Raw genomic sequence first — 72,089 nt, 5'->3', positions numbered from 1 at the left:
TGGGATTCTGCGGGTATCTCAATCAGAGGCCCTGCAAATCCTTACTGCTGCCAGCATCCTACAGATCAAGACCGTCATTGATGAGTGTACCCGCATCGTGTCCCAGAATGTGGGCCTGGCTGGGCCGGGGGGGTTCCCTGTTATACCAGGAGACTCTGGTCAGGAAACACCCCGTGGCACTCCAGAGTCCGGCACCTCTGGGCCCAGCAGTGACGCAGAGTCAGGCTATATGCAAGCAACATCACAGCAAAGCATAGATCGTGCATACACATCACTGTACACCTACCCTGGCCTCTCTCTGCAGAACGGCACCCGCGAACGCCCCCTTTATATTAACCCTCTTGCGACAAATTATGATTCGACTCTCAGCACTCAGAAGGACCAGCAGTCTCAAGATCCGCCCTGGATAAATCGCATTCAGGAGAGATCTCAGCAGGTCGATCGCTTCATCTCCACAGCAGAGTCCACTCACTGCCGCAAACAACCCCGACCGGTACGCATACAAACAGGAGGGATGCACATAAAGCAGGAGGCCGAAGATGAGTACAGCTGCTACGATAATTTGGGGGACTGCCATGATGATACTGACCATACTGAGGGTGTAGAGAGTGAATCCAAGGTTGAAAGTTTTGACTCAGGGGTGAGCTCCTCCATCAGTACTGAGCCAGATGCTATGGAGCAGCAGCCGTACCTGATGGGCTATAGCCGAGAGGGGAGCGGGGAAGGGCAGCACGGTGAAGGAGCTCCAGTGCAGATAGAGGTCAATGACTCGTCCCCAGAGCAAGTGCAAGAGACAGAGGACGGGGACACATCCCACATTACTAGTGACAGTAGCATGATGCAGCCCCTGCCAAACTCAGTCATGTCCCAGTCCCTGCCAAGTGCCCAGCACTACATGCGCCAGGCAGAATCACACACCAGCAATCTGAGGATGCCGCTCACCGTGACCAGCAATTCCCAAGTGATGGGCACTGCTGGAAGCACCTTCCTGCCCACACTCTTTCCTACACAGCCGGCTAGAGACAACAAGCCTTTCCTTTACCTTCCTGGCCAGCAGCAACCGCAGTTTGTGGCAGTGCCGCCCCCTGCAATGCCATCATTCCCGAACCCCATGTCAGTACCACAAACGCCAGCTCAGCAGCAACAGGCTGCAGGGGGAATTGGTCAGGGGGAAAAGAAGCCCTATGAATGCACTCTCTGCAGTAAAACCTTTACTGCAAAACAGAACTACGTCAAACACATGTTTGTCCATACTGGTAAGTCCAAATGTCTTATATGTTGTAAAGAATGTTTTTTTTTGTTTTTTTTTAAAGCAAGCTTAGTTAAATGATTGCATTATCCATTGTTAATATAGGTACTAGCTGTACTTCTAGTAACAGAAGTACTATAGAAATATTTTTGGTTAGAGGTTAACAGGCTCTAATATCAAATGAATTATTTTAATCATGATTATATAATTCTAATGGTATGAATTTTAACTTTAAAAAGGTCTGATGTGAATACTCATATAACATGTTTAAGAGGTAATGTTTCTTAATCATGATACAAAAACAATATTCGAAAAAAGGAGTATTCACTTTCATAAATGCTAGTATTGCAATGACAGGTTTGAGGTTATGGTTTGTTAACACTGAGAAAGTGACAAAACTAAGTACACACATTGAGGTCCAAGTCCCAGTCTTATGTCGAAGTCTGTTTGCCTTTGAATAGTGTTTGCCATAGCCCTGCCCTCTGTGGTTAAAGGAATCGATAGGGAAACAAAGTTTAACAGAAACTCAAGAAACTTAACAAAAAAGTTAAGGTTTAGATAACGGAGAACTAATTTTGCTATCTCTTTGTTAAATTTCTTTGGCAGTAAATTTCCAAAGTTACAGTTAACTTCGATTAGTGCCCGTCTTTATTCTTTCCCTCCAGTGCAAATTAGTGTTATTAATGAAAATTAGTACATAGAACATATATTGTATAGTGGGCTAGCTCTGTTTTTGTACTGGAAAATCTGCATTCTTTAGGTCACAACTGACTAGTATCTATCATTTGACTTACGATGCGAGTAGATTGCGTGTGCAGCACATCATTAAGCTGTGCACTGTTTCATCCTGCACTGACAGCCTTATCAATCATAAACTGATGATGACAGAAATTATCATCACAGAAAGAAAGAATTACATATCATATAATTAGATGATCTCATTAAAATTGCCTACTCAAATAGCCATTATTATTCATTAGAATCTATTGCTTGGCCAGAACCACCTCTTACATTAAAGCTATTTAAAACCAAATTTCCTGTTTTACTCACACAATTGTGTGGAGTAGAGTGATGGCATATTGAGAAGTAAAGTCATCGATCGATCAATCCCATGGACTATATCTGAGCGTCCCATGGCAGTCAGTGATTGATTACCTTTACTGAATCTTGCAAAAAATATATAAATTAAAAAGGATATCAGTATGATTTAACATAATATTGTGGTACTATCCCGACGCGATTACCATACATCTAATATATCTACAACATACATTATTTTTATTTGAGTTAAAAAAAAAAAAGGTAAATGTAAAATTAACAAGGCACCTAGTTGCAAGATGAGGGTGGGAAAAAATCTCCAACCTCAACAGTCATTATAAATGAATGAAAATGCCTAAAAATATGGATTTGTACATTATAGAGCTGCAACGATCAATTAGTCGATTATTCAATCAACAGAAAATTAATCGGCAGCTATTTTGATAATTGAGTCATCATTTTAGTCATTTTCTAAGCAAAAATGCCAAACAATTTCTGCGTCCAGCTCCTCAAATGTGGGAATTTGATGCTTTGCTTTGTCAAACATGATAGTAAACTGAATATCTTTGGGTTTTGGACTGTTGACCTGACAAAGGGATATTTTCTGATGTTTTATAGACGAAGTGAATCATCAAGTAATCAAGAAAATAATCAGCAGATTAATCGATAATGAAAATAATCATTAGTTGCAGCCCTATTAATTACAATACACACCCAAAAAAGCTAAAAGACGAAGGACACACTTGTACTATTGCACGACACACAGGTGCAGCGGAGGTAATGTGTCATTGGCAGTAATCAGTCAGAGACAGGGCAGACAGCTTTATAACCGTGCGAGTCACTGTATTGCAAATATGCTGCCCTGAAGAAGAGAGACAGTAAATATACCTGTTACATATGAGCTAGTTCCATGCTGCTGATCTGTAACTGATCCTGACCTTTGACCTCTGACCCAGGTCAAGCAAAAACAAACAAACAAAAAAAAAACATAGCTGAAGTGAAAGTATAAATTATTGGCTTCATTAAATCGAAGCAGGTAGCTACACATTAATTCACTCAGTGTAGCAGCAAACAGTAGATACACAGGACTTCATTAACTTGCAAGATACAACTTGCCCATTTTGCAGTGTTATCAGTCTCTTCCTCTACTTGTTAGTTTTACATAATTATTAATATGTTAATATTTTACGGCCCATAATGTCAGTAGAGACAATTATGTAAAATGAGTTTACATCTTTAAGTTCCGACAAACATACCAAATAGATGCATACATTATTTGGTTCCTGATCACATGGGAATAAACAATATTGTGTGTTTTTCAGATTTTTCCATGTAGCTCCAACTATCTGTGTCTGTTAAGTCATTATAGTAATTTAGAACTTTCACAAAATGTCTCTGTGTTACAGTTTTGTAATGTCTACATGTTGCCATAACTGTATAAGAGCTACTTTCAAAGAAAGCCTTTCCAACACTGCTGTAGCATACAACACCTGGTGGCACCAGTATAATAACAAAGTTAATTCAGGTTTAAATAATTCTAGCCTGAGGTATGTTCCTCAACTGAAAAGTAACACTGCTGGCTTCAGGCATCTAATGTTTCCGCACAAGTAGACATCAGTTGAACCTGCCACATTGTTTGTGTAGTGCTAAAAGTCCAGTGGCCTTATTCCAGGAATGTTTAACATCAAAATTTGCCTTGATTTGATTCTCTGCCGCTGATGCGCACATATCTTTTGTCATGAATAAAAGAGAGACACGTGCCTTCTTAAGGTTGATTTACACACAGCAGCATGCTGACTGGTTTGGATTCAACACAGTGATTTTTGTTTTCCCATGGATGATGCAAATATGACACATTTTTCTGAAACTCGGGCATTGCTTGACCATTCAGTAATAGTGCTTGTAGAAGCCTGTTGGATTTACATGTGCAACATGTGCACGTATGGCAACAGAGTTACATTACAAGATTTCTATGGTTCAAATGTTCAGAAGTGATTTTCCAAAAATAGCAAATAAATGTTAAGAGCTTCTGTGGGCCACAGAGACCTTTTTCTTCCATATTTTTAAAACTAATCTTCAAAATTTGTCTGTTCTTTTTTTCCCCTGAATGCTTTTGTTTTGCATGTATATCCAGGTGAGAAGCCTCATCAGTGCAGCATCTGCTGGCGCTCGTTCTCCCTGAAGGATTACTTAATCAAACACATGGTGACACACACAGGGGTGCGGGCGTACCAGTGCAGCATCTGCAACAAGCGTTTCACCCAGAAGAGCTCTCTCAATGTCCACATGCGGCTGCACCGTGGAGAGAAGTCCTATGAGTGCTACATCTGCAAGAAGAAGTTCTCACACAAGACCCTGCTGGAGAGGCACATGGCCCTGCACAGCACAGGCAGCGCCATCACAGGGCTGTCGGGGAGCACAGGTACCCCGGGCCCGGTCTCCATTCCCATGCCTATGGCTGTCCCTGAGCCTGGAGCTGGAGTGGTGGCCCTCGCCATGCCAGTGAGTGGAGGTGCTGGAATAGGGGCTGGGGTTGGAACAGGAGTGGGTGTAGCTGCAGAAGCGAGCTGCCAAGAAGGGACCACCTACGTGTGCTCCGTCTGCCCTGCCAAGTTCGACCAAATGGAGCACTTCAATGACCACATGCGAATGCATGTCTCCGATGGATAAGTACAAATAGATAAACTTCTTTCAAAAAGAATGACAAATAAAATGGCACTAGATTTTCCTTTTCTTATTTTGAGGTATGAAGAGTAATGAGTATAGACACTGGCACATTAAGTTTCCCAAAAAAAAAAAAAAGATTTTTTTTCTGTTATTCTAAAAGAAAAAAAAGATGGTGGCCTTAAGGCTTAGTAGTTTGATATTGATCTACTGGATGGATCCTAACTACAGGCCTCTAAATGTATGCTTTCCTAAAATACTGATTTATGTGTTGAACACTACCGAAAGGCCTACGAAAGAAACACATACACACAAACACACCCTTAGTGTAGATATGTCCGAATGAATATACATGTGCATTTATGTTTGAGTGTTTGTGTATTTGCATGTGTCTGTCTGTCCATGTGTGTGTGTGTGTGTGTGTGTGTGTGTGTGTGTGCGTTTGTGTGTGTGTGTGTGTGTCTGTGTGTGTGTGTGTGTGTGTGTGTGTGTGTGTACATTGCCATGAAACATAAGTCATGGCAGTTGTGAACCCATACTGACCAGTTTGGAAACTATAGATGTCCAAGCTTACTGTGGTATAATTTACGACAACAATAACAAAAAATGATCTGGGGTTGGGCTACATATTCCCTCTAAGAATACTGATGGTCACAAGATTGCCTTCTTATGTAAAATAAAAAAGGAGAGTAGTTAATTTGACACTGGGTTTTATTTATTCCTATGGTATTAAGGGATTATAATGCAGCTGTTGTCAAGGTACCAATTTCAATCATTTTACTGAAATGTAACTTACTGTCGATGGTGACAGGGACAAATATTTCTCATGTTTTGTAATTGTTGTCCATGCATTTTGATGGTTTACTAAATTAAGGTGTGTTGATGAGACAGTATTTGAGCAAAAATATGTTTCTTTTTTTCTGAAGTTTGGAGTTTAACTCATTTGCATACACTGCCACTAATATCTTAAAAGACTGTTAAGGCTAGTAGACCTCTTCCATTTCAAAACATAAGAAAAAAAGAAAGATTCTTTTGCTGATGGTTTTTTTTTTTTTAGCCTTTTACATTCACAGTTATGGCAGGCTGGAATATGCGACTAAACTCTCTCCTTCATAATTGCTGCTCCTCAACTTGCACCTGACTGTTATGGGATGTAGATTAAAAAAGGATTTGTCACTTTAACTATTGTTGTTATTGAGTAGCCGATATAGTTTTAATTTGATAATTGAATTATAATACTGGGGGGGTTTAGGCAAGTTCTTGATTGGAACAGTGTTAAAGAGGGGGGGAATTTAATTTGAATCAAATTTGAATTGGAAATAAATGCCTAGAATCCCTGTATAACCTGTTCTTTACAATTGCAAAGCTGTTTCAGCAGGTGGGAGCTAAATGCATTACTCTGTATGTGCCAGCTCTCCCTGAAGGCTCAAATGGCATGCAACGTTTTGAAAGGAAATACAGTCTCAAGCAAAACAAGTAGCTCCATTGAGTGATACGACACCATTTCATGATATACCACAAGTTGCAGATGGACTTTCTAGACAATAGTATACATTCCTGATTTTTCTAAAAACCTAGACACAGCATGTACAGATTAGATTTGGAAGCTAGTGTGCACAAGTTGTCATCCATGCATCACATCACTTAAGACTCATTTCTGATATTTGAATTGTTTTGTATTGCTTTTTATCCAAATTAGGACACACACACACACACACACACACACACACACACACACATGCAACTGCCTGCAACTGCAATCTGAAGGATTTGCTCGTTTATGTGAGCAAACACTTTGGTAGTTGTATTGTTAAAAGAATAACTGCATACAGGGGTCTTAAAAAGACCTGCTGTAGATTCAAAAAACAAAGTGCTACTTTGCACATTTTCTTAAAATGCCTGTGCTTAATATTTAATCATTTTCCTTAAATGAACTTCTATGATTTTCTTTTATTCAATTTCAAAGGAAAAAAACATTTTTTAAAATCTTGATAAGTGGACTGCATTATTTTCTTGCATATATGTTGCACTGCTTAAACCAATAAGTGCACTACTGTTAACAGAGATATTATAGTTTTAGAAAAGAGGATTTTTTTTTTTTGAATCTAACATTTGGTTGTAGAGTTCACATGTAATAGAATAGCTTTGTTTCAATTTACTCATTAAGTAATTCAGCGGTTCTTGGCTTTTGTTATTGCTTGCAGTTACCTACAGTATATACTCGTGCCGTGTTAATGCAAGCATTTATTTTTTATTTAAATCTGTACCATTATGTGTGCTCATCTATGTTTTAACCTTTGAATTCATTCTTCTATGGAGTCAGTTCCCTATAACAGTTTATTCAGTTGCATTTCTTTAGACATAGAACAGAATTTTTCCTATGAGAACATCCAAGCCAAACAACATTAACAGTGAAACAACAGTAATAATAAACACAGCTCCCGTCCAACTCCGTTGGCGGAGGTAATAATAATAGCTATTATTATATTATTAATGATAATACATTTATAATGTGTGTGTGTGTGTAACATAAATGATATGTGTCCTAGAACAACTTTTTGTGGGTTTAAAGGTGTGCGGAGGTGATGGAATGCAGCTTCTTTGATATCTGTCTGTCAGTTGTACACAGTTGTGTCTCTTCCTTAGTGTTTGTATGTCTGTGAGTGTCTGTGTGTGGTATATAGCCTAATCAAACTGTTGGTAAGTGGAATATCTGAACTGTAGGGCTTCCTTTGCAATATGCAGCACAGGTACTATGAGAAGCAGCTCTCCAAACCTTTTGGGCTATTACGGCACCTCTAACATTTGTTCTGAGATCTTACTAAAGCCTAGGTCAAGCACCGGTGACTTAATTGTATGGAGAAGTTATGTCAAGCATTTTGATCCTAAATTTCATATAATTGCTACCAGATTTCAGATCCCTGTGGAGTCACTTTGAAGTGAAGTTGAGTGGTGAACATGTGAGCCCTGGAGAGATTCTGTATGGTGGTTTCTCCTCAACTAAAAAAAAAAAAAAGACAATTTTTTTTTTTTTAACCACACCTGAGAAAGACACTGAAAAAGCACGAGGTTAGTCCTCAGTAAAAGTAGCACATTATTTAACATTTGATTGGGCCTGTCTCTTATGGTGTGCATTTAAGCCTAAATTGTATGGTTCCTGTGTGTAGCTGTTGTTGCCAGGATGGCAATATTGCTGCATGCTAGTGCTATATTTGTCTCTACACAGCACGTGGAGGGTAATCTCATGCCTTAACAGACAATGCACTAAATAGAATATGTAAGCAACTGCCGAGATCTCTTTCCAACGGTATTGCCACATGTATGGCACACAGCTCATGATGTTGGTGTTAGCTGTCTGTTCAGTACCAAGTTAAACACTGCCAATCTAACATCATCACTTTTGTTGAAAGTAAAGGCAGAGACATGAATTGAATTGTTTTAGTGTGATGTATGTATTCAGTAATCTAGCATTCCTTCATGGCACCTAAATTTTACATATTTTGTGTAAACACATATATCAAATGCACTATTGACTGTAGCTAGATGAGTAAAACCAGCTTTGTGGTATCATTGGTCTAAATAATAGGTTAAGTAGCTCGATGTTGGTTTTTGAAATATTTGATTTCAGAATTACACTATCAATTGTTTCTCTATCATTTTTTTTTTTTTTTTTTTTTTTTTTTTTTTTTGGAATAACAAAAGTAGCCAATCTCAACGTTATCTGGATGAGGGCTAATAACTCGTCCCATTGTCAGTTGACTTCTTGTATCATAAGGTGTTTGATAGCAGACCAGGCTCGGAAGGGGAAGAACCTTCTCTCCAGTGTGTCATAACGTGCTATAGCATACGCAGGCTTTTTTCCCCTCCCCTGTTGCATTAGCATCACATGCGCTTCACTGTCCATAGTTATATATTCCTTATACTGCTTCAGCTACTCGTGGTGGTGCTTAATTCTCTTTTCTCAGTGTTGCAAAAAGTTGGTTAGAAGTTGTTGAAAAGTTGCAACATTATCCAGATAATAAGTCCTTATCTCAATCGTGCTTCTTCTAGTTGTTAGTTTAAAAAAAAAAAAAAGTCTAGATTTTATGTTTGCAAAGTGTACGCATATTTTCCAGAACAAAACATATTGAAATGTAGAAAATAGCCTTGAGCCTGCAGCTGTTTGTATTGTGTTTCAAATATATTACTGTTCATGTTTTGTTTATCTTAGTGTAGAGACGCAGGGTCTACAGTACGTTGTTGTCCTTATTGCAGTATGTTTAATTCATCGTTATACTTCTTTATTTCAGACTTCCTCCTGCTTTTTTCTGGTGAACATAGTGGTGTTGTTTATACATACATAGCTTCATGCGACTGGATAAAGGATAGTCAGTTATTGATTCATATTTCACAGTGTACTATATATGCATATATACTTTGCATTGAGATGAAAACAAGGAAATGGAAGATAGTAATGGTGAGGGTCATGTTGAGTAAGGAACAGGTTCATTGTATTCTGATAAGCATGTGTCTGTCTTCCTGTTTGTCTTTCAGTCTGTCTCCACACATTTTAAATCAGATTCTTTTTTTTTTTTAATTTTTAAGCATGACTAAAGTCACAGAGTTAAGAGTAGATTACAGAAAACACATGAAACGGTTCAGATAATACTTAACTGCAATTTTTTGTCCTTCTGAAGTACACATAAGAATGAAATAGATAACTTCTTTCAAATATACTATATATATTTAAGTATCACCATCTCCACACAGATAATAGATACATTTTGTGATAGTTTGATAAAGACATGATTGCAGCTAGAGTATACAGTACCTTGAGGGATATAGGGAATATGCCTATCAAGTGCCTATCAGTACATACAGCAACTATACAGAATATTCATAGTTTTTCTCTCCTACATTGCACAGATACAGTATATACGCAATGGTCTATTAAAAATATACTATTTATACTATTACTGCTAAAACCTGGTGGTTGTGAGTGCATCCCTAAGAGAACCCTTTAAAATACCTGAAATGTTCTATACATATACAGCAAAGGCTACATCTGCAAGTTTTATTTTTTATCTTACATTTATACAGTGTGGAGGATTCAAAGATATAAAATGCAATCACATTTTCATGTTTAAAGGAACGAATAAATAAAATATACGTTTAATAGGATTAGATGGTGACTAGTAATTAAATACAAACTCTTGGAATTGAATGACCTTTTTTTTCTCTCACGTTGCTCTGTCTTTGATATTAGGCATTTTTATTTTCAGTTTTTGCCATTTGCAAACAAGCCATATACTGTACTGTACTGGACTGTACTGTATGTTTGGGGGGAAAGGGCAGTGGCACTTTGTGAACAGCAGAAAGAGCCACACATTAACTGGAAGAGGTGAAGTTAACACACTGCCTGCCACAATGAACAAGTATCCAAATCGAATCTCTGGATATTTCTGAATCTTGTTGTGGTAAATATTGCCATTCTTCAGATTATAATTAAATCTATAAACATGGCAGTAGTTACCTCCACTGACACTTAACTGTAAATGAATTTTGCAGGCCGTAGGAACTGTCAGCTGCTTTAATAGTTGGTTTCAAAGTACACTATGTGTCCTTTGACCTTCATGGCAGGCCCTTCCACATGCAAGCCGGTGCCCAATTTCCCCACAACGATCATTAAAGTTTTATCTTATCTGACAGCCTTGTTGTTTACGTACAGCTTGAAATTGTAAAGGGCAAGCAGCAAGCAACGAGAAAAAAAGAGACTGGTCATTAAACGTTAGACTAGATCTTTATAACCACTACTTGGAGGCAAAATGAGATTACAAATGAAAAGTTTTGGCTACAGATGAACAACCGCACACAGAATACAGAGGTATTTAAGTGGTTCGTTTAACAACATGAAAACAAAACTAAAAGGAAATATGATAGAAGTAAAACCATAAATCAAGTTTCAGGGCTGAGTGGCTACTAGATAAAAGATTTTGGGATGGCTTATTATTCCGTCCCCTGTGGACTAATTACCACAGTTTTCTCTCTAACCCTCTCCAGCCTAGTTACTGTGCCAAATTTAGAAAAAAAGACACTTTTTAATTATATCACCATTGTTAAATTAGATGTGAGAACCAAGCAGGAAAAGGAAAATTAAAAAAATAAATAATTTTAAGTAAGAAATTTCTTTAAAACTTATAAAATAAACATTTATAACAATAAAATAAGCAACATATTTAAAGAAAGTGATTGCCTTTATTTTGGATCTTTAAATCCTCTATAATACATAGTCTTCAAGTAAATAGGAGAAAACAGCTATGATTAACAAATACACATTTTGACGGCTTAGTTTCATAGACATTTAATGTTAAAATGATGCATTAATAATGTAGGCAATGTGATATAGCTAGTCCCTGTCATCCAACTGTCACACTATGACACACACACACAGCATCTTTTCAGATTTTATAAACAAACATCCAGATTCTGTTTTCATTTTGAGCTTTACACACATAGAGTGAAGCAGCTGTTCAGATTTTAAAGTACAACACAGCTAAACTAAGCTATAACGACATCTAGATTATATCCACTATGATGCTTTCTCCGAACATGCAGTTATTACACTACCCTGATGCGGTTTTCCTTGAAACATCATCATCAGGTAACTAACATCTATCAGTCCAAATGAAGCATGCAGTCCTGTCTACACAGCTTTTTCCTGTAGGGGAGTACTTTGTTTTAGACGGAGCACAAAGTATAGATTTTGAGCGGCCCTCGGGAACCGTGGTTCAGTATCTTTTTTTGTTTTTTCAGTCACAATGATGAGGAGACTTCAGTGTGAGTTAGCCTCTAAAGACGCAATATTGAGCCTCGCTGTGGTCTTTTTGGCCTAGTCCAGCTCAGTGAGACGATTAGTGTTAAGTGTGCAGCAGCGTAACTAAAAACATGCATTCCTGTTCAAGTCCAGAACATTCCAACTCCTAGTCTGGCATTCATTTTCCACACTTAACTAACCTAATATTAAAGAGTATTTCCAGCACTTAATCGTTTTACAGATCCGTTGGATATTTGATCATGTAGTAGCAAACATTGTCCATCACATTAAAGTTTAGTAAGATTTAGATTTCCCTCAAATAGATCAGTTTTTAAATCTCCTCTCTAGTCAAATTTTGCCACGAGACCACAAACCTCATAAGCTTTGAGCACAGCTTATGCGTGTGTAGACTGGTTCTAAAGACAACATGCACTATGCTATCACTCTGTCTCACTACATAGGTCTCTCTTTTACCATGCGGAGACATCAAATACAAAAACAGCCAAAAGACAAGTCAAGGCTCTTCTTCACCATGGTGTTGGTCACTGTGTCGGCCAACACGCAGTCTGCCATAATGGACATAGATTAAAAATTTTAGCAGTGTAATGTTCCTAATGGGGTTGGTGGCGGTAATTTATAAAAACGGGGGCCATGCTTATCATTAGGAGTCAAATGATAAAAAAAAAAAAAAAAACTGTACTAGACAATGTTTGTTTTGAAAAACCAAAGAAGGGTTAAGATAATTTAAGTTTTATGGAGAAACTAACATTTCTTTTCTATGTGTGTGGGGTTCCTATGATTGGGCTAGAATGCTACAATTATTTTCTGGTTTTCTTTGTTTTTCCTTCTCATGGCAGGGTGCTTGTGAAAATGCATCTATGTTTTGTCACTTGATCAGTTTTGTGGTTGTGTTAATTTGACTATTGTAGACCAAAATTGATTTTCTTTTTTTAAGAAATGCAACAAAACATAAAAATGAATCTGACACAGTAGCTGTGATGTAAACTATCGCATGTTAAAACATGTATAAGATTGTAAATGTTGCATTGTTCCTCTGACAAAACATAATAATACTCAGTAATCATTGGTTATGTCTTCTATACACACATTGGGCAAATGAGTGTAGACCTGTTCACCTTCACATTGGATTATATCTAAATAGTTTGTCTGACCTTTTTTTGTTGTTGTTGTTGGTGATGTTTTACAGTTTTCTTCAAATATTGGCACTGTCTAATATTTTAAGGCTGTCCCTAAAATACTAATCTGACATTGTGACTTAAAGTACATTTAGCCATTTATACTTGAGATGGACCAAGATGTTAAGTTTGCACATATTTGTAGGTTGTTTATTAAGCCAAAAAAAAAGGAGAGAGAATAAAAACACAACTTTCAGTCTCAACAGTTCAAGTCAAATCTAGCTGAGGTGCTCACGATCTTTGAGTAAATCTTCAAGTCTTTCATGTTCAGTGAAAAAAGCATCACAGCCAGCCATCATTACATGATGAAAATTAAATAAAACCAAATTGTAACATGGATTTAAACATCATAATGTGGTCCAAATATTTCTGAAAGTGATGATGATCTATTTTTGTAAGAACAACGCATCACCTGTAAGCAGAATATAAACCATTTGGCAAAATTTGACAACATTTTAATACTGTAAGGTCTAATTCTAGGTGAGTCTGCTGTATATTTTTCATTCTGTGTGTTCAAAATAGGAAATTTGGTAACTGTAATTCAGGCGATGTTTTACACCTGGGACGAAGACAGAATTTCTCAATTATTGACATTGCAAATCAGAAATTACATGTGCCCTGATATAAAACAGCTTAGGTTTTTTTTTTTTTTCATCTGGCTTTCAGGCTTTTTGCTGCCATATCTTGTATGTAGATGCTTTTGTAAACATGCACTTGAGTTGAACTATGAGATGTGCTTATAAATATGTGTATATTTTGTTAGGCTTTTTTTTTCGCCTACATTAGCTTGATATTTTATTATTTCCCTAAAAATACTTCTCCTATATAGTTATGAACTTGGCAGAAGTGGAGCTGTTGTAGTAAAGGTAGTTAACATCACAACTAAGCAACCCTGAAATATATGCTGCAGTAATGTGTTTTCAGTTTGTTTTTGATAATTTATGCTCCAAGTTGGTTTGTATTTTATTATTATTATTCTTGTTGTTATGAAACAAGCTTGTTTGAAATGTATTGACTGCTGTTTTGACATAGGGGATAAAGTTTTTTTAATGTATGTGCAAGAACGTTTTTATAATATGATTTGTCAAACACTGGACTGGAGCGAGTTTTCCAACATTTCCAAGTTGAGAGATGTATTTGACAGACGTAACTGCACAGACGACACCCGTTAGCACAGATGTGAGCTGACAGACGAAGCGCATCCTCCCAGCTGTACAGGGGAGGGTGACTAACATGGCCACCATCCTCCCATTCAAAACAGGAGTCATTTAGACATAAGAAGTTAAGACATTTCCTTTATGCTGGTTAATTGCATTCATTGGGTGATGGGTTCCATATAATAGAAAATATTTATTAGCATTCTCCTTCCAAATTGTTGCATGGCATTGACTGGTGACAGAGTTTTTCTTTTCTTTTCTGAAGACGAAAGAGTGCTCTCTTAAATATTCAGAAAACTTTTTAAAGGGACACCACTTGACAGCTATCCAGTTCTCCAATACACCTGGTATGTTCTTGCTATGGTAGAGCAGATATGACAGTTGAGTCTCATTACACCAACCACCACTTCTCAAACCAGAAAAGAGATTTGCACTAGACTTATTTTGGTCCTCTTCTATCAAAAGCAATATAATTCACTCAACACATTTTTGACCCATAGTATCTGAAGGTTGTCTGCCCACAGTGGGAATGCTGAGTAAATGGTGACGTTTGACAAGGTTTGATTATTTTTTGTACTCCAAGGTACAGAATCGGTCGCCTTTTTTAAATGCACACGACATCCACATATTGTTGTTCGTAGCAGGTGTTTTTTTCACACAGCAGTACCCCGAGTATTAGTGTCCAGATTTGAGAGGCATTAAAAGTGTTGTTTCCTCCTGTGATTGTTTTGGACAAATCAAGCAGCTTTTACAGATCTGAAGTTAGGAACGGGACGTATGAGGGAAGGAATCATCTCCCATGAGTCAACTGTCGATTGTCTCTTCATCACACAGCCGACCACTAATTTAAAGATAGACGCGAATACCAAAAGATAAACCCAGCTGTCCACTGTCGTGCACACCTTTCCCTTAAAAACACTCGTCTTATATCTCCTCATATTTGGTCACTTTGAGTGCTTTTTATCTGGGATGTTACACAAAAAAATGCTTTAAAGTGAAACAATAATGAAATAATTCTTAAAGGGTAAAAAAAAATTTCAAAAGCACCTTTTGTCATTTAAACACCGCATCATTGGCAACGTACGCAGAGAATCTGCATCCACCAAAATGTGTCATACTTCATCCTTTTTCAACAAGGTCATTCACAACAGCATTAATTCTTGACCTTAACGTTGTTATTTTGTTGATGGATAAGTGTAAATTTTTCAATAATTCACAAACAGCAAAACTTCACCATTTTATCTGGATGTAGTAGCTTTCCTGTTTTCACCGCTTTGTGGTGTTGTTGAAAGATGTTGCGGTTTGTCTAAATATGTTGCGTGTTAGAGGAAGCATAAGTATGTGCCTTCTTGTAATCTCCTTGGTGAGCTTGTTATTATTGAGAAGCTGAAGCCAGCCAATTGTGTTTGCACTAAAACCAAATTGCTTTTGTGATGTAGACTATTTAAGCAAGCTTGTTGCGTCACTTTAACCGTACAGTATGCATGAGGGTGAAATTGGTAAGTCTAGGGCTAGAGCTCTCATCTGTTGACCTGTAAACCAGTGCAGCTTAGAGGATCTTGTGAATATATCTTGGCTTAGTTTCGCATTCAGTTTTCTATTCCATCTCCTTACTCATCAAGTTTGTCACAATTTCAACAGTTAAAAAAAATCTAAATAAAAATAGAAAAAAAGCAAATACCATACCATGAATACAATACAGCTTTTACTTTCACATGCCACAGTTAGAGAGTTACACAACTGCAGTAGAGATATTCATTTCTCTGAATCCATGGGAATGCATGAGTATACGAGGTCGCCTCAAGACTATTGGTCAAATTAATTTAGGTTGTTTTTGAAAACTTGTATTTATTACATATTTTGTTGACATCTAAGAAAGGCCTACATGCTTTGAGTCTTACAAATGCACCTTATTCATGTCAGTCCATGTGGGGAAAAAAAAAAAAGGCTGGCAACGTAATATCTCTGATTTAGCACCTTACTACACAGCATGTTTTCACTTTATGCCAGTTTAACTATTCTTCCATATGTATAATTTCAAAAATAAATCTCATATTTTGTGAAATTGTTTAATGGGATGTGCCAAAGTTTGGAGGCGATCTCCCAAGTGTTTATGCTTATCATTTTCTTTTCCTCCTTCAGTTATAGCAATGGTATGTTTCCTATAACAGTGTGTGGAATCAATTTATCTCAGCAAACAGTATCATTACTTGCCATTTTACAATAAGCCCTGTATTTCACATATATTTACCAGTGATGTGTATTTGTTATTATAAAGAAAATAGCCGTAAAAGCTTCATTATGTTACATAATATTGTGACTTTTTTCGAAAAACTGTGAAGACTTATCTTGCATATACTTTATACAGAAGTATTAAGCCTTAATACAAAAGACTAAAAAAAGTGTGGAAGAATAAACTGATTGTTGCTAAGTAAGGATGATTTTTGTAAATGTTACCAGCACTTTTTTTGTAATTTTCACTCTCTGAGGTATTGTACAAGTTCAAGCTGTTTGTGAAGTTTGATTATGAAGGAATAAAAACTAGTACTTTCCTGTACTTCACAGAAAGTCTTGTTGCTGGTTTATTTTTCTGTTCTTTTTCCTGACAGTTTGGTGGATTTTCTCATGAATAAGCTGCCCAGAAATACAGCATATGCAAAAAAAAAAGTCTGCCTTCAAAGGGGGTAAGGTTTATACAATGAGGCTTCCACACTTGACCCTTCACGTGACTGCCCTGCCAAGAACTATAAACTGATATCCATCAAACCACAGAGATGGATAGATAAACTGTATTAGCTGAAATTGAGCCTATAAATACATTATTAATATTAGTAATATAGTAATATTTTTAGATGTGCTGCGGTATTTGAGGAGATCCTGAACAACAGGCTGGACTTTATCCCAGAATGCACTGGGCAGGAGGCAGGAAACACCCTGAACTGGACAAGCTGCCAATCCATTCCAAATCTAACAATGATTAATGAACAACTGCAGTCATACTTCACACCTACAGGCAATACTAGTGTGCATTCCACCATTGTTTGGACTGTGGGAGGAAACTGATGCAGTCAACATATAAACTCTCCACAGAAAAGATTTTCCAGGAACCAAAGTCTCTGTTAACCACTGAGCTGCTGCACAGGACCACACACACACACACACACACACACACACACAAACACACAGCTGTGTACAGGCCAAACAAACCAAGTGAACTTTACATGTATATTTGAGTCAGGTGATCTGGTCTGAGGCTTTCGCTCTCTGATAAACTTACTGCGTGAGTGATCAGAACAACCAGAACGCCATCAATCTTAGCTTTTACTGATACTCAGATTGAGACTGCTGCAAGATTAAGCAAACCAGTGAGTTTTAAACTGTACTTTTACTATTGCAAATAAAAAATAATAATCACCATCATCACAGAATGAAACAAAATGAAAACATACTTTGATCAAATTCATTATGCACACAGTGATTGAAGTCAAATTGATTTCCACCCTTTAATAACCTCCTTTAATACAATTCAAGGTTCAATTTCAGCAAGGCTTACTGTTGTCAGTTTTCAATTTGATTTTTAATATGAAGTTGTGATACACTCTGTGTTAATGTTACAGTTATGGCCCCTTATACTTGGGTTGTTATCTGGTTAACACATCAGAGAACAAAAAAAGGGGCAGAAAGACAATTAAGAAGATGCTCTTTATTGGACTCTAATGCTGGATTCAGGTTGTGTTCAAATATTGATTTTAAAAAATCATTTTGGTGGAGTGGATTATAAGCCTTTTCAGTGTGAGCCTGTCCAAGGAAAATGTGTGCTTCACCCTGGCTTGGCTTTTCATTTTCTGATTATTTATTTATCTTTACTCTGGATTATTTCATTTTTCTTAGCTTTCAAGTTTATATATCAGGGCTAAAACCACACTGTTGACAAAAATTAAAAACTACTGTGGCAGCCTAATTAACAAAATGATTTGTGATTTTTTTTGTTTTCTTTTTTTAAAGAAAAAATACATATTTTCCATTGCACATAAAGTTAATCACAGTCTTTGTACCTGAGCATAAAGTGTTGCAATGCTGATAAATGTGTGCTCTTGGAGTAATGACTGTGACATACAAATCAGCAGTGTTTTAGGTAAAACCATTTAAAACACAAAGGAAAATTATATAAATGATTCTGCATCCATCCATTTTATATGCTGCTTTGTGGCCACTTTAGTAACCAGACAGTGTTTATTCATTTATTCATGCACTGTCTAACTACTCTTCCTTTATTTTGTCATCCATTGCATTATATTGTGAGGTGTTATTGTGTTATTTTGTGCATCAGGAGGGGCAACAAACAGCAGATTATAATTTACGACACATGCTACTGCAATAAACTAACAACCTATAAGGTATCAACGACTCCAAACTTTTGACTGACCACTGATAAAGGCAGCAGTTACATTATTCAAGTGTATTCTGCTGCAATGCAGTACGTTGCGCGGGTGTTGATGCTGGTTCGGTGTCCACCTGCAATACATTTGGGAGCCGCTGTCGCCTAATACTTTGTCACAATGTCACGACAAGGAGATAAATCCGCTGTGTTTTTTAAGCCGGTCTGAGCTGTAGACAGCCCTCATTGAGAAGCGCGAGCACGCGCAGAGCCCACGGGGGCGCGCCGGTTTCCGCACTTGTGTGCCACGGGCGCCCCCTGCTGCCGGTAGGCAGCATCTCAGCCCAAGCGGGGGGGGGGGGTTAAAACCGTGGAGGGGTGGACCTTGACACTTCCGCGTATGTGCGGTGTCACCCTTAAAATATTTCGCTGGCGGTGTCCCCTCCTTGGTCTGACATTGTAGAAACGGACTACACACGGTTGTAGGCGTCCGGTATGAAGACACGAGACCATCCCGTTTATCTATGTGACATCCGGTAATATCTACTTACAGGCGCCTTGGAATCAAATCTCCCCTACTACCGAGTGCAAACGTAGCAGACGCCTTTTTTTTTTTTTTTTTTTTCCAAAGGTCGCCCGCGCTGTAACTTCACCGGCTGTAGATGTGACTAATAAAGTATTTATGTAGCCAAACCTTCGCCGCTCACTGGTATGTCACACCTTGTATTCATACTGTATTTGTTCCAACATGTTTGAGGGCACCCGAGGACACACAACTAACTTCAGGGATGCACTGAGGCGTCAAACATCATTTCAATTCATATCTAGTAGTGACTGTTGTCAAAATGACAGCTGAAACGATTAGTGGATTGCCAGGACATTCATTGGCTTTTGTTTTTTTTTGGATAATCGATTAATTATATCAATCAAGTAAAAATGCCAGACATTAGCTCATTCCAGCTTCTCAAATATGCAATTTAATGATTTTTTTTTTTTGTCGTATAACATTGTAGCCTGAATGTCCCTGGGTTTTGGACTGGTGGTAGGACAAGACAGCATGTCTGAAGATGTCTCTTTGGGCTCTGGCAAAACATGATAGGCATTTTTCATTATTTTTCGATATTTTAATAGACAAAACTAAATCAATTTATCTGTAATGAAAATATTTGTTTGGATCCCTAGTTCATATACAACTTCCATCTCAGAGAAACACACTTAGTCCAGTGTACCTAGATGTATTGCAGTTGCGCTGCATTGCAGTGTCCGGTATATTCCCATCTTAGAATCCCACTTTTTCCAAACTTTTTTTCCCCCCCCATTGAGACATGAGGACTTTAGGGCAATATTCATTCATATATACACCCACACACACACTAAAGTCTGAGCAACATAATGCCCAATCTTTATCATTTTCCTACATGCAGTCAAAATGTACCAACATTTTATAAGGAATCTCTCCCACCAGCTAGTCTACACCGCCCTGCTTGTTTGTGATGGAGTAAGTGAAGCTACTCTCCTGGAAGTCATTTAGATGTGCTGTGAAAGGCATTCTACAAACACAACCAAAACCTCAATGGGGTTAGTAACTTTTATCACCACAAAATTAACAAGCGTAAAATTCATGCCCGCTACAGTCTTTTTCAGTTGTTTTCAAAAGAGCTAACACTCAGGTGTTCTACTCTACAATCCTGGTAGTGACCATGGTCAAACCAGGAAGGCTCAAGAAGAGATAAGCGTGAGTAAATATAGCCATTGGGTGTAATCCACTTCGTGCATTGCATTATCCAGTGAGTGCTTATCTCATGCTACGACAGTGGAGGAGACAGTTGACATCAATGGTTTAATTTGTTCCCCAGAATAAATTTATTCAAGTTGGGACCATACAAACCTAGTGAATGACAGGAGGAGGTATCAGATTTCTTACAGGAATGACATTGGTAAAGAGGGTGTGGAACGTTTAAAATCAAAGATGCACAACGTACAGCCATCGCCCACAGCTAGTGGTGAGACACTATAGTTTGTTCCCATAAATAAGGCAGAATGTCCATAGAAATGGAAAGTTATTACATTTAGCCAAATTGGACAGTGATGTGACAACATGAAGAATTAGAGGACTTTCTTCAGCTCATCGTACAACACCAGCACGAAGGCGCCACCCATGCCTCTGAGCACGTTGGACCAGGCTCCCTTGAAGAAAGCCTTACCACCCTCATCACGTGCAATCTTACGCCAGCAGTCAATGGTCCCGGTGTACATGATGTCAGCTGAGGAAGGTAAGAAAAGAGCAAGAGTTAGATGAAGCCAAAGCAGAAAAAAATTTCTGTTCTTTGCATAATGTCCTAACAAATGCATGTTCAAGCAGCTACAAACGATAGTAATGTCTTTCCATCAGTATGCATCAACTAGACTGCCAAGGATGCCATTAATGCAAACAAGCTCACCTCCTTTGCGTCCGGACTGCATCATCATGCGTCTACGGACAGTGTCGAAGGGGTATGAGGTCAGGCCAGCAACAGCTGTCACAGTCTGCGCAATCATCCAGCTGATCAATATGTGGGTGTTCTTGGGGTCTGGAAGCATACCTGTAGACACAGAAGGAAAAAGATGTAGAAGATGTACGCTTGTACCTCTTCAGAGGTTCAGGTGTATGTCAGTGTACAATCAGCGTACCCTTAGCTGTGTCATAGATGCCGAAGTATGCAGCCCTGTAGATGATGATGCCCTGCACAGACACACTGAAGCCCTGGTACAAGCCTCTCAGACCATCAGACTTTAAGATCTTCACCAAGCAGTCACCCAGACCGGCAAACTCTCTCTCAGCTCCAGCCTTTCCCACGTCGGCGGCTAGACGGGTACGGGCGAAGTCGAGGGGGTACACGAAGCAGAGGGAGGTGGCTCCAGCGGCACCACCAGAGGCCAGGTTACCGGCAAAGTACCTCCAGAACTGGGTGCGCTTGTCAACACCATCAAGGAAGATCTTCTTGTACTTGTCCTTGAAGGCGAAGTTGAGGGCCTGGGTGGGGAAATATCTGATGACATTGACAAGGTTACCTCTCCAGAAGGAAAGGAATCCCTGCTCCTTAGGGATACGGACAACACAGTCGATGATACCCTTGTACTGCTTATCTGCGGTGATCTGCTTACTGGCATGCTGGACCTGAAATAATGAAAAAGGAACAAAGAAAGATAGTTTAGGTTTAAATCTGAGAAGCCAATTAACTGTTTAGCATATGACAATCACAAGGTCCCCTTGGTGTGACCTTGGTAGATGCTAAACCTTTAAAAGTTGCTGCAAAGTCTCCATGCAAATGCAATTTATCAGAGCATAACATCCGTCTTTACTAGCAATCACTTGATAATGGCTGCTATACTGAGTTTTGTTTCCCCAGACATTTGTTACTTAGCGAGAGATAAAAAAAAAAATCCTCCAACTTTAACATTAATATACAGGTGGGCAGGGTTCAGTACTGGGAGAGATAGAAAAAATGTCGTTGTGCAGTCTGAACAGACGTGGGTGTAAAGCCTGTTGACCCGGCAGTGATTGACTGTAGACCGGGCCTTGGGACAGCCATCTCACTTACGTTAGCCAACATTAAGATGTACATTAGCCACCGTGTCGATAACAGTCACTTAAAGCGAGAATATAATCGACCCGTTCTCCTATTGTAACTGCCTATGAAATATTAGAGTTGTGAATACACTGGAGGAGTTCCCGTTTGTTTGTACACAATGTCCCAATGTCAGTACAAACGTTTGTCCTTTGTTAGCTACGCCCGCTAAGGTTAACACAGGAAGCTAACATTAGCAGCCAAGCTCGTGTAGGTCATTTCAAATGACGACCTTAAATACTTAAACCCATCATCCTTATGACTTTCATCGATTCTACATAAACAACACATACTACCGAGTTCAACTACAAACCCGCGGATACGTGAGGACTACCGGCAAAACGACCCCTTAACTATGTCCGATGGCAGTTAGCGGGATCACTGGAGCTAGCCGGCTAACGCAGTGAGCCTTCAGGAAGGAAGACTTCTTTTACCTGAAGGAGAAGCTTCACTCTCTCGATTGGGGCGACGGCTGTTTTGGAGATGGCAGCGGAGATGCCACCGGCCAAGAAATCCTTGGCGAAAGAAATAGCTTGCTCACTCATGGTGCGATGTTCTTGATGTGCCTTTCAGGTAACCAGTAAACACGATATACCCCCACTGCCCTCTATTGCTGATGGCCTGCACCGACGAAATGGCCGATTTCTTAGCCGCGTTGAGAATTTATTCAGCACGGTGGATCGCGAGACAACACGGGAACTATGAGCCGAGGCTATTGGCCAACATGTGAACATCACGAGGTTCTCCGCCAATTACACTGTGATGTCGTCGTTTTGCGTAGTTGTCTACGTCCTTAGGCAAGTAAGTCCTGGTATTAAAAAAATACACGTGAAGTTAATTTAGACAGCAAAGGAAACGAGTTACTGCGTGGACTCGTTCAGATTTGGGCGCCAGCTCGGAGTCAGGTCCATGGACCGATGAAGGCGGCGGCTTGATAGATCGCCTTGAATCATACTGGAGGAAAGTCATAGGGACGTACTGAGCTCAGACTGTCAAAGACTGCAGAGAAGCCCCATCCCGATAACGAATGACAGCATGTCAGCTAACATTGAAAAACTCCCAGCGTCTGCAACTTTAACAAATGATCCTGTACGGCCACTGATGCTTTTTAGTGAGGCGCGTTCCCTTTGCTTTGGCATGTTTTATATAACCTATTAACCATTAACAGGCGAACTAATGTTCCAGCTTTTGGATGGCTTTCCTGAGTCTATTTACGCGCTGCTGCAAAACCTGGATATTATTAAATGCCAGATGTTTGATTTCATCCCGAGAAATGTTCCTCAGCAACATGCACTGGCTCTGCTGGCACCAGTGATGGGGGAAGTACTCAGATCCTTAGGCCAAAGTAAAAATACAATAGTCTAAAAATACTTCATTCCCGGGTCCGCAATTAAAAGTCCTGCATTCATAATGTTTCAAAAGTACAAAAGTATTATCAGCAAAATGTACGCAAAGTAGGCCAACCAAAAGTAAGAGTATTCATTTTTCAGAAACACTAATTTCAGTGTTATATTATTAATATTACATTGTATTGTTAGATATTATTACTTAATGTTACAATTTGTGTATGTGTAGACAATTGTAGGTACTTTATGCACTACTGGTTAGTTTAATGGTAAAGCAATGCATCATATATTATATTTTAACACTTAATATTTTGCATGCGAAATCTTCATCTTCAAAATAATTATTAACTGAAGCTGTCAAATAAATGCAGTGGAGTAAAAAAAGTACGTTTCTCTCTGAAATGGGGTTGGAGTACAAATATAAACTAGAAAATGCGCTCAGCAGAGCGCTGACCTACGCCAAGGCCGATGTCAAGCATACACCAGACTTCAGAGGAAGAAATGAAATTTCATATTAAATGATCCGGATCAGCCCCGAAATGGCGTTGGTTCTTCCCTGGCCCATGTCCCATCCCTCCCCCGAGTTTGGTGCAAATCGGTTCAGTACTTTTTGCGTGATACTGCTGACATACAAACAAACAAATGGACACGAGTGATTACGTAACCTCCTTGGCGGAAGTAATTAGCATATAATTACAATACTCCAGTAAAATCGTACTTGAGTACAGTACTTGAGTAAATATACTCAGTTAATTTCCAGCACTGGCTGGCACCACAGGTTAACGAGCTCACTCGTTGAAACGGTGGATCTTGTGTTTTAGGGGAGAGCTCATTTCTGATACTATGTATCCTGGTTTGGTGCATAAGTGCCGACGTTTCAAAATAAAAGTTTAATTTATTCAGTCTACATTTCATCAACGATGTCCACTAGAGGGCGGCAAGAGACTTGTGGTCTTTATCTTTATTTAACTTTCTTTATCTATTTAAAAGGAAGAAAGAAAGAAAGAATCTAAAGTAAGGGGCACTCATTACATAATTTCCATGATCCAAAAGGCTGATGAGGCTTGACATATTTCTGGCTTTCTGTTGCACTCAAGTCTCAATGTTTTGACATTATGTTCTTAGTGTTTCATAAACCCCCGTGACAGTTTATGAAACTACTTCAGTTTTATTTCAAACATCATCAAACGAAAAAAGTGGAAGCAAAATATGTTTCTTATTAAGATGATGCCAGCTGTTGAAATCTAGTTTTTTCTTGGGCCTTGTTGATGGCTTATTATACCAAACAATGTTTAGTTTGGCCACACAAAACTAACAAGACTGTTCTAATTTTAAAAACGACCCTTTATCTCACAGTAATAAGCCTGTGCTCATATTATTGCGGTATCTGGATCTGTATAACTTACAGTAACCTGTGAATGTCTTATCTCATGCACAGTGTTGACCACAGAGAGGAGCTGCTGCGATGCCATGCAGTCAGTGTCAAACCTCCTCCGAGGAATCCAGCAATAGACAAACTTCTGAAGCAGGACTAGCCGTTATCTGGAGTACGCCAAGATAACAGTGAATTAAGCCCGACTAAGTTGAGAGCACGCTGGGAAACAAGTTGTTAAAGATTATTCACTCATACACTACAAAATATGTTTGATGTTACAGTAGAAACAGCAAAGTTCGTGGTCTCCTTGTGCTGCCCTGTTTGCTGTGGATAAGAGGGCCTTATTAAAGGCCTTTGTTGTTCTTGCATTTTAATGACAGTCGCTGTCCACTTGTATTTCTTGCTGCCACTTGAGCATCCAATTGAACAGCATGTGTAAATTAATCCACTAATCCCTATGCTGTCTTTTAATTATAGTGGGGGACAACAGGTCATTGACTAGCACTTTGCAATTTTAAATTGCTTTTGTTCTCTTTTAGAGAGAGGTAGTAGTGGGTTTATTTAATCATATTTTGACTGCAGCATTTTTAACCCTTAAATTAGATACAAATGTGCAAATCTAGTTGTGTGTTTATATAGGAGGGAATAATATAGAGAATTACAACCTTTGGCATATTTAGTTTAACATTTAACATTTAAGCTCACCTCAGCAGACACATACTCTAAAGGCATGGGGGGGGGCTAATCAGAACCAAGGTCGGGTAGGTCAAAATGGAAAGTGAACAGTGACAGTCTTTGTCAGTGAATTGATGCCCTGCTTCTTGAGCACACAAGCAAATTTTCCCTGCAGCTCGGTATAGGTAGAAAACACAAGTTCAATTTCAAGGTCAAAGCCATTTGTTCAGTGGAGATTCGCTTTGAATACAGCCAGTCTGTAAAAAAAAACATTAAAACACATTAAACAAAGAAAACAGTTGAGTTAATTAACTGGATTAGTGAGTGGGAAGTCTGTTGATGTGTAATAAATGTGTAACCCCCCCAAACATAAAAGACGTTTTAACGCAATCTATGATATACACCTTGTGTTGTCCGTCACGTTGACGGCTGGACGTGTCTGCAACTACCCAGCTGTTCTCCCACAGGAAACATGTTAACATCCCATGCGAGCATTCAGCCTTCTCAGGCGCCAATCATATTGCGCCTTTAACAGAGATGCGCCGTGCAGCCTCGGCGCTCTGATCTCAACTCCAGCTGGACAACTGTGGAGCTGCGACGCAAGCACACACAAGTGCAACTGCGACATAACTCGCACTTGGAGACCGTAGTCTGTCAGACTGGAGCCGAGTGGTGACCAGCTGCAGGGAAACTTTTCGGATAAAGGCTTTTGGAAGCTGCCGGATGCGTTCGCTAGAGATCAATATAACTGGGATCCGACAAATAAATGGGACAACAAAAATCGCGAGAACTTGAATCGCTCCAGCTGTGTGCAGGGTTCAGTTTTGCCAACTTTGTGTACTAGCCCATCCGATCTGCCTCAGTCCGTGCGGGCGCAGCAGCAGCAGAGGAGGAGGCTGGATGTGGCAGGAGACGGGTCACTGAGCTGCAGCGAGCCTGGTGCGAGTTCCCCAGTCCCCAACTCTCCAATGTTACCGGACAGGATGATGATCATTGGACTTCTGCTCAATGTCTTCTCCCATGGTAAGCAACATATTTCTCATCTCTGACAGCTGGCATACTGTTTTAGATGTAGAATGTATCGGCCACCGTTGAGATTGCACCAGGCATTTAGTCTGTTCAATGTGGCAGTGCATGGCTCAAATTATGTATTCCCTTTTGGAAAATATCTTGCCTTCCAGAACTTGAACAAGAATGCATGCATGTCTGCAAGAGGTTTCCATGCACATGTCTGGTGAATAGCAACAATTAGGCAATGGATTGTAACAAAGCCCCCTGCCCAGATCCAGGAGGACACTGGGTTTCAGTTTGTATTGCTTTTAATCTCGCAATCATTTAGTAAATTAACTATATTCAGAGGAAGGTTGGCTCATTATTTTTTAAAGAAAAAAAAAAACTTGGAATGATTGAACTTCTAAGCATAAGACAGAGATTTACTTAAAAATCAAGGATATTCTCAGTTTTGCAGATGATAACTCTCTTCCAGGTTTGAGTGAAACTTTTCTGATGACCCTCAAAATAACATTACAGATATCCATAAAATCAGTTTACCATTCATTATCTAAGAAGCAGCATTAGATTTTGCATGGTAATGACATTTTGGGTTCAGGTCTGATATTTCTGCCTGGGATGCATTCCAAAAGAGAGCTGTTCATCTCCCAAATATTGATTGGACTGTCCCAGATCATGGAAATATCACACATGAATTGTCAAACTAAATGGTGTTCTCCTTTAATGAAAGCAGGTCGGCAACCACATCTGTAAATCATCGACAATTTACATAAAATGTGCATTAAAAGTTGATAGGATGAAGGATTAAATATGACGGCAAAAATTCATAATTTATGGCAGTAACGTAACGGGCTGATTTGTAGTGCCAGTGCTTTATGGTTCTTTGTCCTTGCTGATTATCAAATGGACAAAAGATGGTGAAATACCTGTCTGTGATTTGACACTACAGTACATGAATTTGAATTCCTCCGCTACCACACACACACACACACACACGCTCCTGCAGAATGAGCTATTATCATTAAAGTCAATAATACTGACTGTGGCTGCTTAAGAAATCCCCCAATGGATCATAAAGCTTGTTGATCTGTGGTTATTGATATTGAATTATGTCATTTTTGATCATAAGTGTTCTTCACCGCTCGAGCCTGAGCAGAGGATCTTTTTTCATAATTTGAATGTGGTTGCATGTGTTGTCTGCAGGTCGCGTATCCGTATCCGTTGTTAACACAGACCATCTGAAAACACAGCTCCTGTGCTCTTTACTGCAGAAATACATAAAAATACTGTAAATGTTACAATTATTTCAGTGGTACAGGAGGTGTGGGCTTCACTGCATCCAGGGAAATTCATATAATGTCAGGGGAGGTTGCCCATAAGAGAGAAGTATCATAAAATGATGAATGCTTTCATGTGAATGTCAAACCTTTCAAGCACCCAGTACCTCACCCAGTGTGTCAGATCCACCTGTCAGGCACTTAAGTGAAATCATATCCAAAAGGCAGTTGTTTTCAAGTGCTATTTAATTGAGATCTGAGTCATTACAAATGCTGATTTGATAGTCTTTCACGATGTTGAATTTTGCCATTATACCTAATTGCACAAGAAAATATTGGATTTAAATTTAGTTTATTGACATCATTAAAGAAGAATGAAATCTCTGCAGAACTCTGCTGATTTTAATCTGGTTTCATAAAGCTGTTTTGTTTCTACATGGAAATTTTACAGCCTAATCGTAGACTGTTAAGAGTATTGGACATTCCCTATATAGGTCTATAGGTACTGTATAAATAGCTCCTCTGAACTTTATTTCATTTCATGCAATGTTATTTTTACCCTGTAATATATATGACCTTGTACAACTCCGTGACCTAAACAATGGAAGAGGGAACTTTAGAAGTAGACAACAGCCTACACCAAAATGTGTCACCACTGACGCCCCCACTAAGATCAGGGCTAACATTCACCAAAGTCATCATTAATGTGTTAGGAGTCCCACATCTGCTAGAGGACTACATACTTTGCGACATACAACATAAGAAAACACAAGAAAGATTCTGTGTCTTGAAAACACATTCCATAATTTATGAACTGTTGTTTCCTCTGGCTTCAGCCACTGATTTGATCTAATAATCAAATGACATATTAGTTATTCTCTACAAGTTTTGTGTTTTGTTTGCATGTGTTGTCTGTTCTTTTTTTTTTTCAAAATTAATAACAGTGTCATGGAAACACATCTTACATATAATGCATTAGATCACTTTGATTCCCATAAATCAATACAAGGCTTCCTATTGTTGAATGACATTAAACTTGACATTGACCCTTTGCTGCAAGGCCTTTGTGGATTATTGCTGAAGTCCCACTACAGACTGCAACTGGTGACTGAGTGTTGCTATTTTGGTACTTCATTTATTGGATGTGATTGGGCCATAATAAGGTTGTCATAAATTTATTAGAGCTCATTTTCAGGCTGTGGTTAAGTTACACAGGTCTTAGGTATATACATGCTCGCGCTGTTTCTATTCAGGGTTGGACTATCTGATATACACACTGACGGTGCACTTTGTGCACACAGGTATATCCAAGTCTTGGCCTCTTTATCTTTCCCACTGTGCTGGAGACTCTTCTTTTTCTCTTTTTCTTTCTGCTGAGGCATTGTCTTCCTGTAATTCAGTTTCATTTAGGACGACAGCACGCAAAGATTAAATTGGCAACATGCCATCACTTAGATAATAAAACAAATACACTTTTTCTGAAAATGCAATTATTTCAAATATTTGATGTTTTACTTTCAATAAATCATTTTAATTAAAATGCTCACATCAACGATAACTTCAACATTAAAATGTGGGCTTGTGAATGATACCTGCTTTCTACTGAACTCACTATCAAGCTCACTGCATAAAAACTGAAAGTTTAACTTGTATCATTTATGTGTCACTGCCTGTTATACTTAATTTGTTTGTGTGTGCTCTCCAACTTGATTGTCCCTTTTACACGCTTGGTGGCACCAACACAAAGCCGCAGCCCGATGAAAACTGTCGATATGTGAATCGCTTTCTGGCCAAGAAATTATTTGGCACATCCTAATTTAGGACTGCATCAGGCAGCAGAAGGAAGAAGTCTGAAATATTGACACAGCTCCAGATACCCTGCCTGGCCGATGCGGCACCTGATGCAAGCATGTATTTTACCTAGAGTACAGAGGAGGGGATGTTGCTGCGTGATGTGGCCGCACAATCCAGTGGCACAGCTCATTAAATGTAACCTTACCCGCGCACTAAATCGCTGGGTAACTGTTGATTCAGAACATGAAATGATGATTCTTGTACGCACTATTGAGTTTTCACCTCTGGATGCTTTGACCCTTACCACATGCCGTCAGAACACTTAGATTACGCCGAACAGGCATACTCAAGTCATTTTATGATGTTTTCTGCAGTTTTTGGAGCCACTTCTCAGTTATGTCTTTTGTTTTAGAAAAAGCTACTCTGTTCCAGCTAACCACTTGTGTGTTAAGTGGTCAAAATGTTCCGTCTGGGGGGAACTGTTTCCATCTCTACTGTGTGCCGAAATAATGAGAATGGTCATACGTTGACCTGGTTATTCCTCACTGCAAGTGAGCATTTTGTCGAAGGCTGCATAGCAATGAACATAATTCCAGGGTTGGAGTTACCTCTGTGGGGTGTGTGCATAAAAACTGATTAAATACAGTGCAACTGTGCGGCACTTTTCAGCACTCCAGTCACACAGATTCAATCTTGTTAGCTTGCACAAATTGAGGACCAAACAAAGGTGTAATTTGCTCATGCATGAGAGGCACTTTCGGGCAATTTTGGGATAAGGGCACGTGAAACTTTGTTGCATGTAAGACGTTTTGGCGTTCTCGGCCAGCGTTGTATGATTAAATGAAACTGCAGCTTTTTGTGAAGACAGGGTATTGTCTCGGGAAAAAAGGAAGTCAAGTTGTTTTCTGAAGAGGGCTTTGTACAGAAGATGTATTTTTAGTCTCCTAGTTATTGAGTGAGACTCTATGCGTGGTCTTCACTTAGACGTGACATTTTATTGCTGTCATCAATGTGGTCCTGATGTGATTGTGTGAAGAAAGCCACTGGAGCCACGAGAAGAAAGACGTGGAATAGACACATTCATTATGGAGACGTTTTGGATGGTATGGCAAAAATTGGAGGCAGAGAGTTCGAAGAGTATAACGAAATCCAGCAGGTGTGGCATCATGGAGGGATTGAGGAGGAAGGAGTGGAAAGGGGAGAGCAGAAAAGGGTAAGTGTTCCTATATATGCTAAAGTATGGAACGGTTTAGTAATAATATCTGAAAGAAAAAGGTGGCCTCAGGGAACATTATAATACCCTGAAAAGTGTATGAAAAAATGTATGGGCAATGCAAGTTTTGATGACAAGTGTGGGGAAATACGTTTGTTTAATAACAGTAATTATGACACATAATAAACAGATAAATAAACATGAAATTGTTTGAAGAGTGTTTGGAACAATTTTGTTTTGTACAATAAACGGCTGACGTGTGTGAAAATTTAATCTGGATACTGGATATCTTCAAAACTCAACACAGTTTAAAATGTCATATGCCTTGAAATAACATTTACAGAGGAATAAACTCACTCACACAGTGTGAACATTAGTACATTTCTATCACAGAAACAATTTATCCCGTTTCTTTAAAAAGAGCTGCTCGACTGCAGTTGCCCAGAGCAATGGCTGTAATTTTCCTAATAACAGAGAGAATATGTGCAAACTGTTAAGCATATGTTTAATGTTAATAGAAAGTTTAAAGCCGAAGAGCTGATTGGTGGAAAGTGCAAAATTTAGAGCTCAGCAGAAACGGCTGTGTCAATAAGAGCCCACACAAGTTTTAATAAGCACTAATTAACCAGTTGTGTAAGTCCTGCGCAAACACCTCTGTCCACTTGTGCACAAATACAGAACAGGCCAACAGATATGAAGTCTGTTCCAGTATCGAATGAAAACCAGGCGGCTCATCAAAAAGTCCGAAACTGAAATGACTGATAAACACTAATGGCACAAGCTGGTGTAGTGTTTTTAATCCAGCTTTACTGTGTGAAATAAAGGCATTTTAATTTTTGGAATGGGATGGGATGATTTTTGTTTTGTGTATTTTTAGGCTTGGACCCAATCTACTAGTTACTAATGTTTACAAAGACCTCCCTTTCATTAGCCATCTGCTCTGTCCAATTTTTAATAAATATATATAGAGTATTTTTTGAATGTAGTAGCTTAAATCAAAATTAAAATAAGCATTCTGGCAGGAAAATCATTATTACTTTTGACTTACAAACATGTGCTCTATTGTCCTGCAACTTACTTGCTCCTATTTTATGAGTCCCATATTTTCCAGTTTGGTCTCTCAAGGCCAATTAGTGTGTTTACTTGCACATTAACATTGAGTTAACTGCACAGTATATTGATGATATTCATATTATTAGTATATGAGAAAGCACATATAAATACTATATTGGATTTACATCAACCAGGATGAGATTATATCCAGAATATCTTAAATATGCTGGTCATCAACGGTCAGTTCTGTCACTGGAATCACCTGTGCTTCATGGAATCGCAGCACTGAAATAATGTGCTACTAATGAACACAACAGGGTATCGTTGTGAGGCATTAGGACATTAGCATCCTCAAAGTTAAAAGTTCAAACAGTTTATTGTCATTCCTGCTATTAAAATACTGTTGAATTTAAGGCTGCAACTAATAATTATTTTCACTGCCAATTAAGATGCAAATTATTTTCTTGATTAATTGATTAGTTGTTTGCTTGATAAAATGTCAAATAATAGTGTAAAATGCGCAGCACAATTTCCCAAAGCCAATTTGGTATCTGCAAAATGCTTGTTTTGTTCAACAAAAGTCTGACCTGGTTCCAAAAATCTTTAATTTGCTGACATAGATGACCGAAGAAAAAAAGCAAATATTCACGTTCAAGAGGCTGGAACAAGTAATTTTGCTTAAAAAATGACTTAAAGGATTAATCAATTATCACAATAGCTGTTGATCAATTTTCTGTCTATATCAGGGCATACCGTAAAAACTCCATCAAGTTCCAGGTAAGCCAAGCTAAACACACTAGTTTATGTACAGTCCAGTCAGGACCAGTCAAGTCCTTGGTTTGATTGCAAGTGAGGTGAATGAGTGCAAATAGTAACAGTTAGTGGCAATCGCAGGCAGGTGTCTCCGGTCTCAATTCTGCTCCATCCTGGTGCCGTTTCCTCCTAAAGCCTGAGACTTCCTTCCAAGAGTCGCACTCTCCCGCCATGATCTCCTCTCAAGTCAAATTACTCCCGAACAATCTGGATGCTCTGCTACCCATCCCATGCGCGTGAATGGAAGGAAGAGAAATTTGCCAAACCACTTTGTTCCCTGTGACTGTCGGTGTGTGGTGTGTGGTTTGCCATTTATGGCGTTAACCTTCATCAGCTTTGCCTCACAAATTCTATTAATCACATCAGTGAGAAATCAATAGAGTGTATTATGGCTCACATATCACAGTAATTCATCTCCCGTTCGCTTTTCTGTCCTTTTCTTTTTGCTTTAAACACACACTCAATGCCCAGACGCACAATTCTGTTAACCCAGAATTTTACTTTAACAATTTGTTTCACCTCAAACAGCATAATGTGAGCATGGTGCTTCTTTATCATCATGACATCAAATGATGTTCAATTAAAGAAAATTAATTATGACCTGTCTACTGGACAAGATTTAACAGAGCTGCTCTGTACTTTACATAGATTTTGTCATCTGTTTGTGTATGTGCGTGTGTTCGTGTGTGTGTGTGTGTGTGTGTGTGTGTGTGTGTGTGTGTGTGTGTGTGTGTGTGTGTGTGTGTGTGTGTGTGTGTGTGTGTGTGTGTGCTCGCTCAAAGACAGGCTCTCGGAAAGTAGAACTGCTGATAGTCTGTCTTTATCAATGATGAGCCTGTGGGAGCAAACACTGAGAAGGAATAATGATGAAAACTTGCATGAAGTCTGTTGAAATTGCAGCTAAACATGGCGGTATTTAATACGTCAGTATAATTATCAAGGTGTGGTGATACACACAGTCGATAGACAGGTAATCAACACCTTTACATACCTTGAGGAGCTGAGGCTGTGAATATGACTCATTGCTCTGTGTTTTTTTTTTTTTTTTCTCACCTTCCGCCTATTAAGTCACTACAGTAGCCTTGGCAGGTTTCCTGCAGTGGCGATGAAGCGTAGCCTCTGTTTATGATATGTCTCATACCAAAGTGAGACATGGACCTCATGTGGCGCTTGAAATTGCAAAACATGCAGCAGCACAATTGGATTGGAGCCGTGCTTTGTGCCACCAGCCAGCAGGAGCTTAATCGAAGTGTGTGACCGATCTAACACAATGATGTGCGTGTGTGTGTGTGTTTGTATATGAGCTTGTGTGATGTACAGTATATATTATTGTACTGAAGCATAAGTACATGTGAGAATACAAGAGGTACAGGTATTTGTTAACAGGCGTGCATTAAGTTCAAACATGAACATTTACTACATTTATTTGTAGTTGCACAACGTAATTTAAATGTCCGCCAGCCTACTCCTTTTGTGCTGTTAAAAAGTGGCAGGATATAGCAAATTAGGGAGATAAAGCAGAAAAAAAGTGTGTATATTGCCCACTCAAGCTATTTTCTTTCTCAATTTGGAAACAAGGAGTATAAAGTGTAATTGCTGGGAACAATTATATGTCACATTTGAGAAAATTAATTTCCCGTAAAGCTCCATCAGAATGAATTTTTATGAAGAGGGCTCTCATTTTTTCTCCCTGGTTTCCTCTGGCCTGCCACCATTTTGTTTTTCATGGAGCAATAATGAGTATTATGAAATGATTTCTCGTTTTTCACGTCCATTCATTCTAGACAGAACACTGTCAAACAGTGTTAATGCATAATAACTATGGACCAACACGGCTGTTTTTAAACTGAATAATGTATTAGGTTTAGAGGAAATGTGGCTGGTGATATGCAACACATTTGTACTCAACGACCCTTGTATAAATTAATGGGACGAAGCCTTTTAAATACATATATGGCTGATGTTAATCTACAATATCTTCAAGCAGCGTATTTTGTAGGTGCAACGTACTGATGCATCATATAAGACTTGTTTGCCTCAGACTATTTGTTTGAGACAACTACGGGGGACAGCATCCTCATGGCGGACTTTTCAGTTGAGTCACTGTCTGAAGGCAAAATTGGAAGCAAAAAGTATCAGTTGTCGTGGTAGGAAAAAGATGAACTGTGCTGAATATATTGGTTTTGTCTCTATCATTATGTGTGGAGACAGTGTCTGACACTGGTGAAAAGCTTGGTCCAAGTGGAAGGGACCCTGCTGCAAAAGGTTTTGCCTGCAGCTGTTCACGTGTCCTTTTACAATAATAACAGCAGTGCTTTTGTGCAAGACATCCACGAGTACATGTCTCCGTAGATACTTAATGTGTCACTTCTAAAATGTTCAAGCACCACACCAATGTTTTTACATCTTTTAGCCCATGTTTTTCTGTATATTTTACATTGCTACCAATGATTTACAATAGCCTATCCCAGTTTTTCAGATTGATGAATGCATGTCTACTACTGTGTTTATGGCAGTGTGGCAAGAGTAAGGTAACTCCACATTTACTGGAGGAAGGTCATCCCTCACACTGAACATCATGTAGCCTTTCTTTTTTAGTTAAAGGACAGGAAGGAACTATTTTTGGAAATTCTGCCTGGTTGTTGGTTCAAGTAATTGCAGGAAGATCCAAGGGGGATCCAGAACTTGAGAGTTGGCTGTTGAACAACATCCTTTTTCATGCAGGGATCTACCAAATTCACTTTTGCACGGCATCGCTTTTTCCCCCCTTTATTTTCTGCCTAATTTGTGAAAGCAATGCTGTTAGGCAGCTGACTCTCAAATCTTGTATGCCCACGTTCCTAAGAAGCACTTGAAGAAACCAGCAGGGAGAGTTTTCACGTGACGCCAGCACAGGAGATTATACGACAGAATGCAAAAATTAAAAAAAAAAAAAAAGGTGCATTGAGGAGAATAAGCTACAGCCTGACAGCCAGGTTTCAAACCTGACAGGAAGGCACCATAGATCCGTAAAAGTTCTCTGAATTTATGATAGAATGTGTTGAGCTCACTGATTCAGGAGCATTTTGGTGTGTGATATGAAAGATGAGGCTAACATACAATACCTGGCTTCACACGGTACCACATTTAAGCTCACTGGCAGCTGGAGCATTTTTTTTTTAAAAAGAAGCTTGGATGGACTTGTAACTCTCATCAGTACAAATCTTGAGACAGCGTGCTGAAAAAAATGGTGCATTCAAAGAAAGGCAAAGTTATACTGTACACCTGTGTACATAAGAACATTAGGAGAGAAGTCAACTAGGAGTCCTAATGAGAAGATGATGAAATAATTATGATATAATTGTAGCCATAGCACAACCTTATAGTGTTGTTAAATTATCTGAGGGACTCCTGTGTTACTATGAGGAGCACTGAGGTTTCGCTCGCGTTGCCACTCTATTACACTTGTGTGTTTTCAATTTAACATTCCTTGTTGGATATTATAGTAACCTGTAGTGCAGTGAAGGAGCACGCTCACGTTGCTCTGTTGTCTAATATTGGATAATACATATGCATAATACAGCAATGCAGCTATGGATGGTAATGTGGGCAAACAACAGCTTTGTCCCCTGACAAAATCAACCTCTCCTCCAGGTAGTGTTCCGGTTTCTGCATCCTTAGACTGTCTGGTGGCAGAGCAGGGCTGCATCCAGGAGCAGTCCTGCATGGTCCTCTATCGGCTGCTGGAGTACTGTGCAGCTGAGGAGGCGGTGTCGCCCCTTGGCCCAGATGCCCGTTTGGAGTGCCTGGAGGCACAGAACTCCTTGCAGCATTACCGCCCCCTTCAAGTTTGCAAGTGTCAGCGTGGCTCTCGCAGGGAGGAACACTGCCTCAGGGTCTACTGGACCGTGAGATTTGCAGGTGGGTTTCAGCATTGGCATGTGTGTGAGGTTTTTTTTTTTTTCACCTCTCAGCTGCATAATCCCTGTGATTTTACTCTACACTGTGCTGGGTTTTTTTTTTTTAGCATATGATGAGTATGAGGTGTCTCCATATGAAGAGCTGGAGTTTAATTTGGTGAGAAACATTGAGATGTCTCGTATGGCCTCCATCATGGCAGGTAGAGTACTGCTCTTACTTAGTTTGGCACACAAATAAAATATATATCATGATTTTTATTTTCTGATGTACATTTCTCTGTTTCCCTTCTCAAATACCCCAGCTTCCACTCTTTCTGTGGATGGTCAAAACCAGTGTCTGAGGGCAGCTCAGGACTGTGGCCTGTATGAGAAATGTGGCTCCCTGCGGTCAGAATATGTCGTAGCCTGCACCAAGCGAGCAACAGTCTCAGAGAACAGCTGTAACCGCCAGAAATGCCACAAAGCCCTGCGGCGCTTCCTGGAGCGTGTGCCAGAGGAGTACAGCTTTGCTCTGCTCTTCTGTCCCTGCTCTGACACTCTGTGTGGGGAGCGCCGGAGGAAAACCATCGTCCCGTCATGTTCCTATGAGGAGAATGTGAAAGGGGAGGAAAGAGTGGGCAAGCCTAACTGCCTTAGCCTGCAGAATTATTGCTCCAGAGATGAGCTGTGTAGGTAAGATGGATGCTAAGTGCTTTATCTTTGAACAACACAGAAGGGAAGATGTGCAGATTTAACAATGCATACTACAAAACACAAAGGTGTAAAGTATCAGAATATGTGTAACAAATGCTACAAAGATAACCACACAGAATGACTCAGCTAGTATGTCCCTATTCGCAGCAGCCTACAAAAATGGCAAAATTAAAGGCCCAGTGTTGAGGCTTTGACCAATAGCTGCAGTATTATGAGCGGGTTCCTGTTTTGTTTGTATCTCATGTAGGGCCACAACTAACAAGTACTTTCTCTATCGTTTAACCTGCTGATTATTTTCTCGTTTAATCTATACAACAAGAAAAAATAGTGAAATATGCCCATCCCCATTTCCTAGAACCCAAAGTGACATATCCATATAGTTTTTGTTTTCTGAAGATAGGGAAGTGAAAATATTCACTTTACTGAATTATAAGATGAGCAGCGAATAGGACATATAACATATAAGAAGCTGGAACTATCCGATGTTTGGCATGGTATTGGCATTTTTGCTTGAAAAATGACTTGAACTATTAATTAGTTATCAAAATATTTGCTTATCAATTTTCTGTCAATGGACGAATTGACTTTTTGACTAATCTTGCTCTTAATAGCACACGTGCAAACATGCAGCGTGTGAGCGTGCTAGCAGCATGATACACATTCAAAGTGACTAGAGAAGACAGTAATGTAAATCTGTAGAGTTTGCAAGCTATACAGTATAATGTACCTTGGTTTCACGCTATTCAACTGGTGGTGGTCATACCACACCAAGAAATGCAGCAATGCGCCAGCAAATGCAGGGATGACGAAGACCGGAGGCTGATGTAAATATGGATGTAAACAAAATATGGAAAAGTCACCTTTGCAAATGTTTTATGGGCAAGGAAATACATTCAACAGTTTTGTTAGGGATCAAGGCCTGAGAACACAGCTTCTTTTTGCCCGTGATAAGTGGCCATGTAAGCATGATGACACAGGCCAGGATATCCAGAAAATAACAGACTCGGTGGAGGTCATCTGTTTTGTGTACTAGCTTATAACTTACATAAATTCTTTCACCTACTTTGTTCTCAGCTCAAATATCAAATTACCCAAAAAGAAGAGTCCATTTTTATTTTTAATTTCCTCACTTACAGTCGTGAAATAAAAGCTGGAGCCAGAGCCGTTTGCTTTTAGTAGCCCAGAATTCATGGCTATGCCCCTGCTCAGCAGTATGATTATGCCAGCTTTTGTGAGGCTATTAGTCAAATCTCTTTTTTTCTTATTGTACATAAATGTGTAAGACTTGCTTACTTTAATAACAGTCTAGTCCATGTGTAAATGTCACAGAAGTTATTCATGATAAGAGAAAAAAAAATTGTGTGTCAGTTGAAGTTAAGAAGGCCATGCAAAATCCTCCCTCTCCATTATTAGAAACGGATATGAAACAAAAACAGAGAGGAGCACTAACTACCATTGACATTAGGCTCTTCTGTTCCACATGCATGGTTACCATGTGTTTCTACTAATGAGTGTGGGAACAGCAACATTATCATCTCCTTATAGTATCTTCAGTTAGCTCAAGATATACATCATAAATTTCCTTTAGAATATTGATGAAATGTTTGAATGATTCAGCTACAAATGACAAGATGTTTTAGACAGTGTGTGCTTGTTGTACAGATTAATTGTGAACGTCAGGCACCTACTGTTAAAATCTATAGTTTTTAATCCTCTGGAATTAGCTGTTACTGTCAACAATGAGGATAATATTCTCTCCCTCAGTACCTTTAAACAAGTAAAATTGCTTTCAGAAAATTACTATATGTATGAGTGTAGCATTTAAATGCAATAATATTATTAGACTTGACTTTCTGGTGTTTTGCCCCACGGAGAAGAAAGTTTTTGAAAAATGGCATTGTTGTTGGTGAGCTAAAAAAAACAAACAACTTTCACTGACGTTTTACTAGAATAACACATGGTTTTAATGTAACACATGGTTTTAATGCTAGTCAACAGCTATCTATTTCCCTGTTTTCCGTTTTGTGCTCTTACACTGCACTGTAGTTTGTGTTGTTTTGTTTCAGCTTGACCCCAAAGCCCAAAATGAAATTGTCAAAACACTTGAAAATGCACTATTGCTCTGTGTTGACACATGAAAAACTGTTTTCTCTTTTGTGTGTGTGTGTGTGTGTGTGTGTGTGTGTGTGTGTGTGTGTGTGTGTGTGTGTGTGTGTGTGTGTGTGTGTGTGTGTGTGTGTGTGTGTGTGTGTGTGTGTTTCAGATCCCGGTTCGCTGATTTCCAACACAACTGCCAGCCCTCCACTCTGTCTGCCTCTGGCTGTATGCGAGAGAGTAGAGCCATGTGCTTGAAGGCCTATGCTGGACTCATAGGTGAGATGGAGGAAGAGGAAAAGAGGTAGAAAAGCTTGAAAGACTTAACAGTTTAGAAAAGAACAGAGAGCTACTCAAAGACTTATTAAGGTGTCTAACAGAGATATTTGGCTCATACAATTTTCATTTTGTTCCACTAAGTAACTATCCAGAGGTTCATAAATGGTCAACTGCCAAAAGCTGCTCTGGGAATCCAGTCACATCACTTTAAAAAACTTCATTTAAAAATGGCATTTCCAGCAGCCCTACAAAATGACCTAGATAATATTATTTCCTTTTGTTTCCCACACTGTATCAGAGTAATTTTGTGTACCTGCAATTATCAATATCACGAGATGAAAAATTTGTGACACTGGATCCCCAGGGCAACTAATATTGTTAGTAGACTGCGTTATACCTTCCAAAGAAGTGTGTGCTGAAAATGAAAATCTTCTGCCTGAGGGAAATATTCCTCAAATAAGGAAGTTGCACTTATAATGTGACTTTTGTCTCCTTTCTTTACCCAGGAACCATCATGACTCCCAACTATGTGAGCAACAGCAGCACAGAAGTGTCCCAGTGGTGCACATGTGATGGCAGTGGGAACGAATGGCAGGGCTGTCAGCGTATCCTGCATATGTTCAGCAACAATATATGTCTGCGTGAGTAAAATATCATGAGGTTACCACAGACCGTGCAATACAGCGTCAGGGTCGCTTGTCCACATTGAGTCACAATACTAAGAGCTAACAGTTCCAGCACAAAAACAGTTAAAGCTCTGAGAGTTTCCTGTATGAAATATGTAAATGGCCATGCAGATACACAGCTGTGCTTCAAGCTAAAATCCTTAACTTTCTGGATGTTTCAACCACAGCAAAGATTATGGTACATTTAGTGTCAAGGTTCTCAAATTTCTTCACCTTATTGCTCTATGGTCTGCAGGGAAGTCCATCGATGATGTTGTCAACATCATCGATGGATAATTGCAAATGATGAATGTCTTTAACCATGTTAATAATGTTTATACATTAATATAGTATATCAATCAAAAATCAAAGTTTCAAAGAGTTTGAGTAGAGTAATGAACATTTGATTATTTGTATAGCTCAGTCCAGTAGTTTGAGTGACAAAATGTTTCCAAACTTCAGAGCACTGCTCAAATTGCTGTTAAATAACTCATCTACCATAGCTTCCTTTGTCAAGATAATGACAGAGGAATTATTACCTTTTAGCTATCATATCTGAGTACAAACTAAATTGATCTTGAAATGCTGTTCTAACTGAGCATTTTATAATGTGCATTAATGCGGAATTCAAATGAGGTGGGTAATAATTGATTATTGAAAGGGCAAACCATTGAACTGTAATGTTTTCATATAAATAAATGAATGGCAAGGGACATTCTCCCTAATGTGTGGCTGGCTGCCAAATGTTAATGTGATTTCCAAGTTCTGTGGAGTCAACAAATCCTTTCACCAAAAGGAAGTGGCTTCTTGTTGAATTGTTGCCAAACCAAAAGGGGTGGAAAGAGCACCAAAAGATACATTTCAAGAAGTACTGTTTAAGTATAAAAGTGTTAGTTACTGAAAAAGTACTTGCAGTAACAATTGTAATGTAACAATCTTTACTGTGTAACATTAAAATAATGAGGGTAAAAGGCCAGATAGGTTGTTTCATTGAATGAAGAATCCACATTAGGTGTGAACAAATCAGTAGATGTCAGTTTTACTCAGTGAAATGTCCCTTTTTCCTGCACCAAGTTATTTCTCATCATCCAAAAATATTGTTTAAAGTTAAATTCATTGTAATGGCAAAATAATGCAAATTGTAAATAAAAGTACAAGGGGAGTATAATACACAAATTCCCATTGCTAAGTTTTAGGTAACTACCACTAATATTCATTTGCCTTTTATGTATTCCACCCTTTTGCTAAAGTTAAATAAACTGAAACGGCAATGGATACATTTTTTAAGGTAATTTTCACCACAATCTTTGATGTGGATACACTCAATAGTTGGGCCGTATTTTCACGTTTAAGGAAAAACAAGACTAAAAGTCTACAACGACGCTAGCAGCTCTGTGAGGCTGTACTTAAGCAAAATGTTGCTTTGAGCTAAATGCTAATGTCAGCATGCTAACATGCTCATAACAAGCTCCCAGGAACATGTCTGGGCTGTGAAGTGATTTTGGTGTAGTGGCCACACATGGTATTGCACAGGGTCATCACGTGACACACACTGGCCCAAAAAGCATTTTTCCCATACACAATCACTGGAAAAGAAATGGCTGTAAAATGGTGAAAACATTTTTATGAGCATCACCTGAAATTATTCTTTTTATTATCAGAATTTGATCCATTCAGTCCAATAATGTTTGGAAAGTCTAGAAGAGCCATGGGATTAAATTATTTCATCTGATTCATGTGTGCTGGTCAAGGAGTGGGCATGCTCTACCGGCCCCAAAACACAGAAGCATCAGGAAGCCAGTGGTGGCATATGTGTCCAGTGAGCAGCTTTAATAGGCACGAATAGGGCGCCATCTATGAACATGGTATCAGTTCTCCCTAATAAATCATTCGCTTATAATGACAATGCTAGCATGCTAATGTTTAGCAAGTAATACGTTTACTATGTTCACAATCTTTGTTTAGCATGCGAACATTTGCTACTTAGCACTAAACAAAAAGTGCTATATGGCTGATTGGAATGTCATTAGCTGTGCAGGTATTTGGTCAAAAAAGAAAGTATTGGACAAGTAAAAGTTCTGACCTTATGACAGCACTACATGAAAAGTCAGATGATCACCAGAGCTAGTACAGGTCATCCTTAGTCCCCCTTGGATATATCTACCAAATATAAAGGCGATCCATCCAGTAGTTGTGATAATATTGCCACCCCTAGAGCCATGCCAGTAATGTGGCTTAAAATATTCAAATGTATTTTGCCCAATCAGGCAAAGTATTTGCTGAGCTGGTCATTGAAACTACGCTTATAAAAGTCACTGATAATATTTTGGTGAGGCTTCAAAGATGAATCATCATGTGCACCTAATGAAGATGATCCCTGCTGATTCTGTTTCAGGCAATGCCATCACCTCCATGGGAATCTCCGTACCTCCTCCTTTGGAAACCACTCCTGTGCCAGCTTCTAAGCCCTCCCCGCGTGTCTACCAGGAGAGGGTCCACGTCAACGTTAACACTCTCCCTGAATTCACCAGTGTAAGTGTTCTCTACTTCTTCACTGTCTCACCATTTGCTATTGTTAAACACCTGCTACAAGCTGATTTGAAGAAGTGGTTAACGGTATATCAAGTGGTAATACCTACAGATGGGTGACAAATTAAAGGAAGCACCAACATAAAGTGTCTTAGTAAGGTTTTGGGCCACCACAAGCCGCCAGAACAGCTTCAATGCGCCTTGGTTTCTACAAGCCTCAGGATCTCTACTGGAGGGATGAACACCATTCTTCCAAAAGATATTCCCTCATTTGGTGTTTTGATGGTGGTGGTGGAGAGCGCTGTCTAACACATCGGTCCAAATCTCTCATAGATGTTCAACTTAGTTGAGATCTGGTGACTGCAAAGGCCAGATGTCACATCATTTTCATACTCATCAAACCATTCAGTGACCCCTCCTGCCCTATGGATGGTGGCATTGTCATCCTGTTTCTCCACTAATTTGTAAGGTTTTTCCTTTAATTTGCCACCCATCTGTAAGTATCACAGGGACAGTAGCAGTGAGTTGGGCCCAGCAGCTTCCTGTATAACCTAAGATTATTTCTCTCCCCCTCCCTCTGCTACCCCTACCTCTCATTGTGGTTAAGGATTAGCCGTAGGTGTTTGCTGCATTAGACTAGACTCAACCCTTACTGATAATATTCATGTATGCACACCCATCTGCTTGATATTTCCCATTTTCTCACCATTTTAATCCTTCTCTTTCCGCATTTCCTCTTGCTCCTATTCCATCCCACGATCCCTTACAGCACTGAAACCCGGCCGCTGTTGAGCTGCGTACTGGTAATCCAGATATACAGTTCATTTAAAGATGAAGCATTTAAGTATCCTTATTATTTCTTAGCACTGACATAGGTTTAGATGATGCATTTTTATGCCAACAATACATCTCCTGTAAAAAAAGAAAGTTTCATTTGACGTTATTAAGTGTCACAATTTACTCTCAGAAAAACTCAATTGCCCATTAAAAATTTGAAAATTTGAAATGGATACTGTAAATGGATAGCTATTCTACAGCAGTAACAGGGAGGAGGAAGAACAAGTGCGCCAGTGGTTTTCAAAATAACAAAACGATAACTTTGTCTCAAAATTCACTTAACTTTTACCAATTTGCTTACTGAATACATTATATGCATTCCTCAATTTAAAAAAAAAACAACAAAAGGTAGAAAAATTTATTTTATAGCACACCCTCCATGTTTTAGGATCATATATCTGCAGGGAAACAGCACATAATGTAACACAACAGCTGGGCGAGCAAGCGTCAAAATCAATGCTAACAGCTGTTGCTGCTTCCAATGAGTGTATTTAGGTGTTTATATACAGCACAGTCTCCCCCCTACAGCTTTGCCCTCCACAGTTGAAAACTTGACTTCATGTGCAGCGGGCCTCTGTTTTAAAAGACTCGTGCGGAGGGACCGAATCAGATGGAAAAGCCCAGTCCTTTGTGTCCTTGTGTCCTGATACACACTGGAAATGTCTTTAAACTGTGTTTATATTTGTGATTCTGTCAGCAGCGAACCTCAGACATTTATTTTGGTGGACAGATTGGTTTTGAGCCAAGTAACTATCAAAAAGGTGTTGGCATAGATCTGGATCTGGGATTTCTGCCAGTACATGGTTATTTTTTTCTTAGCCATAATAATGACTAGGGTAATAAAGACCAGGGACTCACTTTGAGTCAGATTCGAAATCTAAGTTATTGAAAGTGTGGTTTTTGGAGAATTGTTCATTATTGGCTCGCTTAATTGCTTCTGATGTTTTCAATCTTTTTTTGTACCACAGTGCCGAAGAGCCTTGTATGATTGGTTGCTTTTTATATCTCCAAATCAGCCTTAATGCATGTTAATGTATAAGAAAAGTAAGCAAGGCATCAAAACTGGCTGCACTTTCACTTTGTTACCATTTCTTACTATTATAAAACGTGTCACCCTCTAAGAGGCCTCTTGGTTTGTCTGGTTTCCCAGGGCTCCTAGGAAATACAGAACATAGTTCTTATGATTAATACCAGTTTAATTCAATTCAAAACAACACCTTGCAATCAGTTTTCGTGAACCAGCAAATAAATACATAACTTAAAACTGTTCCATTCCAAGAGGAATACAACATTGTCAATATTTTTTGGTCTACTCGAAAGGAGATTGGCTTACTTAGGTAGTAGAGATGCTGCTGAGTCTTTTTCACCCTGACATTTATTTTCAATAAATCTTAATCTGTCATCAAACACAGTCCCCAAGTATTGGTAGGTCTGGGCTGTTTCAACACTTACGTCATGAATGACTGTTAGAGGACTGAACACCAAACAGCATAATTCAAATTTATCAAAAAAACTCAAATGTTGTCAAGTAGCAGACACTTATGAAAATGACAGAGTCAGAAAATGTAGCAATAATAGCTTCAAAAAAATTTGTATTTGTTGCAGGTTTTTTGTGATACAAGTGATAGATGCGTTTTTTTTTGTCAGTTGGTCCACAGTTATGTCTACTTCAAAAGCCACACATCTTAGGTTAGTGCCCTGGTTTTTTTTTTGGCTGCAGCTTTAGAATATTTTCATATGTAGTTTTGAATTCTGTGTTTATGTGGACTATCTCGTGAAGTTTACATCCTGAACTTCCCCCCATGCTTCACCACTCCTGTTAATTGGAAGAATCACTCTTTCCCCGCTTTTACAGATGGAGGACAGCAAGGGAGAGGAGCAGGAGGAGGAGGAGAGCGAGGAATTCAACATCATCCCACCTTATTCTGAGAAGGACTCTAACATTGACTCGGGGGCTAGAGGGAGTCAGCGAGGAGCAGCTAGCCGAGCAGTACCTGTGTTACCATTACTGCTGGTGCCTACGCTCATCTTGGACTGGAAGTGTTAGGGCTACTGAACCCTGCATCTCATTCTCCGCTCATATTTTACACTTGCTACCATTTTCAAATCCATCACAGCACTCAGAGAGAACCACAGAGGAAATTTGCGAGGAAGAAATGGAAATGCTTCTTCTTAACTTTTCTCTTTCTTTCTTTTTAAAAAAAATACCCTTGCTTTATTTTATGATTCTCTTTCTCCTATCACTGCCTCCTCAAGAGTTAAAAGATATCAGTAGTCCTGCAGTATCTGACATGACTTTGCACGAGTACTCTCCTATGAAATGAAGGGAACAACGTGAGCAGATATATGAGTGCATGGGTGAATTGAGAAGTGCTGTCTGGGCAAATACTCTATCTAGAGCTGGCTTCACACTCAAAGTACATCCCGTCTTTTAACAAGAAGCACAGCGCCCAAGGCCACATCCACTATACGTGTTCCCAAAACCCATAACCAGTCTTCTCCACTTCAACCAGACCTGAGCATGGCTTTTGATTTCTATTTTATAACTCATGTCACATCCGTTTCTCCTTCCCTCCTTCATACTGTGGTTGAGTAAGATAATCCACCTTACAACAAGCTGATAAGAAGCTGCACCACACTTAAACTACTTTGTACCACAAAAAAAAGCACTTTTTAAAATGGCTTCCTTTAAAAAATGATAAGATGTGAACCAATGCGCTGTAATTATGTATGAGAGATCTTATGCCTGCTCAATCTTTGGTTATTCTCACTTACTGCTCCGAAAAGCTGAGTGCAACAGTCACTCTGTCCTGCTTCTTTTGTTAACACCACTTAGTACTATTCCTACCAGGGTGAGTGACTGAGAATTCAACCACGGGCAAGTGTAATGAGATCAAATTCTTTGGTAGAAATGATGAGCAGAGAAAAGCAACATAAGCAATTACAGCACAATTCAAATTGCTCAGCATGCGGGGGAAGCCTGGAATAAGGCTCAGGAGAGGCAATAGCCAATTTACTGCTGTCGTACCCTCTCACTTTTTTATCCTTAGGAGATGTGTTTTTAGTGCTCCTTCCCCATCATGTGCTTAGATGTGGTGAGAGTGAGATGCAGAGATAGGGTCGGACACAGGAGGCCGTAAAGCCTGCTGGCTGCTCTGATCACTGAGCAGCACATTGAGCCATTATCTCTGCCTGAAATATCTTTTGCTGATGTTAATGATTTTTTCTCTTATGGCTCATTTTCTTGTGAAATTACGGAGCTGCAGGGATGTAGGTAAAGAGAAGTATGGTGAAGTTTTTTTAGGAGGGATAAACTTTTAAGGAGGCATTAGTTTCAAAGATATAAACTGTCTGAGCTCTGCAAGGGAACATTCTTACATACATTCATTTTTATCATTAAAGACAATCCTTGTATGTAATGTAATATTTACAGTGATGGCGTTGCAGTCCACTGACCTCACCGTTGTCAAATTGATCCAAGCATTTCCAAAAACATATCACAACATTAAAATCATTGGTCAAAAGATCACAGCTATACATGCTCATCCAATCCAACACCAGAGCCACAGTTTGAATGGTCGTGCATTTAAATCAGGATTAGAGCACTTGAGGAGGCAGTATGGCCCCAGTACTTTTTTGCCCACAATACTGTACTTGTTTACATGATGGTTTATTGACACAAAGACAGACATTTTGATAAGGACAGACAGTTTAAAGGAAGAAACGCATTGAAAGCTTTTTCAAGTGTAGTTCCATCACCACGTGAAGCTTAGACTAGAATGGATGTTGTAAGGTTAGTAGACTTTCAATGACTTACCCACTTCAGGGTAAAATGACACCATGTAGCTTTTTGACCAAATTCATGTTGAGAGTTTGGCTACAGGAAGCCAAGAAGTAGATGAGGAAAAGGGCCAATTAACAAAGCTCTGAAGTGTGACTGCAAGCTTAGTAGGTATAAAAAGTACCTATTTGGACAGACAAGACTGGTATCCAAATATATGAACCAGAAACACAACATAGAAGAGATGGACTGATAAATAAACATGCTACAGAAACATTACCAGTCACAACTGTCATGGTGCAGCATCAATGATGCTGCTAATTCAAGTCTCTCAGCTGGAGCGAGTCAGAAAGCATCAAATTAACAGCATCCAGTGACAAGTGTCAATAATGACTTCCAGGGCGCTCTGGCCTTAATGACTGAATGTGAGTTTAGATGTATTATCACATTTCAATAGGTTTGTTTATATTTGTAAACTATGTAAAGTTAACATTTACATGAAACATGGCTTGTAGTTTTTGATGAGTTAAGGAAAAGAAAAAAAAGCTTATTCTCCATCCATAAATGAAATTCTTAAAAGAAAATTCGTGAATATTCCCAGACTTATTCATTTCTTAGATTGTATCTTGAAAAACCAGTTGAGAGACTTATGTACAGTAATATGCTTCACACACTAACCTTGTTTTAAAGACATATCAAACATGCCAAATAATGCTGACTATAACGTGTAATAACTGTGTAATTTTGTGACATAGCAGAAACTGTGCGGATTTGTTAAAAGAAGAATAAAAGTCACTGGAAATTTTCATGTGTAACAGAAAAATCTGCTTTACTTTACATGACCAAGAAATGACTGTTGTGTATGAATTTCTTGCATTTTAACATTTTCCTTTTTTTAACACTTCTTCTTTTCACAAGTGGTACACGAAAAAGACTGATACATCCTGATGGGATTGGGAGTGTTGCATACAAGTTTAATGTCAATTTCAGTGCGAAAATAATGACTGAAAACCCTTAGTTAATTTTTTTAAATGCATGCTAAAATATACAGCTTCGACACTTTTTGGACTTTAATTTGCTGTAATTAAAAACTAAATGGCTCAGAAACTGTAAAGAAATGATAAGTCACTGGTTTTCCCAGGCTTATAGCCAGTTTGGATGAACTGAACCATTTATATTTTACTGTGTTTATATTTTACTTCTGACTGATGGAGGTGGGCTTCTACTTGGGGCTTCTACATCTAAAATGACAACACTGTGGCAGGAACAAGCTACAGTGGAATGATTTCAAGAAAAAAAGAAAGGCTGTAACGGAAACTGGCTTCAGCCCTGTGATTTAATTAAAAAAAGTACAGCATGAGTTCTCTGGGCCTTTGTTTTTTTATGTCCAAATTCAGTCAACTGTCTACAAAGTTAAATTGTGCTTCAGTAATCTGCCTGAGGACAATTATCCTCTGCATTTTAACTACTCCAAACATTTAGGAGCTGAGGGCAGCCACCAATCTCAGGTTCTGAGAGAGGCTTAAAGAACAATCTCAGTGGTTTTTCATGTTTTATCTCATTTACCGCAAATCACATACACTTCCCAAACATTTGGTAAATAATGCTGCTAGTGTCAGAAATGAGTTTCAAGTCATTTCTCTGTTTGAAAATCAATTAACAGATTCTTGAAACTTGAGTTGTAAACAATAACTATGCTATTTTTGGCTACATTACAAAAACAATTTTTATTACCAAAAATTGTTGCATTTTTGTTTAAAGTTATATTTAAAGTTATTGTTATTTTTGAGGCAATGCAATGCAGACTTTTCAAATTAACCAATCAACTGCATTATACCTTGCAGTGATAACACTGACAAAATGGACCTTTTTTTCACAGCAGACAGTTTGACTTGTCATAGTAGGAAAAGCATTCAAGTGTCCCAGTAAGTCATGACAGTGACACGGTGAGCCATCATGCAGAATACCCTGAAACTGAGGCAGCTAAATGAAATTTAGACCTCAATCATCTTATAATGTCTAAAGGTATGTGGTTCTACTATTGCAACATGTCAAAAATATTTGTAGCTACGCTAGCGGTGTGTCTCTAAGGCAGAGGCTGCAAAACTTTTTTTAAACTATGGCAACCCTATATAATTATATATAGGGATCAAAATATTCAATATCTTTGCTGGATAAAGAGGGTGTTTTCTCTCCAGATGGTTCTTACTTGGCACTATTACTTCATTTGACAGTTTTTTCTACAGATATCTACATTCAGATATGGGACAGCTAGCTTCCACTCTCCAAGAAATACTATGATGCTGCCAAGTAGTTTTCCCCATAAAGTCTAATTTTATTCCTTTTGGTTGTCTCAGACTGTGTTGAGGTCTGACATGTACCAGTATTTCTTTATTCGCTGTTTACAATAACAAACTTTTCCATCATGCACTGTTGCGTTTATGTGTGTTAAAGTCCCATTACTGTTTTGAGGTAATTCAGTGCAGAATTTTAAAGTTTGACAAGTGTGCCAGTTGAATGTCAAACTCTATTGAAATGAATGGAAACCAACAGCTGCCTGGAAGAGTAAGTACATGAAAAGATCTGAAACTATATGGCATGCGCTTGCAAATTGTCAGCAAAATTTTGACATGGTCCTTTGAGGGCGACGGCAGCGGTACTCCTCGCTTACCATTTTTATTTTGGGGTTTGAGGAAACAGCAGCAGATATGGGGATATAACTCCACACACAGTACAGCTCTATTTCGGTTAAAACTCAGAACGTTCTTTCTGTGAGGCGACAGTAATCACAACTGAGCCACTGTGCTGCCCCAGGAGGAACTCGAGCTGCTTAATATCCCAGCACTGTCCTCGTAATATATATATAAAAGATAAGCAGTTATGTTAATGGGGTTATTAATTAAGTAAATCAGTGAATGCATTTTCAGACAATCCTATGTCAACATACAGTACTTGTCTTCACATTTTACATGGAATATATTAATATGAACTCAGGCATGAACTCAGAATCTTAAAGCACTAACGAAAATTAGGTTTTCTTATTAATATGATAATTTGTGCAGTGAGAAACTCCACAGTCTAATCAGATCACCCCTAGTTTCTCTGCAGTTTCTAATACTGTGTACTGTTTCCCAAGAATGTGTCTCCACACAGAAACACAGACAGATGCCACTGTGTACTGGGAACCAAAACTAGTAATTTTAACCTGCATGCTAAAAATATGCTGTCGGGACTCCAAATGCAGGTTACATGGACAAAGGCTCAACACTGAATTACCATGTAATGATCTTAGAGCACCCAATGGAGGCTGCATAAAATGTGTTAGGGTGGTACATTACCTGTGGTTTTACAGCTCATTAATTCACACTGCAAATTTACTACTGAACATGCATTAAGGTACAAATCTCCCTATGAGTAGTAATGGAAGGTGTGCAGTATTAGGCCCAGTATTTTCAGCAAAATGTACTTAAAGTATCAAAGTAAAAGTACTGATTGTGCAGTAAAGTGTCCTCTGTGACTGATGTATTATCATATATTACATTAGTAGATTGTTAATAATCATTCATCAAAGTGTAAGCAGCATTTTACTGCTGCACCTGCTTGACATGGGGCTAGTTTAAGTAGTTTACATACAGTTTGGTAGTTTAGTCCAGTGGTTTCCAACCTAGGTGTTTGACCCATCCAAAGGTTCATAATAGTAATCTGGGGATTTGTGAAGTGATTCGTGGGAGAGGGGAAAAAAAGAAAAAGCAAGATAGAGCTAGCTAGATACGTTGTTTGTGTGGGTCTTTTTTTTTTTTTTTCAAAGGTTTGGAACCACTGGTTTAATCTTTAACTATATGTTGTATTCTGAAAAGTAACTAGTAACTATAGCTGTCTGATAACTTTAGCGGAATAGAGGTAAAAAGTAGGGTAACATGGAAATACCCGGGTAAAACAGAAGTACCTCAAAATTGTACTTGAGTAAATATACTTAGTTACTTTCCACCTCTGCCTGTGAGAAAGAAACATGATGCAGGCAGCTTACGGAGCAGCTGGAGAAGTTTTGGAGAGGAAACTGATGTCATGCATCATTATCAGCACTCACTTCCTTTAGGCATGTTAGGATTTTATTAGAATTTGGATTTTATACAACTTTCCATTCATTACAAAAATTCATTGACCGTCATAATTTTGTCTTTGGGGCAGTGCTGTGAACAAACCCTAAAAGGACACCTCTGTGATGCACCAATTCCAGGGTGGTGCAATTTCTGCTGAGTCAGTTTTGTACAATGTCACGCACATGCCACTTCACATAAAAATAGCGTAAATCGCACATTGTACTCCCTGGTGTTAAACTGATTGATATAATGTGTTATATCAATCAGTTTAACCCCCATTAGTTTGTAAGTAAGTACAATTTTCTTTCCATATCACCTTTCAAAACCTAGGTTACAGTGCTTTACAAAAGAATAAAAGGTTAAAAGAACAAAAGATGAGTGAAAGGAACATTACAACAGGAGACTCAGTAAAACAAAAACAATAGCGACATTACAAATCAAAACAATGTACATAATAATTCAACTACAAAAACAAGAGAGTTTGCTGACCTGACCCCCGTGGGGAGATTGTTCCACAACCTGCGACCCAGGACAGCAAAACGCACAGTCCCCTTGTGTTTTCAGTCTTGAGCGAGCTACAACTAGCAGGCCTTGCTCAGAGGACTTGAGGGGCCTAGCAGAGGTATAAGGCATTAGTAGTTCACTGATGCACTGTGGAGCAAGATTATTCAAGGCCTTCAGGAGGAGGATCTTGAATTGAATCCTAAATTTAATCATAAGCCAGTGCAGGGACATCAGAACGGTTGTGATATGAGAGCAATATGAGGTGTTATTGAGTAATCTTGCTACGCAGTTTTGGACAATAGGCAACCAGGTAACAGCGTCTTGGCTTACGCAGGAATAAAGAGCATTGCAGTGGTATAAGAGAGAGGACATAAAAGAATGGACAGCCATTTTCAGCTGCTGGAAAGATAACAGAGAGCATATTTTTGCTATATTCCTTGGTTAAGAGTAGTGGTACTGAATGACTGTCTTAATGATGATGTCATTTGAGGAGAGCTGTCTCAGTGCTGTGTTTCTGCCAAAAGCCTGATTGGTATTTATCAAATATGTAATTTCCTTTAACCAGTTCCAGAAGTTGCTTGAAGACTAATTTTTCTAAAATCTTAAATGTAAAAGGTAACTAAGAGATAGGTCTGTAGTTTAGTGGTAAACTAGGATCTAGTTGTGTTTTCTTTAGAAGGGGTTGAACTGCGGCCACCTGAAAGGATTCAGGAACATAGCCTGATGAGCAGAACTGGTTCATTATAGCAAGGAGAGATGGTCCAATAATGCTAATGGCTTCTTTAAGTAATTTGGGAGGCTCAATGTCAAGAGGACACTGAAGAAGATTGGAGAGAATTGATCTAGTAGGACAGGACAGATGTGGGATGGCTCAGTATGAGTGCTAGGGAGGCTGGGGGGTATGATAGATGCTCTTATTCTGTTGATTTTATCGTCCAAAAAAAGATAAATTTTTTTTAACAATCCTCCACCAAAGGTGAGGACATGCTTGAGGCTGGATTATTTAAGAGATGGTCAATAGATTTAAACGGGAAAGGGTGTTCAATCTGACCTGTAACTTTGAGAAACTGATGCAAATGCAGCAAACAGATATTACCAGTTCTGTTTTGTTTTATTGTAATATACAGTACAATTTCGAGCTGATTGATAAAAACAAAAGGGAATATGAAAGTAGCTATTAGGCCGACTCAATAGAGAGTTCCTTGCATTGTGGACAGCAATCATCCACTCACTGGAAATCTCTTGAAGAGGAAAATGTTGTCATTGCTGAAATGCGTGAGCAATTTAAATTTTGCTCAAAGGAGATTTGGTGAGCTATTATCTCAGCCGTTGCATGCTTTCCAACGTCAGAATGAATTTTGTATATCTAACCTATTTAACCAGCTGTGAGATCTTGTCTGGGATGTATGATATCATTCAATTTGTCTCTGTCCATTTTCTCTGCTTAGTGCTTTTTTCCCACTTTTTTGACAGGTTATTTAGAGGAATAATTCAACATTTTGGGAAATGTGCTTTTTTGTTTACTTGCCACTATACCTCTATATTTGTATGCTAAATATGAAGCTACCACTAACAGCCAGTTAGCTCAGTTTAGCACAAAGACTGAAATGTCTGCTGTTTGACGACAACTCTTATCTCTACTGAACTAACTAACCAAATTGTATTCCTCTCTGCTGCATTTGGGTATAATTTTCTCAGCTGCAGTAAAAAGGTATTTCTAGATATAATAAAATCAAAACAAACTACATGTTGTTGAATTCTTTTTTCTCTGTTATCTTAAAGGAGCTGTAAGTAAGTTTTTTCTCTCGCTACACAGCCGATGTTAGCATTAACAGCTGTTTACTCACCAGTCTGGACGAAACGCTGCGAGTTAAGCACCAAATTTCATTCCTTTAATCGCCAAGAGCTGTCTCCAGCAGTGGCAAGGAATGCCATTGTTAACTCTTGTTTTGCTTCTATTTCTATCACTTCCTTTCTTCTACTGAAGTTAGCATGCTAACATGCTAGTCCTGGCCCTTCTCGCCACTTTCCGATATAACGAATATCTAACGAGTAACTGTGGCATTTAGTCTGCCCTCAGTTAAACAGGAGGGGATGAAGAAGTAGCGCTGCCCAGAGGGTGTATTCTAACCCCTTGTCTTGTAAACACAATGAAGGCTGAAGCTCTTTGCAACTATTATCACCCCTCGCTCCCGGCAAGAAACCATGTTCGGCAGCAGAGAAAACTTACATATAGCACCTTTAAACTCCATAAGCAGAAAAAGTTTCTTGTGGGCATTGAATTAGCAATTTTTACAGTGCAATGAATAATAATAATAATAATAATAATAATAAACTATTTATATAGCACTTTAAAAAAATACATTTTCAAAGTGCTTCACAGACAAACAAAATACATAGTGCAATTACACCTTAAAATAGTTTCACTGCGGTCAAGAAATCGAAACAAAGACAAAAGACAATGAAAAATCTTAAGAATAAATAAATTATAAAAGCGTAAAACAAATATGAAAACTCTCATTAGAAGCCATTTTATCAAAAATTTGATTTTAGAAGAGTTTCAAAAGAGGACACAAAGGTAGCTTTACCAATTCCCTAGGGAAGGTTATTCTACAGGTGAGGAGCCCTTACAGCAAATGCCCTACTACCCTCTATCTCAACACTTGCTCTGGGGACCAAGAGCAACAGCTGGTTGAGAGGAGAGAATCTTTTCAAAGAGAGGTTGGTCATTCATAAAGGAAATGAGCTGAAAGTAAGAAAGGATAATTTGGATATGGGTCTAAAAGTATTAAGCTTTTCTAGGTTTGATTTTCTCAGTAGGGGTTGAACAACAGCCGATTTAAAAATTGGAGGTATAACCCCTGAAGATACTTGACTTGTTAAAAATTGCTTAAATATCTTAGGATAAAAAGTCAGAAAGCTCTTTTAAAAATCTTATGAGTAAAACATCTAAGGGAGAGGAGGGAGATTTCATGCCATTAATCATCCTCAGTAAATCTTTTACACCTCACAATGTGTGGTAAAATAAACAGAGAATGCATGATCTGGGCTCTAATGTTGGAAACTTTATCAACATAAAAAGGACCGAAATGTCTCACATTTCTCAATAGAAGAGACTCCACTGGAATTGGGAGGGCTGTGGATAAGGGAGTTAATGGTACTAAACAGAATCTTGGGGTTGTAAGGATTTGCAGTGATGAGATGTGAGAAGTATTTTTGATCTTTCTTCCTTTACAGTGTTGTTAAACTAAAAAGCTAAAAAGCTCTTTCATAGCATTAAAATTGCACCTTGATTTGGAAGCTTTTCTTTTATGTTCAGCACGTCTACATGCCCTCTAATGCTCCGGACACGGTCATTAACCCACGGTGGTGGTTTTGTTACAGCAGTACAGGCTTTAGACATTTAAAGGGCACTACGGTGTCCAGAGTAGTAGCACATCGTTGCAAAAATTTAGTAGCGCACTCCTCCGCAGAATAAGAGAAATCTAGCGGATCAAACAGCTGAGAAGCTTGATAGGTGTTACAGAAATTCTCAATGGTCTGTGACGTGGTGGGTCTAAGTGTCAAGGGTCTCTCAGGTTAAATACTGCAGGCACAAGCAGGACATTAAAAAAAAACAGCAGTGGGGTCAGAAACATGCACGTTCATAGCCTGTATTTTTACTGGATTAAGGCCATAGGTCAAAATTAGATCGAGAGTATGATCATGTTGACGGGTATGGCCAGAGACATGCTGAGTACAGTCAAATAACAGGTCAGAGTACAGACCAGATAACCTAGGCCTGTTACAAAATGTATATCCGTGAGGACATGCCTCTCTTTGTGACTCAGGAAAATTAAATGTGAAGAAATCACTATTTATTTTTATTTAAAAAAAGATTTTTTTGCCACTTTCCTGATGGTATACATTCTAGGATCTTCAGGTACATTATGGTGTGGGATGTGGCTCATTATTCGCCCTTGTGTCATTAAATACTCAATGCTTACTTTACAAAACTGACAAAATCCAGAGAAAGAGTGCAGTCACATTAAATGGCCTTAAAACTATCTGCAGTCACCACATCTGTGCATACTGTACCTGTGGAGCTGATTTCTATCAGACAAATAAAGAATAATGGTGCGTAATTATTTTCAACCGTGTGTGGGAGACCGTGATTTTAATGTGCTCTGACATTTTGCAAAGAAAACAGGCCTACTTACAGTTTATGGTGTTTGCATGTTAGAAAGAGAGAAAGTCCCCCTGATGTGAATCTGTAACTGCCGGCGATCTAACTCTACAGTATGTGAGGTGAGAAATAACCATCACTTGACGCAGGGTAAAAGTGTTAACATGACAAAACTGCAAGCGCCATAATGGCTTTCTGCAATTCCTTTAATACTTCTACGGTGACATAATAGCAACATCACAATGCAGTCTCACGCTTAATTATAGTTATTTAAATTTACACATAAAAAACAGAAAAAGTGGAAATGTGCATGCCGCTGTGTATGTGTGGATTCGAGTGCTGAGATATCCCTCACTCCAGGGCAAATATTCTTTCAGTGTTAAACAAAATTGAGAATATGTTTTAAAAAATCTAAATGTAACTGCTGTCTTATACCATGAGTAACAGCTCTTAATTTTTTTTTTTTTGTAGGCTTTTATTGTTTCACTCAGACATATGACAAACATTTGTTCTGCCATGGTTCAGCTTCCCTGTGGTTCAAAATGACATTGCTCAAAGAAGGATTTGATAAACTGCAGTAAAATCCCAAAACAATATTCTAGAGAAAACCAAGCAAAACAACTTTGTATTGTTCCAATGTGTTTTGACAAGGGGCTCATACGCTACTCAAAGCAGGTCGAGATCTACTGTTACCTCAGGTGTAACAGCAAGAAGATGTTTTACACCTGAGTTACAGCTCTACCAATCTAATGTTTCAGCTCCATGCAGTCCATATTTTCAATGAGGTCATCCTCATCTCTGCCAAGAAAATGAATTCATTATCTACACAGCTCCCAAACAGACAGCTGACTGACTGACTTGTTACATCTTATTACATCTGAAACTTCAGAGGCTGTGGTGGAAGAGGGCCATCATGACAGCCATGTAATGTCCAAATTATCAGTCTAAGGCTTTTCTTGTTTGATGATTTCAGGCTGTTGAGCTCAATAGAATATTGTTTTTTGTTTGGCACGGACACATCGGTCCTCCAGGGGCAGCATGGTGGTGCAGTGGTTGGCACTGTCGCCTCACAGCAAGCAGGTTCTGCGTTCGAGCCCCGGTTTGGTTGGGGCCTCTCTGTGTGTACTTTGCATGATCTCCCCGTGCCTGCGTGGGTTTCCCAGGTACTCCGGCTAACCCCCAAAATCCAAAGACATGCAAGTTAATTGGTGACTCTAAATATCCCGTAGGTGTGAATGTGGGCGTGACTGGTAGTTTATCTCTATGTGTCAGCCCAATGAGGGGACTGGGGACCTATCAAGGATGTACCCTGCCTGTCAGTTGTGATTGGCTTCAGCCCCCCCTGCAACCCTCAAAGGATAAGCGGTATAGCTAGCTTTTAGAATGGCTTGATATGATAAAGTCTGGTTGAACAGAGGGAACAAAGGTCTTTAAGTCTTAAGGTTTCCCCTTCGAATTGGGCAAGGGTCTTTGTGTGTGTGGTAATCCATAATCCATACATTGTTGGGGCACAAATATGTTTACAAATATGTTGACATTATTTCTAACATCTTAATCTCCCAAAAGCCACCCCTCCCCTCAATTCACTGACAAAAAGGAACTTAATTTTTATTTTATATCTTCAGCCAACAACCAACTCCTTTCTTCTGGAGAGAGTGGCGCATTTCAATGGCTGCTAACTTTTTGTTTAGATAGATTTTTATAACATAACTTGTATTGTCATTGACCTGTGTAAGTAAAATCACATAAACCTAATACATTAAAGGAATAGTTCCACATTTTGGGTATTACACTTACTTGCTTTCTTGCAGAAAGTTAGATGAGAAGCCCGATACCTCACACTGTCTGTACACTAAATATATGTTAGCTTATTTTAGCATAAAGACTAGAAACAGGGCAAAACAGCTAGCCTGGCTCTGTCTAAATATTTGCCTAACAGCACCATTAAAGTTCAGTTATTAACATGTTTTATCTTGTTTGTTTAATCCGTACAAAAACCAAAGTGTAAAAAACAAAAATGTTTGGTTTTGCAAGTGTTTTTGTGCAGGACTTTTCCTTGGCCGACCGAGGAGTCGACTGGAGGCTAAGAAATAGTCCCGCCCAAACCTCTGATAGAAACACAAACTGCCGTTTTAACACTTTGGTTTTTGTAGTGGTTTTTGTCATTGTTTTCTGAAATGACATTAGGAAAACATAACATCTTATCCAGGTGTGTATTTGATAATGTACCAGGCCGTTTATATCCTATAAATGCTTGATTAGAATCCTAACTGCAAGTGCTGACTAACTTGAGCAGATTTTTATTTGACACGCACTACCTATTCATTTTCCACTGATTGCAAAACGGAAATCTAGCAAACACAAACATATGTAAATGTTCGTGTAAGCACCTGCTGATTGGCTAAATGTTTGAAAAAAGTGACAATTTACACAATTTCTTCCACATGGACACTCGTAAACCTCATTGTAGTGACTATGCACATAAACTTGGCCCTATAGTGATACACAACCGCTGCTAATTAGCCAATATGAAAATGCTGCAGCTGTAGGCCTGCCAGGCTGCAATACACCGCTACTAAAGTCAACACATTTTGTGAAATGAGTTTTCCTGAGAACTCTGAGATGCAGATTTTCTTTTGTGGACACAAATTTATGTGAACATTGTGTTCAACTACCATGGAAAGATTATATGACAATGTCATAAATTGGACTTTATGACAATAGTACGTTTACAAGCTAAGAGCCAATCAGATTTTATTGACCATATAGGCTCTAGCTGCTATGACATGGGTCATTGAATCTGTGGTGTACTGGACAGTTTTCAGTGATGTCAGCATCAAGTTGGCCGCTGTATGTGGAAGGTTTTGGCAAATAATCCAGGATGTCTTGATACCTCTCTTCGGGAAAGAACAGAGTGACTTTCGGGTCTCGATGTTTTATCAGATTTAAAGATAGCTGATAATGAACACATGAGTTGAATTAAGTGCTTATATTAAGTGCATATATATTAAGTGCATATATCCTCTAATGACGTTGTCATTAGAGGATATGGCTGCAATTCTAATACAGAAGGACTGACTTGAGAGCAGGTTTGGTTTCACACAGATGCACCATCCAGTTTATGTCCTCACAGTTCAGTCTCTGACCCTGCTTTGCTTAAGAGCGTGCGCTGACAAGCCTCGCTGCCTCCCCCTGTATTTGTTCCATAACCATTTCTTTTCCCTGATGGTACTGTGGCCCATGTTGCACCTGCCCTACAATATCTCATCATGTCTGAGCTCTGACTGTGCCTGTTGGCTGCTTGGCTGCCTCTCTTCAGTTTCATTTGCATCGTGCTGAAAGACTCCTGTGGCTCTGACTGTTAAATCTTTAGATTTTGACACTGTCAGTTTCATTTTACATCTTAGCTTCACAGACTTTAAATTTTCAATTAGTTTGGATAGGTTTATCTCCCCTGCCAGTACAAAGCCACACTATGAAGGCTTTAACTTTTGAATCTGCTGTTTAGCATTTAAGGCTGTACTTTATAATCTCCCTGAACTATTTTGCTGGGCTTCTGCAGTGAAGAAATCCAAATGCCTGACAGTGACAATCTAAATCTATTTAGGCCTCCTAAGTTAGAACTTAATTTATACACTGAGTGAGCAGGCAGTAAAACTTACAGTACCTTTGATTACATTCATTGACTCTGAATTCACAATTAGTTTCCTCTGTGCTGAGTATGCTCATTTTTTTTTTTTTTTTTTTTTACAAGAAACCAAACTGTCACACAGCAGTATTGGAGCTTTCTTTTATAATTTTCCCTTCACATTTAGGCTGAGTGGAACATCCTTGTATTTGTATTAGTAGTTGCACAAGTTGACATAAATAGTGTAGGTAATATGATTGGTCCTTTATTTATATGAACATGGCACTACCACTACTTAATATCCAATATGATAATGCTACAAATGTAGATCACATTCTGGATTGGCCACCTGAGCAATATACGTCATTTGACAGACATTACCCCTCTTATTCAAGCATGGCGATAAGGTTGAAAAACAGTGGAGTTTTCCTCTAAGGAAAATGTGACAATCCTCAACACATCTGTCCAAATCGGATATCTCAGGTGACATTTGAGACACCATTGCTCTGATTTTGATGAGGGATGATGCATCATTATATTCTGTTATGTCTTGTCAGGCCACTATAATTAAGCGAAGTGGCACCCAACCCCCTGACTCACATACACACACATACACCCACATAATAATCAGCTCATTCTCCTGCGTTGTGTATTTTGTGTGTGAACATAAAACAACTAAGAGGCTTTTCACTAGATCAACCATTCAGCTGCTTTAAAAAAAGGGTTTACAACAAAAAAATGACAATATTATTGCATTTTCTATGCAAAATGTAGAGGTCTTGTTCCTAGAAAGCTGCATACACAGCTTTGAATGAATCCATTAGCATTTCATGTTGAAGAAGCTTTCCTGAACTAAGAATACAGAGGGAAGAAGTATTGAAACTTCTGAAGAGTTTGTTTGACTTTTAACAAACTGTTAAAAAACCAAATAATGTTTCAAGAGACAAAATTACTTACTTGAAACCACATAAATGATATCAATGAAAAAAATGTTCAAATCTATTCTGACACTGTGAAATTAAGAATTTACCAAATCAAGATTCATTATACACATTGTTTTGTTCACTTATACTTCCCTTCATTTCCTACTGTGTGTGTTTGTATGGGCTAAAACAGATATAATCCAGCTTTTATACTTTAAAAGATAGCTACTTTATATGAATTGTAAACAAAGCAACTTATCAAGGACCATCTAACCCACTTTTAATGGAATCAAACGCTTTATAATACAGATACTTGGTCGATATTAAAAGGGCACAAATCCTGTTTTAAAAGGGGAAAAAATTCCACTTTATAACTAATTTTTCTTGTTCTTGGAAACATCTTTATTGCATAACTCTGTGGGTAATGGGAATCATAAAATTTTATGAGAAGGAGCTTGTGCAGCAGATATAATCACTCAGTTGTGTTTGGCACATTGCAAAACTGGCGCAAATAAATTGGAATTAGACTGAATTTTAGCCACAAAACAATTAATATATATATGGTCTTCAACAGTCTCCTAATATTTTGGTACTTCTCTTCAATGGCACTGTTCTGGGCCAAAGTTCAAATATGGCTACAGGACTGTAGTATAAAAGCTGAACGGGACATGTAGACTGTACTCATGGGTGATTTTAAAATGTATAAACCCAGTGGTGTTGAGCATGATCATCCTCCTTGGAAAACTCTTTATTTTTCAACACAGATTAATTTAAAAGTTCGATTTAAACATGTTGGATTATTAATTACACAAACCAGTGTCAAGTACAGGACATATGCCAATAGATGGGAAAAACATAGACTGGCAGAGAAGTGGTGATAAACTGATATAATCAATCAATGAACTCTGGTGGAGGCTTGATTTTCTTCTCTCAACTATTAATGAGGCATTGAATTTTAATTATTTTATCTTTTCAGATTTAGCTTTGTTATTAGAATGGTTAAAGGAGGAAAAGATCGTTTAATAAAAGCAGTAACTGCAATAAAGAATAAAGATACTTGTCTTCTGATGAGGAGGGGCAGAGGTGGGCTTGCCAAAAAAAACAAAACAGTTGGCATTAGACTCATAAAAGTAGTCTAAGCTTTGACTATTGACCTGCTGCACTGACCACACTGAAATGTTTGTATGTAAAAACGATAGCTGAGAGTATAATCCCAGGATACCACACAGGCAGAGAGAGGAAATCAGAGAGGGGGAGATGAGCCTCTGCCAAAACACAGCTGCTGGTTGAATAAGTAAAGCCACCTAGAGGAGAAACAGAATGTTGAGTGGAAGCAAGAGAGAGGAGCAATTCCCACAGACTCTATCACACACAAAGACTTAAAAAAAAGGGCGTATGGGAGAATATGTGAGAGCTGCAACAGGCCCGTTCTCTTTTTTCCAACAATCACAGACAGAAATCCGGAGTGAGAAGCCAATGCACACAGGACAAGGAGAAACTCATGCCTTAGTTCATTTTCTGAAAAAATACAGATTTGCAATTTTGCAAAAAATGTTGTCAAAAAGCAGGAAGGCAAAGGGTGGAGAGGACACAGAGTGCCAGCTTTTGGAGGGGGTGTTGGTGGAGAAAATGTTTCTGTGAGAGAGCACATGGTGAGAGACGTGGGGCAACAGATGGAGAGAAGAGGCCCATAGAGGCTGGCAGCAGTGATACTCCTGAGAGGCAGCAGGGGTTGAAGCCCTGCGTCCGATAAATAACTATCGGAACGTATTAGGAGAAGCAATTATGTGCTTCAAAATTAGCCCTGAGACAATCTATTGATATGTATGAATCTATTAAGCTTGAGGTGGCAATTGCATATATGCTGGCACAAAAAAGAATGATAATTTTGATTTAATATCTAACAGTAATGGTCATTTTTTAAACCTACAGTATAATTGCATTTTTATTTAGTACCAAGAGAGTGTATGTCATTATGCCTCATCATCCACCGAATTGCACACTCCACAACAATGTACAGGCATAATGTGTCTGCTTGAAGAGCGGGGAGATAGAAAAAGTGGAGGGAGGAGGACGATAATGAAGATGAAATCTTTCATGTATGTCTGGAGAGCAAGACTAGCCTAAATGATAAAACACTGCCCATAAATACATCTGCCAGTGGACAGGGCAGCCCTATCAGCATAAGCATAAAAGGTGATGAGTGAGAGCTTTGCTCTGTTAAACCTTCATGCTCCAGGATACTCGGTGTTGAATGCACAAGAAGAGGCCTGCGAATAAAGGATAGTTGTAACTAAGTGCTGGCATAAAAGTGGCAGCACCCACTCTGTTTTGCCACAAATAAAAAAATATAGAAGAAAAAAAGATGATTTGCTCCTGAACCAGAAACCTCAATTTCATCAGAAACCTCAATTTCATCAGAAACCTCAAATTGTTTGCAGCATGTAGAATGTGAACAGATTCAAAGCCTTGTTTACAATTTCAGCCAACAAAATCCAGTCAAATGTGTGAAATAGCTGTTAAAGGGAATAGCTTGAAGTGCAACAAAAATAACTCGTTTGTAGACATTACTTAGCTGTATGGAGGTTGACATGGATTGTTTTTTTTTTCTTTTCTGACATGTTTTCTCTACGCAACTTTATATGGCAGGCCTTAATAAATCAGCATCAGGATCAGAGGTGGCTGATTTGAAGTAATGTGTGTGGGTTTCATGTGTTACCTACATTATGGGGACATAACCTCTTCACGCTGTGAGGATTCAGCTCCCATCTGAGGACATGAAGGTTAAAGGGGAAATGCACCGATTTCACACATCGGTCTGTTTGGGGGTCTTGGGGAGAACGAGGGCATTAGTGAAAAAAGTTGTATAAAGCCTCTGCAGAGAGCAACGTGAAGTCCGATAAATTGCCTCAAGTGATGTAACATGAGTCAGCATCGGTTGGTCTGAAGATTATCAGTTTTCAAAATGAAAACAAAAATCTGGGGGTTTGATAGAAGTGAGTTTACCAGACCTCTGTAGCCCACTCCTCATCTCTGCTTGGGGCTATTGGCTCAAGGCTACATCAGTCGCTACTAGCATTACACTCCCAAATCTCTGAACAAACTGTTGGCAGTCTAGTTGCATTGTGAGTAATGTAGGCACCAGCTTTTGACAAGGAAGAAGAGCATGCAATAAAAAGGATGGTATCTCTGATTCTGTTGCACTGAAAAAAAAAAACTGTCCATCGTGAGTCCAGCATTATCATAGAAGTGTAATCGACAAATAGCAATTGCAGTTCATGTTAGCATAAGCCTTCAGGGAATGAATAAAAGTCCATTTAATGTCCTCACTATTAACAAAAGGGTTTGGGTGGTATATCATAGGTTCAGTCATTTATAACTTACAGTTTACACTGATATTATGAACTACTCCATCTTCAAATATGATTCCTGTTCACTATCAACATCCAATCAACATCAGCCACAATGTTATAAACAGTTAAAATGAAAAGCTGAACCACTGGTGGTGAATAAGGAGCTTTAGCCAAAAATTTTGCAGACTAACTGAACATTTCACACGCAATGATTTTATGCCACGCTGCTGTTGCCATATCTGAAGGTTATGAAAAAAAGCCCTCCTTTTACCAAACAGGCACTTTAATCAGATATTTGAAAACCTGCTTTGAATGATTACCATGCGTGATGAGGTCCGTGTCTTAATAGTCTGAAGATGTCTTGCTTTGCATTTGGTCTTGAATTAATTTTCACTGCCTTGTAAACGCCTGTTGACAAAGAACATCCCAAATTCTCAGATATTCAGTAAAATTTTATTAAAATTTTATTATAAACTGAGTTGATGAAAAATAAACAATCATGGGATTTGTCAGTTTTTGTTTATTTGTACATTTTGTACTTATGCAATTCCATTCTGGTACATCATATTTTCGTATATTGCTCATCTGTGATCATCGTTCTGTCCAATACATTAATAAAACTGTGCAAAGCTGTTGTAACAACAGTGCTGTCCAATGAGGCTATTGAAGAGATTCCATTTGATATAGCTTATTAAAACCTTTGTCTCTCCTTTAATTGTGTTTTTGTTTTTCTTTAATTGTGATAATGACATTGTCATTGTGAGTGTGTTGGCATTTGGCTTAAAGGTCCAATATTTTAACACTTTGTTGTGTTGTTAAATCTGTACCGTTTATCTGTGTCTATTATATACTTCTGGAATGGTGTTTAAAAAATAAAACAGAGTTGATTTGATTTCCCCTGCTTTTCTGCGGGCCTTTTTCTGTCCCAGCCACACATGTTCAGATTTTGCTACTAGGTAGTAACTGCCCACTATTCATGAGAAAACGTTCTGATTGGCTAAGCACAGGCCAATTCACAACGCAGCCTGGGATCAGATTTGGCGGAGGGCTACGGTATACATAGCTGCAGGAACAGTAAGATGCTAAATGTTGATCATAATATACGTGCACAGTTACATTCACAGTTTATACTGCTCACCCAGCTCTGCACCAACCAGCACCCAGGTCTGCCCTAACGACAGCCACACTGCCGCTCCCTCACTCTCGCTCGCTCACTCACTCCGCTAGTTTACTGTTAGCCGTTAGCCGGCACACCGCAGCTAAAACACTAATGGTAACTCTCAAGACTGCCCAAATGGCGAAGTCCTTGCTGCTTACAAAACTTTTTTAAACTTAGCTTATAGTTACGAACAGAAGTTTGTTTGCACTATCTTACCCTCCCACAGATAACTCAGCTACCGGCCGCCTATCTCGTTTCGACTTCGAAACCGGATCAAATTCTTACTTGCTCGTAAAGCTGGGGGGCCATCTTGTTGTTGGGGAGCTAGACGAATGGCAGTAGTAAACAACTTCATATTTTCACAGATTTTATTTTATACATCAGAGTTCATAAAAAACACAAAACACAATCCAAACCCATTTTCACAATATGGGATCTTTAAAGCACATCCTCACAGAGCTGCTGGCATGCCTGCAAACTCTTAGTCTCTTTTAAAACAGTCAACTGTCAGTTTCACCTTGAGGTTTAAAATCCACCTTGAGATTTGAAGTGCTTATATTCATACACTATTTCCCATACACACACATAAACACACACACACACACACACAAATGGACATACACACAACACTGAAAAAACAAGCACGCCGCCACGATTTCCCTTGCATACACACAAAATATGACTGTTATGACGTTATAAATGCCAGCCAGATAGTTTCTCTGATGATGTCACTGCAATTACTTCTGTTAGAGCAACATGACAGCCTTTTGTTCTTCCAAATATATTAGCACAATCCCATCACAATCAGATCCACAATATCAGACTATAAATAAGCCCAACCATGACACTCACCGACATACCCATAAGAAAATCTTAACATTAAGATACATTTAAATACAATTATATGTCTAGTAGTTTGTGATTTTCTCATTTAATAGAGCAAAAAGTCATCTCAGGGCAGATGTCAGCTGATTCCCAACTGGCTTTTAAGCCCTTTGAGTACATGAGGGCCAGCGGTCAGACCTTTAAAGCTTACAGTCTGGTTTACACAAAAGCACTTTCCTCTCTATTGAAACATATATAATGGCAGAGGCCATTTTTTTGAGACTTTTGCTTTGCGGGTAAATTATACAACTTAATGGACTCATCTGCTGAGATGGATAGGATGGAGAGAACACTGCGAAATGTCTGGGAATGTGGAGAATTACAGGGGGATGAAGGGATATTAGAATGGGAGCAAAAGAGAGGAAGGAAGAGGGGAGATGGGATATCTAAGAGGTAAAGATGTAGCCCAGGGCTTTTAAGCTGTAAATCCTCCTTTCTTGAAGAATTGTGGGTTTTTTCTTTTTTCTCCCTTTTACTCTCCTCCCTTTTTCATCCTCCCCTTTTGATCATATAGACATAAACAGAGATGCTAACATAAATATACAAACACACTCCGACAGACATTAGTCTGCACTACCCATAAAATCCAGCCATTTGTTTGGAATAGCCTGAAGAACACAAGAAAATATGCAGCCATACTAATGAGAAGTGAACAGTCTACAGGGAATTCAGCTTTAATAACAGGAAATGATCATTTGAATTACCTGTGAGCTAATGTCTTTTGGATTCTGCATCATTCAATTTCCTTGCTATCGATCTCCTACCTTGACAATATGCAATAATGAACTGCACTGAATGCTAATTCTAACTTTGCCGGTCACTCCGAGAAAGCCAATATTCATCTCCTCCAACTTGCATAACCATGTTTACAATCTTCACTGTGTAACAACACTTGATTTTTAAAATTCTCTTATTTTTTCTTCTAATACTGTAAAAGTTGATCTAAAATGTTCTATTTAATCTCACTTGAAAAATAAAATGTTCACACTTTAACTGCCGAAACATCCCATGGCAGTGTCATGATATCAGTTAGGCATTTTTATTTTTTACTATTACTGGAATGATTACTCATTTTATTTTTTATATTGCATTTTTCTAATATTTACAAGTCATGGGTCTATGACCCCTGCACTAAACACACACACAAAAAAACATTTTTTTTTCAAATAAATCTTTATCTTCAGTTTGAAACTAAACAATACTTGACAGTGTATCATATGCATAATCCATCCAGTGTGAGTGGGTGCACTCAGAAGAACCTTACACTGAATATTTAGGGTTTTACCAATAGAAAACTTTCTTTCATGTACTTTGTGAAAATTTGGTCCAATATTTGTCAACCTAACATCACATTCAGTGATCTCAACTCTGTTAAATTCTTACTTTGTATGTACATAAATGTGATGATGCCATTCACGTGCAAATTAGCACGTGATGTCATTTGCTAGCTGAACAGCCAACACTGGACAACAGCTGGCAACATTGAGAGGAGCAATCCTCTTGACAGTCGAGATGACCAAACAAATCTTGGCAGATGTGATAATAACTTATATGAAAGTAAAATATTTCCAAAATAAACTAGACGAGTAATCAAATATAATAACCATAGTATTTACCAGTATTTACAAAAATACTGAGTACTGGTAATAATTTATTTCTCCTTCCCTCTAAAATACCCAATTACTCCCTTGTTCCCTATAGTCTTGTTTTCTTCCAAAGTACTTAAGTTTAAGCACCAATAGAAAATCGGTAAGTATTTTTCTTGATACATGATTCATACAGCAATATTAAACTGTGAATCATGAGCTGTATTATGAAGTGTTGACAGGTTGTGTAAAGAACATAATGGTGGCAGTGTGTGGATTACTGATATGATATCTATTATAGCTGAAGACAGGAAAACCAATACCTTTCCTGTAAGAATAAAAATAGCAAGCAAAACGGTGATTTCAGTTAACTTTCTAGAAAAATAACCTTATATTTGAAAGATACACAAGCCAACATAAAAGGTTAAAAAAAAATTTTGCATGATAATGATTTTATATTTGGACAGAAGGCAAAGATCTGGCAATAATGTGTTTGAGAGACTGAAGGACATATATTGAAAATGGTGTGGGACAGCTGCTTAGTAGAGAAAATTATAGTACAATGGTGTCAGCCAAACATCAGTGATGTGTTGTGAAGATAAAAAGCCTAAGGAACAGAGGTGAGGTGAAGAAAGTGGATGTCTCTACACATGCGATAGAAAGACATAAGCTACGGAAAGGAAGAGAAGTGATGGAAGAATGCGTGGTCAACCTCGCTTCTGTTTATTAAATGAAACTGGCATTGAATCAAGACGTTGGGCCAGAGCAGACAGAGGGAGTTGGAGTGGAGTGTGTACAGATTAAGAGTGGTTTTAATTCTGACCCGTAATCTCTCTACCTCTGTAATTGAGGTCGCACATCAGGGGAGGCTGAGTTTGGATAGCAACTGGCTCTCTGCTTTACTAAGCTCCAAGGAGGGAGCAAACAGACACAGAAATGAACTGAGGTGATGTGATACTTCCCGGACCTTCTGATCTTAGAGTTTTTGTTTAGAGACAGAGTGAAGGGAGACAGTCAGGGACACACTGAGGACAACCTCGGTGAAGTCCTACAGACCTAAAGTCTAATCAAATTAAACACAAGACTAAATGGAGGTTTGGTCAGAGCGAAGTCCAACTATATTGTAAATATGATGGTAAGAAGTCTCAGAAGTTGTTTTCAATATAATATACAGAAAGACCAAAATATAAAGTACATCCAGGATTTTAATGATTGTTATACGGTTAAGGAAAAAATTTCTGTTTTATTTATTCTTCTGCCATGATAGTAGTGGTTGGTGTGAATTTTTGGTTTTGACTGACACTGTCTGTATGGAAATTTGATTGGTGAAAATTGTCTTGTATCAATAATCACAGGCTTTACAGGTCTGCGATATGCCTGTGCAGCAGCAAAGAAATTGATGGCAACCGATGTTAGTTAGCCACTGTCACGCCGTTTCCACATTTAGCATAGACCACAACTCCCAAACATAAAAAATGGCAGCACCAAAAAAACAAAACAAAAAAAACCCAAATCATACAAGCAAAAACAAAAAATAATTTCCCTTCTGTGGAGAAAGCTACGCTTTGCAGTAACCCTTCCCATAACAAGGACCACAGAACAAAAGGAAAGCATCTGAGGATACTTAAACTGGCTACCTCTATTATAGCACTACCAAACTTAACTTAGTGTGCTCATATGTGGTCCCAACCTATTGATTCCTCTCGCTGCCTTTGCTCTTAGTTTCTCAGACTCCGTAACTTCACTCCCCTATTCACTCTGTTCTTCTGCATCTGTCTGAGATCAATATTGTAATAACTGGAGAGGAGGCAGTCCCATCATAATCAATAAGAGCAACGTATAGCTAGGCAGAGGTAGACAGAGAGAAATCATTCTGCCCAACAGCGGAGCTGAACGTTCCTGACACCTCATTCATTACACTATTGAATAATCCATTGGCTCTGTCACAGCCACAGAAGAACAGAATAAGCTCTGGTGCGAGCACATCTGCGGGCACTCGCAGCGGGAGGAAACCTACAGAGAGCTTCATATTTCCTTTGATTACACAGAAGATTCATATGAGTTTAAGAACATATTAACGTAGCCACAGGAGGCTGGAGCAAGTCTCAGACACGTTTGAGCAGACTGTCAGAGCAAAGTCTCAAATCAAGTCTCAGGTCTAAACTGGAGGTCTGTGTAGTATCTCAGGTTTCTGAAAGCTGCATTTCAGCATTTTAAAGCAACACATTAGTGAGACACATCGCATAGCACATACTGTGCTGTGTCGTTTATCTCTCACTATTTGGGAATTTTAACTGGAAATTTAAACGTTTTCACCTTCAAGTCTCAAATCCAGTCAAGTGTACAGTAAGTCAAGTCTCAGAGCCATCAAGTCCAATCAACTATTTCCTTTGCGACTCAAGTCTCAAATCTCAAGTCTGCAGCTCAGCAAAACCATACTAGAAATCGACGGACAAAAAATGTTTAGCATACAACAATTTAAGTGTACTTATAGTTTCTTAATACATATCATAATATACGTGTGGTGTGGTAGACTATTGCAAAACATGAACACTAGTGCATTTTCTGTGTTTGGAGACTGTACAGTGAAATGAAGTCTTAAAAGGCAATACCAATAAATTCAGCTGAAAACAGAGAGAAGACACTAATATCAACACTATCTTGCCATTATAGCCATTATTAGGGTATTAGTATCTCTTAGAATCTCTTTGCTCATACCACTTCAGCTGACACATCTCGTATCTCTCTCTCTGGCTGATTCTAATGAGGACCCCCTGGAAAACAATATGGTGCATCTCAAGGGACTTATCCTCAAATGTAAAATTGTAAAAGGAAAAAAAAAAAACAGCAAGCTTCTGCAAAATCAACCAGAACAACTCCACAGATCTTTGCTGTAGTACATCATTTCAGTCAGCTCTCACAGATCAACAACATCCATGGGTGTCAAAGTTTGGAGTTTCAGCTTTTAAGATAGCTATTTCATTCTATACAAGTTTATCCACTGACAACGACATCAGTTCACTAAACCCAGAGGTATGAAAAAAATCCATGCACATTAGTGTCTTATTACTTGCCACCAAAACACTGAAACCTGGTTGTAGTTTCTGGGGACAAGTAGGACACTTACTAATGATGTGATGTTATCAAAGCGGCTCTGGGAACAATTTTTGCTTGGTCTCCAGTTCAGATCAAATTTGGCTTCGGCTGGGTCAAAATTATTGTAGCTGCCATACATGCAGCTGACAACCACCTCCACTGAAATCATTACACCCTGAAGACAGATGCCGAAGTGGGAGGAGAAACACTCAGACATAAGATGCAAAGTCATCAGCTCATATCCACATGTGTCTGACAGAGTGAATGAAACACTTCTGAAGAATTGCTCTTGGAGGACCTGGAGGGCCTGTCTATTGACTTTGGTGGACTTTAAACTCAAGGCTAATAAGAATGTGCTGTTGGGAATTTGTGTGCATGACAGCTAAGCAGAAAGAGAGGCTTTGATTAGCTACGGGGCCCATGCAAAGGATTCATAGCACAGAGACCAGTCATAGACCTGAACTGAAAGGGAAAAAAGGTTCAAATACTGCAGAGGCTCAGGAAGGTTTAGGGAAATTGAAGTGTACACGCCACATCTTCTCTGACTAGATGCAGTGCTTTTTAGGGTCAAATGGACAAACAATGTCAAGGTCAAAGACATTACTCATGCATTGCTAACATGTCTGTGACAGGTGTAGCAAACACATCAGCAGTGTCAAACACTACAAAGACCTTTGTGACATTTCAGCCAATCACAACATGTGAAATCAATTGAGGATGTCAAACTGGATCGTGGTGCAGAACAAAGCACAAGTGATTATTGTCAGGGTAACATAGGATCAGCGTGTACTTCTATCTGTGGCAGAGAATGATTACAAAACATCAGGGAGTCTCCATAGGAGCCTAGTCTAGTCCAGTGGGTGTTGTTTTCAGTCTATTTCACAGTAAGAGGAACTCATTAAGATGTTGTGATGAATTTTGATTGAGGGTTGCGAAAATTACACTGTGACCATTTTGGGAAATAAGAAAAAAAGACCTGAACAAAAAACAACTGCAGTAACAGCAGTTCAGAGCTGAAACCCATTCATCATCTACTGCAATCCATTCACACTTAAATACCATTGGTTTTAGATAGATAAGTGATACACAATATTTATCTCAAAAGCTACTGTTATGTTCGAACTCTGTCTCCTCTCTGATCTTAAGAGTGATCAATTAATTTTCAAAATCTAATTGAAACAGTTTCCTTTTAACTCACTGACGTGAACAATGATTGATTTAGAAGATTATCAATTTGGATCTAAGTCTGAAGTGAATGAACACAGTAGAGGTT

At 38.8% G+C, this 72,089-nt stretch overlaps 3 protein-coding genes across 3 annotated transcripts in view; 2 read left to right on the top strand and 1 right to left on the bottom strand.

Moving 5' to 3' along the window:
• The window catches only part of zbtb20 (zinc finger and BTB domain containing 20), a 23,593-nt gene extending 18,195 nt beyond the window's left edge, over positions 1 to 5,398 (top strand). The window contains exons 3-4 of the mRNA XM_040149708.1: positions 1 to 1,256; positions 4,422 to 5,398. The exon at positions 1 to 1,256 is cut by the window's left edge and continues 280 nt beyond it. Of these exons, the coding sequence (XP_040005642.1) occupies positions 1 to 1,256; positions 4,422 to 4,957 (1,792 nt within the window). The 3' untranslated portion in view covers positions 4,958 to 5,398. The remainder of the gene's footprint in view (positions 1,257 to 4,421) is intronic.
• A 14,903-nt stretch (positions 5,399 to 20,301) lies between these two features.
• Positions 20,302 to 22,731, bottom strand: si:dkey-251i10.1 (uncharacterized protein LOC100038774 homolog). Its single transcript, XM_040150787.1, has 4 exons — positions 22,518 to 22,731; positions 21,146 to 21,632; positions 20,917 to 21,057; positions 20,302 to 20,739 (listed from the first exon to the last, which is right to left on the bottom strand). The coding sequence occupies exons 1-4, from the start codon at positions 22,626 to 22,628 to the stop codon at positions 20,582 to 20,584; spliced, it is 897 nt and encodes a 298-aa protein (XP_040006721.1). The 5' UTR covers positions 22,629 to 22,731; the 3' UTR covers positions 20,302 to 20,581.
• Positions 22,732 to 25,996: 3,265 nt separating this feature from the next.
• On the top strand, positions 25,997 to 48,715 carry LOC120802188 (GDNF family receptor alpha-4-like). The gene is made up of 8 exons (XM_040149730.1): positions 25,997 to 26,502; positions 36,274 to 36,540; positions 36,647 to 36,739; positions 36,842 to 37,211; positions 39,496 to 39,605; positions 40,112 to 40,246; positions 42,666 to 42,802; positions 45,492 to 48,715. Exons 1-8 carry the CDS (start codon positions 26,448 to 26,450, stop codon positions 45,681 to 45,683), a joined length of 1,359 nt encoding a protein of 452 aa, XP_040005664.1. The 5' UTR covers positions 25,997 to 26,447; the 3' UTR covers positions 45,684 to 48,715.
• The last annotated feature ends 23,374 nt before the right edge of the window (positions 48,716 to 72,089 follow it).

This window comes from Xiphias gladius, chromosome 17 (genome assembly GCF_016859285.1).
Source record: "Xiphias gladius isolate SHS-SW01 ecotype Sanya breed wild chromosome 17, ASM1685928v1, whole genome shotgun sequence".
Taxonomy (NCBI): Eukaryota; Metazoa; Chordata; class Actinopteri; order Istiophoriformes; family Xiphiidae; genus Xiphias; species Xiphias gladius.
The sequence above is the reverse complement of the archived record's forward strand: the minus strand, read 5'-3'. Positions and strand labels throughout refer to the sequence as shown.

Excerpts from the sequence above, each read along its gene's own strand:
- LOC120802188 (XM_040149730.1), top strand. The coding sequence starts at position 26,448 with ATGTTACCGGACAGGATGATGATCATTGGACTTCTGCTCAATGTCTTC. Across the intron at positions 26,503-36,273 it reads GCTCAATGTCTTCTCCCATG|GTAGTGTTCCGGTTTCTGCA; the intron begins GTAAGCAACATA and ends CCTCTCCTCCAG. Across the intron at positions 37,212-39,495 it reads TCCAGAGATGAGCTGTGTAG|ATCCCGGTTCGCTGATTTCC; the intron begins GTAAGATGGATG and ends TGTGTGTTTCAG.
- si:dkey-251i10.1 (XM_040150787.1), bottom strand. The coding sequence starts at position 22,628 with ATGAGTGAGCAAGCTATTTCTTTCGCCAAGGATTTCTTGGCCGGTGGC. Across the intron at positions 21,633-22,517 it reads GAGTGAAGCTTCTCCTTCAG|GTCCAGCATGCCAGTAAGCA; the intron begins GTAAAAGAAGTC and ends TCATTATTTCAG. Across the intron at positions 20,740-20,916 it reads GCAGTCCGGACGCAAAGGAG|CTGACATCATGTACACCGGG; the intron begins GTGAGCTTGTTT and ends TACCTTCCTCAG.